At 41.1% G+C, this 60948-nt stretch overlaps 6 protein-coding genes across 6 annotated transcripts; 3 read left to right on the top strand and 3 right to left on the bottom strand.

The window, feature by feature from the left end:
• Positions 1–617: 617 nt before the first annotated feature.
• On the bottom strand, positions 618–12443 carry LOC108112028 (5-hydroxytryptamine receptor 2B). Its single transcript, XM_017221772.2, has 9 exons — positions 11835–12443; positions 8516–9138; positions 6621–6754; positions 5845–5954; positions 5566–5755; positions 5306–5443; positions 4089–4430; positions 3321–3809; positions 618–3086 (listed from the first exon to the last, which is right to left on the bottom strand). The coding sequence occupies exons 2-9, from the start codon at positions 8835–8837 to the stop codon at positions 2988–2990; spliced, it is 1824 nt and encodes a 607-aa protein (XP_017077261.1). The 5' UTR covers positions 8838–9138; positions 11835–12443; the 3' UTR covers positions 618–2987.
• Positions 9811–10075, top strand: LOC108112029. Its single transcript, XM_017221773.1, has one exon. It carries the CDS (start codon positions 9838–9840, stop codon positions 10003–10005), a length of 168 nt encoding a protein of 55 aa, XP_017077262.1. The 5' UTR covers positions 9811–9837; the 3' UTR covers positions 10006–10075.
• Positions 12444–15271: 2828 nt separating the features above from the next.
• On the bottom strand, positions 15272–16247 carry LOC108111900. Its single transcript, XM_017221537.1, has 3 exons — positions 16097–16247; positions 15820–16038; positions 15272–15762 (listed from the first exon to the last, which is right to left on the bottom strand). The coding sequence occupies exons 1-3, from the start codon at positions 16245–16247 to the stop codon at positions 15272–15274; spliced, it is 861 nt and encodes a 286-aa protein (XP_017077026.1).
• A 12740-nt stretch (positions 16248–28987) lies between these two features.
• On the top strand, positions 28988–29668 carry LOC108111920. The gene is made up of 2 exons (XM_017221561.2): positions 28988–29285; positions 29349–29668. The coding sequence occupies exons 1-2, from the start codon at positions 28994–28996 to the stop codon at positions 29525–29527; spliced, it is 471 nt and encodes a 156-aa protein (XP_017077050.1). The 5' UTR covers positions 28988–28993; the 3' UTR covers positions 29528–29668.
• A 7892-nt stretch (positions 29669–37560) lies between these two features.
• LOC108111915 (probable phospholipid hydroperoxide glutathione peroxidase) lies at positions 37561–38375 on the bottom strand. The gene is made up of 2 exons (XM_017221554.1): positions 38164–38375; positions 37561–38053 (listed from the first exon to the last, which is right to left on the bottom strand). The coding sequence occupies exons 1-2, from the start codon at positions 38373–38375 to the stop codon at positions 37684–37686; spliced, it is 582 nt and encodes a 193-aa protein (XP_017077043.1). The 3' UTR covers positions 37561–37683.
• A 3845-nt stretch (positions 38376–42220) lies between these two features.
• On the top strand, positions 42221–43865 carry LOC108111912. The gene is made up of 3 exons (XM_017221551.2): positions 42221–42278; positions 42411–42474; positions 42552–43865. The coding sequence occupies exons 2-3, from the start codon at positions 42450–42452 to the stop codon at positions 43670–43672; spliced, it is 1146 nt and encodes a 381-aa protein (XP_017077040.1). The 5' UTR covers positions 42221–42278; positions 42411–42449; the 3' UTR covers positions 43673–43865.
• The last annotated feature ends 17083 nt before the right edge of the window (positions 43866–60948 follow it).

The raw sequence follows: 60948 nt of genomic DNA, 5'->3' as shown, positions 1-60948 counted from the left end.
CCAGGCACTCGGCACTCCATTTTCCATCTGCGAAGAGCCACTGTTAATAAGCTTACTTGCAGCCAGAGACAGCTAGATGTGAGGGGGGTAGGAAAAATGGACGTGAAGAGGGTGTTGGGGATGTAGTGAAGTACCGAAATGTATTACACGAATTCCCCACGACCCCGGAACCCTGCCCTCTGCTTCCTGCATGATGTATCGATTTTTTTGCTGCTGCTGCTGCTGATGCTGATGCTGCTGCTTCTGGGCCATTTGTCGGCTTTGGCCTGTTCCGGTGTTGATAATGCCAATGCGTAATCCATCTGCTACGCCATCTCCGCCGACCAACTGGCCACTCCCAACCCACCTTGTTTTTGGGGGTGTGAGTGTGCACTTGAACTTTGACATTTCAATGCGCTGACATTTTGCCCAGCTACAAACAATACAGACGTGCGTGCGGTCAGCATTGGACTGAAAAGTTAGTCAATTTAGAGTCGAGTACCGAAACGAACACACGAAAACTGAACTCCTGACCCCTGTCCCATGTCCCTTTTGGAGGTACCGAAATATAAGCCCCCTTCCCAAACATACCCACCATATCCCACCATCAACCATGAATAAAATATCGAATGCAGGCGTACGCTTTTGATAAAACACAATTTTAATAACTTTGACATCAAGTACACATCGAGAAGTTGCATAAACACATACGGACACACGCACACACAAAACACATACAAGTACATATCAAGATAGACATATGTGTAGGTACGCATATATATACGTAGATATATATGTGCATACCGAAGCGTATTAGGTTTCAACTGCAGCATTGACTTAATGGCCCTTTCGTCCAGACCCACATGTATATATAGTTGTTCTTCGAGTGGTTGTTGCTCTTGTTGTGGTTGTAGGTTTGGTTTTTTTTTTTGTTGGTTTACTATTTGCTAAAACTGTAAGTCCGTTTATTTACAAGAAAACTTTTCAAAAATTGAACCATAAATATACTATACTATACATCTATAGATATATGTGTGTGTGTGTGTTACCACTGCACTATGTGGAATTTGACCCGTTTTTGTGGCCAAAACTCATTTTTTGAAAATATACAAATTTACGTTTTTTCAATTTTACCAAGTTAAGAAATGATCAAAATGCTGTGTTACATACCTAAAATGTTAATTTAACAGCTTACTGTTAAAATACAAGCTGTTAAAGTCAGCTGTTGCAAGCGAAAACCACGTGCTGTTAAAAATGTTAATTTTGTGGTGCAACTTCAAATTTGCATATCTCTTAGAAAAAATCATTAAATAATCTAATTCAAATTGAATATTGATTCTTAAGGTTAATACTATTTTTTTATACTAATACGTTGTGTGTTTCGTTCGTATTTTTTTTAACAATTTGTATGTTTAGTAAGTGGTGTTCCTTTGTCACTTATAGAAAGAAAGTTGAACTTTGCAAAGGGTTTTAAAAAAAGTTTCAAAGAGTATCAGTGAGTGTCCATAACTATGTTATAGATTTGTCAATTCTGAATTCAGAATATATTAGCTCATTTGCGTTTATTTGCGAATCTTTGCGTAATTTGAATTTTTAGGAAGCAACCTCTTGTTCAGCAATGCACAAGTTTGGCGTAAGCAAGGGAGTAGAAGTAGAAGTCATCCAACTGTTGGCTGGTGAAATTTAGTTTTCAAATGGTATCGACGCAAGGAAAGAACAAAAATACATACTTTTTTTATATAATAATAATGAAATTGATGAAAATGATGCAGTTGAAAATGAATAACTAGAATAATACTACCAAAAAAATTTCTTTTTTAATAACTTCTAAATTTATTATCCGATCTGGACCAAATTTGCAGGACACAATTGAAATCTGACATTTATCCTGTGTTCCAAAATTGGGGTCTCTAACATGAAAATTCCGCTAAATATTAAACTTTTGTGGGCGGAGGGGGGGGGCGTTGCCACGCCCACTTTTCAAAAATATCTTCCTTTAGTCATAACCATCATTATACAAGAAACCTGTAGTGGAAAATTTTGTTAATTTTAAAAATATTAATTTTGGCCACATAAACGGGTCAAATTCCACATAGTGCACTGCGTGCAGCATAGAACTGCATATCATGTATCATGGCTTAAACTTTTTGTTGTGGTTTCCTCGGTTTTATTTTTCGAGTGTGTATGTGTGTGTGTGTGAGGAATATTAGCAACAAAAGTTCAACTTTCGGTTTTTCAATTTATGCTAATTTTGCTGAATAAAGTTGGGTGTACTTGCCTAATTAGCCGTGACTTCGGTGGCTAACCCTTTATGGTGTTATGTAACATTTTCCGGGATTTTCGGGGCTACACAGTGTGTCGTCATGAGTTTGCGGTGTAAATTCGTTATATTTTTGTTTTTGATATTGACTTTGGTGTTAGTGTGCTTAATCCAATCGAAATAATTGAGCATTTCTCAGCTTAGGCTATAACTAAACACACGTTTTATCTTCTTTTTTTTTAACTAACACAGAATATGAAAGCGTAAGAAGTTCTTTGGACCCAGCCTATAACCGATCACCATCTTCGATCTCCGATCTCTGCTCCTTCGACTTACTTAGGGTTCTAGGGTATCTAAATGTACTACTTTCGGGTTTCTTTAAGACACAGGGAAGACTTTAGAAATATTTATAAATTACTATACATACGCGTTACTTATATTTAGTGAGTATCAGCTACCATAATTCCAAGTTTCCGTTTCTCGATTGGTTTCGGTTACAATTTTCTTTTGGTTTTTCTCTCGTATTTTGTCTTTCTTTTTTGGGGCACGTGTGTGTGGTGAGGAATTTTAGTTAATTAGTTACAGCTAGTTAGGATTGTCACTGCTAAAACATCGTCTCTACTTGCTAGTTATGCCTTAAACAATGCCAATTCCGTAGCATATTGCCTTGAAGTCATTAAGTGACTTCGGCTTCTCCATCGCCTGACCTTAATTACAAATACTGGTCCTCGTCATCCTTCAGTTGAAATCAAATTTTCGCACTACGCGCACGGGCAGCAGCCTTTCGGCCAAAGAGAATCCTCTTGAAGGCTCGTCGGAATTCTGGATTGAAGATGGTGTAGATGACCTGGTATAGGGGAAGTGTTAAATTTCATAATTTATTGCTGTAATTTGTATTTTAAAAACTGATCAGCTTTTTAAACTTTTAATTTAGGATAAAAATTAATTTACATTTTTAAAGGAAAAGTTTCACAGTTCTGACGGCAAAAAAGTATTGAAAGAGTTCTTGGCCAAAAATGAAAACTTAAAATACAATTTAAGCTGAAAGGAGAAGGCCATTGGTAGAAGCTAATTTACATACCGGATTCAGGGTCGAGTTGAAGTAGCCCAGCCAGAGGAAGAGTGATGCCACCGCCGTGTGGATCTCGCACTCCTTGCACAGGCTCATTGTGAGGGCCATCACGAAGAATGGCAGCCAGCAGATGACGAAGGCGCCGGTGATGATGGCCAGTGTCTGGGCGGCCTTTCTCTCCCTCTTGGCCTCTAGTAGCTGTCGCCTCTTGGCCAACTTCTGATGCGGATTGGCAATACTGGCCAGTACACCGCCCAGACCCACTCCAGCATTCTTTCCCGGACTAGTGCCCTCCGTTCCGGACACCTCTTCACCACTTCCACCCGCTCCTGGCTTCTCCGAGGGCGAGGTCGTTGTCAGGCAGCCAGCACCACCCATGGCGATGGACTGGGCCAGCGGCGTTATGGCATTCAGATGCGAGGCTATCAGATGGTGCTGCGTGGCATGGGCCACCTGCTGCGACAGCGTGATGATTTCATTCGCGTTGCTCGTGCGGTACTAAAGGGTTAAATTGAGGGAGAGGGATCAAGGGTTAATCTAACGCTAACAAAGGGGCGCGCTACGAACAAATGACTATGACCGTAATATACAGTCTTACTTAAGCTTTTTTCACTCGGATTATTAAAATGTTTTTTTAATTAAAGGAAAGACTAAATATAACTTTAATCTATCTTATTATTATAAATATTTTTACATATAGCCTTTAATATTTTTGTAATTCTTATAGAAGCTCTACTGTATTGCCCAATTACATGGCAAGACAATAGGCGTACTTACATCGTCCGCATCGCTGGAAACGGTGGTAAGTTCGGTGCCCGCGTGGCTTTTGTTGTCGTAATTGCTGGTGCTGAATTCGGTCTCCTCGCGGGTAATGGCCAGGCTGGCGAAGTCCACGGCAATGGCGGCCATTGATCTGGCCACCGCACCCTCCGATCCGGCCACAATATTGGCCGTATTCGTATTACGGCCAAAACATATACGCATCCGCTTGCGGGGACGCCGCTGCATCTGCGAGTCGGCCTCACCGTCCGCCGGGGTACGCTCCCCCGCCTCCAAACGCTTCCGCTCCGCCCGCCGCTTGCCGCGCTCCTTCTTCATCTCCCGCACCGTGGAATCGCACTGTTGGGTTTTTGATAAAAATAAAATCGTGTGAATTGTTAGTACTAGACTTATTTATGGGCCATACTTGTTTATGAACTTGATGAAAACTGTTCGGGGAAGCACATTTGGCTTTTGTCTTGTCAACGAAATAAAATAAAATCAAAAGTATTATTGGAATTTCTTAAACTTCCAATTGGGTTAGGTGTTCCAGATACACGGAGAGAAAATGAAATGCATAAATTTGTATATTAACTTTTTTACATTATATAAAGTTTTTTTTATGTAAATTTTATCTTTGTATATAAAAGTTCTTTAAGTTATATTCTTTATATTAGTTTAGAAGCTCAAGTTTTTGAAGTTACTCTGCAAATTAAATCTTTCTAATTAAATTCAACATTTTTTCATTTATAAACTGAATAATTAACAGTGTAATTATCTGCTCCTAAAACCAGGCCACACATTGGGGTGATCATAAATCTCGGTTGGCATTTGTTTGGCTTTCGCCGCAGCGGCTCGCTTCGAGTGTTCACTTGGGCATGCTAATGAGCAGCTGAGGACTTCCCCACGACCGGCATCGGCCACCAACTGCCACCTCCCCATTCGCATTATTGTTTCTGTTAATGACACACTCATTATGGCAGGCAAGCAAATACACTTCTCGAACAGAGCGGCATCAACATCCACTCGGCCAGCCCCGAAAAAAAGGAGGGAAAATGGCTGAAAAGAATAGCTGCATGCTTGTGGAATATCTTTATTTGTACCACTGGGCGTATGAGTAATTTTTCCATTCTTTCCCTTTGGGAGGCTGGCTAAGTGGACACTTGGCATTTATCACTTGGCTTTTGTGAGGCACTTAGCTTCAACTGAGATTGCCTCGTTATTGATTAACTTACGTCTGTCTCGGTTAGTGTTACATTGAATGACTTCTGAGCCCGTCGTTGAATGCGTTTCCTCGCAATAATGTAGATTTTCCAGTATAGAAACAGAATCACCAGCAACGGTACATAGAAAGTGCAACAGGTGGCAAATATCTGATAGATAAAGAGAGTTATGGTATATTAACAAAAGTATATATTAAATATCCATTAACAACGCTGAAAATCTCTTCACTTAACTCCATAAACCAAAGATGACTGCAATCTGTATTGCTCACCTGATATCCCACATCCTGCGACACCATGCAGTGCTGTTCCTCGATGCGCTTCATATAATCCGGATCCTTCCAGCCAAATTGCGGGGCCAGGGAGACAATCAGTGCCGCAAACCAGACGCAGAAAATCATAAGGAATACGCGACGCGGTGTCCGCAGATTGTTATAGTCAATATTGGTCACCGTCCAATATCTGCAACGGAAATGATAGAGGAAGCAAGTTCAAATTGCCATCAGTCACAGTGTGAAATGGCTGGCTGGCTGACTGGCAGCAGCACTCACCTGTCCGCTGCAATGGCCACCAGATGGAGAATGGATGCTGTGCAGCAAAGGACATCGCAAGACGTCCAAATGTCGCACAGTTCCGGTCCCAATATCCATCCATTACTTATCTGCCGTTGGAGATTTTTACAATTGGTGAAAAAGGGAGAAGAGAGAGAGAGAGAGTTAGTGAGTGGCAGTGAAGGGAAAGAAAGGAGTGGCATTCAGCAACACATTGTTTGCCAGTGATGATGCAATTGAAACAATTAGTCGCCCGGCAAACGACGTTGCCCTGGGCCAGTGTCAACTCTTTGGCGCCTAATTTCATTTGCCAGCATTCCTGCTCAAGTTTCCATTAGGGTAATCGAGTTGGTTCAGCAATGGCAGTGGTAAATACACAGGGCACAAAATTAAGGAATTTAACGTCAAAGAGCCGCAGTTTAAAGCGTGAAATTACATTACAAAAGAACTATTCTAACTGGGATAGATGAGTGTTACTATCAAAGGATTCTTTAATATATAATAGGTATCAGCATTTATAGGTAATGTTTCTAAGATCTTTAAAGTTTTTCATATAATTATCAGTAACAGAAAAGCTTATAAATTGATATCTCTCCATATCTCCAGTACTAAGATTCCCATAAATATATTAAATATCTTATATATCAATATATTAAATATCAGTTTTTTGTAATATTATTAGTAGTTTACATTTTTTCAATTCAACTTCCATTATATATTCCTAGTTTACGAATTTTCTTTCTTCCTGTGTATAATGTAAAAGAAGCAGAACTTACCTCGTAGACGGCGCCAAGCGGCATGACAAGACAGGCAACAAATAAATCAGCCACTGCCAGAGATGCAACCAAATAATTGGCAACATTCTGCAAGTTTCGCTCGAGTATAATGGCGGCAATTACGAAGACGTTGCCTGTGGAGAGTTGAATAGAAATCGAGAACCTCATCAGAAAGCGATCAAATGATAGATTGATAAATTGATATATTAAGTGATGCGGTAAATGCAGCAATAAGCCTTCCGTTTCAATGCCAATGAAAAGCTAAGTAAATTCAAATGCAGTTAATTGGAAATGTTGAGTGGCCGGGAGTCATTAACTTTTGTGTGTCGTTCCTTTGGCCTGATGGTGGTATGATTATGATGATGTTGGAAAACTTTCAGGGGAGTCGGGCAAAATCAATCAGTGGCAAAGGCTTCGTGTCAAAGAGTCTTCATTTTCCAGCCTAATTGCAGGCAATCGTGCATGTGCACCACTCGTCCAGCCCTCCTCCACCCACACACGGGTGTCCTTTCACGGGATCTCTCTCTCTCTTTGGCTGTCTCCTCCGCCTGTGGGATGCAAATGAGAACTGGATGGCTGCAAGCTCCATCATCGCCATCATCATTGTCGTTGCTTGCTTTGATTAAGCGCATGCAACTTGGCAAATTGTAATTGCCGCAATACCACCTCATCTCTCCTCCCCCATTTTTTGCCCATCCCTCCTGCTTTTCCATGGCTGCCATAGTGATGCCAGAGAGCATCCCCCCTTCCTTTGCCCTGCTTCGAATCTCGAACCTCGGCAACTGGAGCTGCTGAGACAGCGAGCTTGTCTGCAGGTTGTCAAAACGTTTTGTCGTCGCTTGGCCCGTGCCAGAAAATGCATTTGCATATGTCTTGCTGGGGAAATGTTGCGCATACGACGTGTGTTCGCAACGGCACCGAAACTGTTTTGAAGTGTGTACTTGTATGTGTGTTGGCACAGAGCAAAATGTTACCAAAATTAGTGATTAGTTGGGTATGGCTGTCTGTGAAAATAATCACCCTTTGTAGGTTACTCATTATGATGCAATATGAAACTTTAGTTAGGTTGAAGTAACTTTGACTTTTAAAGGGAAATGTGTGAGAATGTGTAGTTTAATCTTTTGTAAAACAGTTTAACCGCTTGTAAAGCTTGTTTTTAAATTATTTAATTAGATAAGGGAACTATTATTAATTTTAAGAGTGAATTTAATCATATATCACTTTATAATTTCCCAATTTAAATTAAGGCCAACAACATTTTGTGGGATATCTGAATGAAAAATGGGTATAAAGACTTATAAACTGGAAAAAAATAGAACTAACCATACTGAACAATTTCTTCTCTGTATAATAACACCTCCATCGTGTGCCAAGAATTGTGTGTGCTTGAGTGTGTGTGTTGGTCGTAATTTGCATTTGACGCCTTGGCGCCGTTTTAATAGCTTTTCACGTGCCGCGGCAAACATTTTTGGAAACTTTGGCTCGCTTTATTGCGTTGGCTGGCATCTTTGCGGCGCTTAACTCAAAGAACTCCTCGTACATCATCCAGCCAACCAAAACAATCAGCCACCCTTAAGCACCCGACACCCATCCAAAGACCATTTCCCAAGCCCATTTCTTAGAGCAGGCAGCAGGCAGTAGGCAGCAAATCATCTTTGTAAGCCCAAAAATCAATAAAAATCCTCCAAGAGGGCGCAATAAAAATCTTCTGCATCATAAATTTCACTTCATTTACAGTTCAGTTTTCTTCGGCGATATGGAAACTTTTTACCAATGCATATCCCTCCGGCACAAATTTGAGAATAATTTAATGCCCATGCCCATGGCCACCACCGACATTTTCTCTGTTATTTTTGGTAATTTAAATTTGGATTTGATTTTGATTAAGTACTTGCCTATGATGGTGACGAGTATCATGAGTCCCAGGACAACGGCCATGGCGATCATTTTGACCAGTAGCCAAAACTCTACAGCCGCCCGTTGTTCGGCGTCCAGGTCGAAAATGTTGCTGTTGTTGTCATTACCGTTTTCCAGCTTGCTGCGATTCCAGACGATTTGGCTGAGATTGCTGGTCGTGTCCACCAGCTGGGTGAGATTGCCATTCAGCTCGATGAAGAGGCTCTCGTTGAGCAAAATGGCTGGCAGTTCTATTTCCAAAATGCTCGCTGGGACATTGTCATCGGCGGCAGCCATCGCTGTTGTCACAGTTTTCAGCATTTTGTGTGTATATATCTGGCTGTATAACTGTATATATATATATAGATGTATATATCTGGGTTGGGGGCGTGTCAGTGAGTGTGACTATAGCGAAATGTGTTGCTGCTGCTGATGCTGCTGCTTGTGATGTTGCTGCCGTCGCAGCTGTTGCTGTTGACTCTGTTGCTGCTGTTGCTGTTGCTGTTGGCGTTGGTGTTGCTGTTGCTTTTGCTGTTGCTGGCGTGCTTGTCGTTCGTGTTGCTGCCGTTGTTGCGGGTGATAAAGCGCCTTAATCGTGCTTGCCAAGCACTTAACACGTAAACTGCAAAACATAGGGCGGTTCGAGAGTCAATGGGGAGTCAGAGATGAATGGCAAACAATGGTTGTGAAGAAGTCTATGGAAAACAAGAAATAAAAGCCTTAGACGAAATCATAATGTACCGCCCTAAAATAACACAATTTCGCTTTTTATTTTTTACTCGCATTTCCCCAATGGAAGCCATGCTAGGGCGTTTCAAATTAAGTTCACACCATGATAAATGATGCTCGTCTCGACGCGCTCAGTTTACCTCGATTCCACCAATTAATTAATCATTTCAATCGAGCGAACTCTTTCACAAGTTTTTTACAAGCTGCCAACCCACTGTGAGCCCCTTGACCCTCTCGGATCCTTATCTCGATTACGGGAGCTGGGAAAATCCCGAGCACTTCAAAATCTGCTTTAAATTTAAATCTGCTTTGATTTAAATTAAAAACCTATTTTATATATTTTTTAAGGGTGTTAGAAATGATTTATATAGAATACGTGTTTTCCGAATATTTTTATTATTCATAGGAATTATTTTGCTATTTTTATTGATTTTTCCCGGGCTTTAATCTATAATCTATATATTCTTATCTTAATTCCTGCTTTTCACAAGAATTTTAATACTTAGTAATCTTGTTTTCGCTGTGCTATATATATTTCCCCTTCGATGGCACTATCTGTGCTATCAGCTTGTTTTGCTCAGTTTCATTCGAAATGTGGCTGCCGACACTTGGTTTCGCGATGCAGTTCCTTTTGCTGGTTTCCCTGCTGCTGTTGCTGCCTCTGCCTGGACTCACCAGAGAACTAAGGCAGCCCCTTAGATACGACAGCTACGATGGCATTCCTGCACGGAGTTATCCAAGGAATTTAGAGAGAAACTAAAATTAATATTTAAAGGTTTCCTAAAACTAAATAAAATATATACAACCAGTGAATCGCTGGGGCATCTGCATTCCTGCTTAATTCACTAACGGATGTGGGTTTTGGTTTGGGGCTTGCTTGCCACTTGGCCTTTGTGCGGCCAGACCAACACACATGGCCTGACCTTTGTCTGTGTCAAGGTGTCCCCAGGTGAAGGCAGTTAACCAGTCTGAGGCAAACACTCGGGGCCAACACCTGACCTGCGAAGGCAGCTTGATGGATTGCAGTCGGCGGAAATCTCCATCTCCGTTTGCTAGCTAATTTCGCGGGAAGGCTTCGCCCAACCCTCGCTGAAAAGCTGCTGCTGCTGCTTTAGGTTATGCCTTTTCCCATAGACTAAAATGTTAATGGGTGGCACCGGAAACGGAAGGAGGAAGGGTTATAGCTATGGCTATGGCGATGCGCCCAAGCAGCTCATGTGTGAGAAATATTTTCATAGTCAAGGTAATCGTCATCCGCCCGTTCGCCTTTTCAGAGGTTTTCTTGGCCCACAGCTGGAACTGCTATTAATAAATGCACTATAAATGTTTGTGCCGTGTGGAGTTCAAGGTGTTTAGCAAAGCAGAAATATATTTTGTTTCAGCCCTAAAGTATGCAGCGTCTTCTACAACCGAGTTCAATAATCTTACTTTTGTCCATATATTACACTTATATTGTTTATGGAAAAAGCAAATTAATTCAATTCTGTCTGGGCATTAAGAGAGGTATCTTCAGGTCGCCACCCTAGGCCATATCTTTCTGCATTTTAATTATGAAAGCGAGTTGTTGCTTTCACACAGACACATACACACACATTTTTTTGTTATATACCAAGGTCGTGTACATGAATTACATTCGCCATACATAGAGAGAGAGTGAAAAAAATGTGCTAACGGTTGCAACAAAATTCGCCTTAGGGGATAGTCGAAAAAAAAATCAAGGAGAAAAAAGGAGGAAAATCGCGTCGGTCTGCGGTGGCTTTTCACCACCCAGTTTCCGTTCCGTTCAACGAATCTGATTCAGAATGTGCCTCGAAGGCTTAACTCTTTCCCCGCAATACAGACACACTCACACATATACTGGCATATACTTGAATTAATTCATACTCTAATAAATATACAAAAAGCTCTGTTGAATGTCTGCTGCTGGCAGTGGAGCTCCTTCTCTTCCTCTTTTTTTCTAGCCGTCGTGTCAGCGTAATCTTTTAGCAGCCTTTTGGTTTTGATCACCAGAATGACTCGTACAATATTCCAATTAGTAGGGGCAGGGCGGGGTCTCTATCTGGGTTCCAATACAAATGTTAGTGTGTCTGCATGTGTGGGAATATGAACAGAAACCGAATGGGGTCATAACTCAGTTAGCAGCTGAATGGAAACAATGGATTGCTTCCAAACAATGACACAGAGTTCATGGACTCGTGCTGGTGCAAACTTTATGAAGATGATTGTACGACAGCAATTTGCACTCAAGTTACCAACTTGCCAGCGGAAACTTTTCCCTAATGCAGTTCCCTAATTGCACACACACACACCCTCGTCTGTATTTCTGTGAACTAATCAAGTTGGGAACCAATAAACCTCAGACCTCTCCCCAAAAAAAAGGGCACTGCAATTTTACACAAGAAAGAAAACCTGGCCAAGTCCTGGGACTTCCAACCGTAACGGAAAATACAAACAAACAGAATGAATGAAAAAGAAAAATGCACAAAAATCCCCAGAGCGGTTTTTCGTTGAACAAAGTGCACTGTTGGTAGTGGTTCCCCCTTTTGTTGGCCTTGTGGAATGAAATTCATTCGTATTCATTATACTCACACATAAGCATAATTATGTCCTTTAATTTTCATTTTGGCCGCTTCATTAGCGACGCTCTGCCGCAGGTAGATTCGTCAACATAAATATTTATGCCGAGATGTGACAACGATGACGACAGCAGCGGCGACCACGAAAGATATGAAGATGATGCTGCTGCTGTTGCCGCTCCTGCTGATAATGATGACGATTATGATATTCCCCAGTTCCTGAGGACCTCTCTCATACACACACACACACAGGGACACACGGACAGCTTCCGTTTTGGTTTGTTTGTGTGCGCGTCAATGGTTGATTTGAATTTATCTTTTTTTTTTGGTTTTTGATTTAATACTCAGTCTCGGGATTTTTTCCTGTTTGCCTTGCTAATTATGCGGGTCTCGCTTGTTTACGGTTACTTAATTAATCAGAAAAAAGTTAAAGGTTTTCACTTGGCGTTTAAACTGCTTTTTATACCCGCTTTTAACAATTTGAGAATTGTGTTTTGAGTTCGATTTATTTTGATTTCGGCTTTCAGTCTTCGGCGTTGGGGGTTCTATAGAATTTTTGAAATATTTGAATGATTTTTCAGATTTTGTGCTCGGCGCTGTTTAAACGGTTCGGCAGACGCGTCGCGTCTTGAGCGTAACTATTGACAAACTGCTTCAATGTGGCCGTTTTGAAGTAGATGGAATCACCGAAACCAGCTGATTTTAGACTGTAGACTTTTGCCCAGCCGACGCAGGCGCCCCAACAGCATTCTCTTATACGCTTATTTTGGCAAGTCTCCACGTTGGGAAATTTAAGAGAAATCATTTTTCGAACTCGAAAATGAATTTTCCTCTGTGTTCTCTTTACTGCCTGTTGAGTTTCGAGTTTTCAACGCAATTATTTTTTGGTATTTCGTCCGAGGAAAATGAGAAAATCTAGTGTTCACTGTTTTCTGCCTCAGTGCGTTTCCGCTAATGGATGCAAACAAAACGCAGTGTCGGACAATGCAAGACCCATAGAATCCAAAGACTACAGCTTCCAATTTTAATATATCTAATGCACGTTCCAGGGCGGCTAATGCGCATTAGGCCTTTGTCCTGGTTATTGGCAGTTTCGATAGGTTCGCCCTCTTGCCGTCAATTTGACGGCCATTTCTATGCAACGGCCGTAATGCGAAACATTCCGGAGTTCTCGAGTTGGTCAAACTGCTTAGGCGTTTGCCTTTTGACTTCCGCCCGTCTTTTGTTGGCTGGAACAGTCCGGAGAAGTCCGGACTTGGACTTGGACTTTGGCCAGGATCAGGACCAGAAGCAGTCCGGGGCATCGTAAATTAGCAGCGGTTTATTGCCAGTACGTGACATTTTGGCCCCGTTCCGGCGTCTGTATTTTCCTTGGCAATAATTACGGCCTTCATTTATTTGCCTGCTCGGGCTTTCCCCGGGTTTTCTTTGCTTTTTCCTGTCTTTGTGGCCTGCGGCTTTGAGGCATGACCACCAGTCCCCTTTCCTTGGTACTTGCCTACCGTATTTGTTCAACAATAAAACATTGATTGTTGCAATTGGTTGGCCATTGCGCATACGACGCGTGGGCCCAGATTGACGGCAACCCTCTTGGCATTTCAACCTCTAAGAGTGCAGTTTATTTCTATGACCAGAACTATCTTAATGTTCGCTCAACTAACTATCTTATTGTGCACTTACGAGACCCTCAAGCTGCTCACATTTAATATTTTTAAGCATCATACTAATGAGCCAGAAACTTTAACTGGATACGCGACGTCCTTCGGAGCAGCCAGCACGTAAAACTGCCATTGTGCGAGTCCCTTTTTCCACGGATCGAGTTTATGCGTGGGTGCTGGGGAGCGTTAAGCGTTTCCCAGTGCGTGACCCTCAACGCTGTAGCGTAACAGAGAGAAAAAACCTTCGCCATTCCCAAAAGTTTCTCCCCATAAACTGATTTACCATAATAAATGAATGATATTCTTGACATGCAATTTCATTTTAACATATTTTATTATATTATTAATAGGATATATTACAGTTTATGCTTATTTCTTTCAGTGCATCAACAGCAGCAGCATTTCGCAAGGACACAATGCACGCTGCACTCGGTGAGGTTGTTGACTTTGCTCAACGCGTGTGTCATTGTTTCAAATGGCTAAAAGTTAAGCGAAAATCTCAAATAATTTGCCATTATAAATGGCAACGAGATAAGCAACTTTTGGCTTGAATAGGGGAAATACCCCCAAACCGAAATCGAAGAGCAAGTTAAGTTTGACAGCATCATCACTTCATCGAGGTTTCGACTTTTATGTGCGAGTGCAATAAACTTGCCCCGTCACCATGCATAACATAATAATTATAATAAAAACAATTTTTTCGCATTTTACGAGACGCATAAAACGGTAGCATATTCCCCGGCAGACAGGCTGACCAAAGAAAAAGAAAATGAGGAGAAAAACCGAAGGAATTTACTGATGAATTGCGGTTTAGTTTTATGAGATGCTCTGACAAGATACACGATATGTGTATATATATATTTTTGTATATAGAGTATATATATCCAAGGGCATGCTATGTGCGTGTCAGTTCTTGAGCCGTCAATATGAGACAGTTTTATGAGCAGCCAGGAACAAAGCCGCGGTGCTATGTCAACATTTTATGCGCCTTTAATGCTTTGTTTTGTTAATAAAATCGACAACAGTCGAGACGTTGGCTTCGTTACGAGTGCCATCACTCTCCTGGCTGGCGTTTTATATAATTTTAATGTGCGCACTTTGACACTTTTAATGAATCCCAAACATTAATTTTCTTAATGAGCGCGCTCATTTAAAGCCTGGCCATCCTAAAGCATCCCGTTGACAAATGCCCGCCAGGCCATTATTAAACGAAAGTCTACTGCAATGGGAATGAGGATGAGAATGAGACTGACAATGGCCCGGCAATTTCCTCCCAGCTTAATGAAGTTTGAACAAAAAGCCATTGGCCTCGGCATCCCGACACCCGGACTGCTTGGACAAACATACACACATGACTGACACTGTCCGGCTTAATGAGCCGCACTAAATTCACACGAAACTTTCCGGCCAAAAGGGATCGCTCTTTCTTATTTCGTTGTTTTTTTTTTTTTTCTGTTTCCTGAGCTGGGAGCGTGTGGCAACTATTTATCGCCGCTGCCGGACAAATGTTCTACACTCGGTCGACTGGCAGGAATTTATTGACACACTCAATCGAACGCTTTGATCGTAATCCCTTTTCCAACAGCACCAATCCCATCCCGCACCACACATATAGCCCCTCGGAAAAGTTAAGTCAAGTTTTCCTCCATTTGTTTGTTTGTTGTTCAACGTTTTGGGCTTTGTTGCCAAAAGTTGCGGTCAGACTTTTCGGGGGGGTCAAGTGAAAATGTTATTTACTTTCATTTAGATTGTTTATGTTGTTGCTGCAAGCGAAACTAAAACTTATGGCTATCTATTCATCGAATGATATATCATTGACTTGATCGTCTAGGGCATCTATGCCATTGATCTCGCAGAAGAATTCCTCATCGAGGCTGAGTTGACTCTCGGGAGGAGCTGAAGGTTCAGGGTATTCATTTACTAGGAAATAACTGGCCGGATAAGGTTCCTCTTCGGGTGCAGTTGGTTCAATTGGAGGGGTTAGCTCCTCAACAGAGAGGGTTCTCGCTTCCTCTATATCAGCTAGTTTCAAAGTGGCTTTACGGTTAAGTTCTTCCATTTCTCGATCGTTTTCTAGTTCCTTCTGCTTGGCCAATTGCTGCTCCTTCTCCATTTCCCTTGCCCCTTCCAAGACTTCTTCTTCCTTCTGGACGGACTTTTCAACTACTCTTGGGTTGAACTTGCAATCATTGACCATTTCTTCTTCGAGAAACTCTATATCGGGTTCCAAATCCAAGCCCAACATAACATAAACCATGGCTAACAGCGAGATGCCAATATAAGCTACAGGAATATAATAGTTCAAATTGTTATGTTTGGTAATATAGGAAAGTTTCTCACCATCGAGCATAATGTTGGACACTTTGTACAATTCCCTTTGGGCCAACCAAAAGTCATCTTCTTGGTAGTAGAGATGGTGCATGCGGAATATCAAAAGGGCACCTGTTTCGCACATCCAGTAAAAGACCGAAATGCTTTCCCTCTTCACTATCCTCATCATGGTGATCACATTAAACATCACATTAAATCCGTATAACAACACCCACTTGACGGGATAATCTGTGGGTATTAAAAAGTTTCATCGGTTAGCTCCCTTGGCCAGTAACCAAATTTTTACACTCACTGTCGAGGGACCTGATGAGCTCCACTGCCCAAAACTGGAAGAGGAAAAAGGAGTAGACGACATTCATACAGCCGATGGCTAAGCCCCAATCCGCTCGATTCATGAGGCACTGGCACATCATAAACTTCACATAAGCTGCATCCATTTTATTCAAATGCCACAAATTGACTGGCATTCGGAACAAAAACTTCTGCCGGCACTCAAAACTTTCCTGGGATTTTGTTATCGCTCAGTGAAAAATGCATAATTGGGTTGAAATTCCCATTGGTATATGTGCATGCCATGCAAATTAGAGTGGACTTACTTAATAATTTTAAAAGATATATTTACTACAATGAAAATTATTCGTACTTAAGAATTAGTATAATTTTCTAACAGTATAATCGTTTTCCAAGAGTCTTAGTTATTCTTCCACTCTTTGTAGTTTGATAAATATTTTGAAATTTTTTGAATATGTTGATAAGTGGCTCTACTTATTTAATAGTATTTTTATTAAGTTAACCTTATCTTTATATCACAAATATCCACTCTTTCTGTGATATTTGGAAACGCTTCAGCTTGAAGTGGACCGAAAGGACCCTTGTTGCCATAAAACCCAGCCATATAAGTTTCCCTTTCAAAGACCTCGTCCGTAGTGAAATCAAAAATTAAAACTACAAAATTTTCTACCATAGCAAGGAAAGTTCATTTGTGCTCTTTGTGTTTACTTATTCCATAAACTGGTGTGTTGTGTGTGTGTGTGTGAGTTGGTGCGCTAGGGCAGTGTGTGTGCGTGTGTGCTTGGAAAAAGGGGATTTCCCCTTTGGGGGCACTTGAAGCCAACGTGACAACATAAAACGCAGCAGCTTCGCCTTTTTATGTGCCAGCAGCCAAGGCAACAACAAAACTTGTTGTGAAATATTAGAGGGAACGATATGAAAATGCAAACCGCAGTAACCACCAAGAGTCCTATATAGATGTTTCTGTTTATGTTGCTGCGGCTGCATCTGTGTGTGTGTGTGCATCTGAATCTGTGTATGTGTGTGCAGTGAAAAGTTGAGTTCAGTTCAGTTTAGTTAACTGCAGCACCAGCAGCAGCAGCAACAGCAACAGCAACAGCAGCGGCATCGTACGTAGTTGATTGCTCTGATCCTGCTAGCTGGTTGCAGTTTTTGGCCCAAACCAATGAACCACATAATGCGGCTCACCCACACACGCACACCAACACACACATGGCACACTCACACGCACACAGCGCTCAAGTAAGCGTGTAAATTATTTGAATTATTTATGAGCGGCAGCAACAGCCGAAATATGCAAAAAGCTTTAAGCCGGGAGTCCTGTGATATGGCAACTGTAAACTATGCACTTACTCAGCGTCAAAATCAAAATCTCTCCAAGCGGAGCAATGCACTGACGAGAAATGTGATGTATATTTTCAATTTATTCTACAAAAATCATGAATTAATTTAAAATATTATTTTATTTTCATATAATATAAATATTATCTATGAAATGAAATGAAAGTTGGAGGAATTTTAAAGAAAATAAATCATTAGAAATTGTGTTAGTAAATCAGACAGTAAATTCCTTTTTAGTTTGTTCCTTAACAGAATGTAGAGTATACATATGTAGAAGGTGACTACACGGTCACTTTAAGTGTCGATACAACTTCGATAACCGATTAACGTAAGTTAAGTTAAGTTAAGATCGTTTTTTTAAGCGTGATTTCGATTGGTTTCAGTCTTGGTTAAGATGTAAAATAAAACAGACACGTTGATTATTATTTACATATATGGTCTTAAAATATACATACATACTAGTTCTTTACTTTACTTTATAATAGCGGTACCTAGTAATCAGATATTAGTTATTATTGTAGTCTTTTCTTAAAGTAATATATTACCTTTCCTTAAATTTAAGCAATTTTATCATCTATTGTCCCGTTAAAAAAAGTTTTTAAATAAAGAACAACTCATCTTTATTTCTCAATCAGTCTGGCCTTTGTCTATATAATATTTGTATATACAAGAGTAAGGAAATCACAAAAAATAAACCCGGAAGGCGTGCTCCTTATTGCCATAGAAAGTCAGTAAAGTTATTTCTGTTTTCACAATAAATTTTCATAGCCATAACCAATTTCCATCTCTCAACTTGTATTGTTTTTCAATGTACATATGTTAATTCCTGAAGTGAAATGCTTCAGTTATCCCCAGAATGTACTTCTCTGTGTGCTGAATCAGAAATAAAAGGCAAAAAGGCAAAAATCCAGAAAAGAGAATTGAGGACTTGAAGGCCGTGAAGTTCAATTCCCTGGCCGCTGCTTAAACGGCCGACGACGTCCGAGGGGCCCAGCGATTTGATAAATGTGTCGCAATTGAAGTTTGTCGGGCAAAGTTGTTCGGTCAGCTAACTGTAAATGTTAATTCCCAGCTGAGAAATTTATTAATAGCCCCGGCCCAGGCGAGAGCTAAAACAAAACAAAAGTAATCTGGCAAAAAGGGCAAACAAACTGAGGTTCTGCCCATGGAAAAGTAAATAGAAAAAATTTAAGTTTTCTGATGCAAAAAAAGAATGTATATCAACTTGAAATGCAAGGATATTTCTAAATGAATTTTGTGAGTCAAGAAATGATTACACAAGTCCCCTGGGGGGTTGGCGGCGAGCGGAAAATTGTCTCGATTTGAAGGGGAAGAAATGGGGCCGACATTCTGTTTAACTTACACTCATATCACGCATACGACCCCAGCGACTTATGGTCGCAATAAGTAGAAGTATATTCCACTTAGTGGGTGGGATGAATGCTTGGGTGGACCTTTTTCTTCCTTTCCTGTTCTTTTTTAGGAGGCTACGTATCGCAATATGGCTGCCAATTGCACGCACTTTTGTCGTTCAATTTCAGTTGGAAAAACTCTTGTTTTTCCCTCTCTGTGGAGGCAGAGGGTTCTTTTCGTTTTTGGGGCTTTTGCTAAGTAGCTCAGCGGTTTCGCTCGATGGGAGGTCTGCTTAACGCCTCACATTTTCAGACCAATAACCCCACTTCGAGCCACGTGTGTTTGTGCGTGCGGCTATGTAATAATTTGGTCTATTTGTTGCCTGCCATTGGGTTTATTGAATTTGGCATTTGCATGTTAGACGACGAGTCATGTCGTGCATGTGAGCTGCCTCGGAAAATGCCAACCCTCCGCAGCATCAGTAGCTCTCCTTCTGGTAGCTTTTCCGCTGAAAGCTATTCAATTATCTGGTAGTAAATATTGCAAATGAAGTTGTTTATTGTGCCTGATGTTATGCCAATTGAATTTGCAGCTTGGGCAAGGGGAATGTCAGGTGGTTTCAGGTTTCAGAGGCAAAGACAATTAAAAATTAGAGTATGATGGATTTTATATAAGAGGAAAAGCTGCTATGACCTTGAAAATTGTCATGGTCCTTTCTCCGTTCCAACTTGATTTATGCGAAAGGAGGAGGGATGGTCGCTAAAGAACAGAACAGAATGAGAGGCAACAAACAAAAGCAACCACCGAACAAAACGAAGGGACGGCTCGGCAAAGTGCAAAAGCGAATTAATTATGCACATTAACTTTTGCCGCCTAATGCGCTGCCAACTCCTCACTGAACTGAGGTGAGAGCCACCGAATTCGAATTTTGTGGCGGATGGGGACACGGATCCAGATCCTAGCTGACCCAAGTCCAGGCCTTGTTGAGTGCGCGAATGACTTTGAAAAATGGCAGTCGGCGAAAGCTGCTTAATTAGTGCGTAATTTGTAAGTTGAAGAAAAGAGGAAAAGCGCAGCTAAGTGGAAAGCCCAAGAAAGCCGTTCGGAAGGGAGGGACAAAAAGGCCAAGCAATGAGAGAGGTAAATATTAATTACTCGCTGGCCGCAGTGAAATAAAATGACTCTCTCCTCCTTTTTCGACCATCTATCAATGTGGCTATCAATCAGGCCTCAGAAACCTTAAAAGAGAAAAACACAAACTCACCTCACCCGATTACGCCCGCCCTTAGCCCATGTTGATTCAGTATAAACCTTGTTTATTTTCCATTTGCACCCTTTTGAGCCTGCTGCACATTGTACATGATGTTTCTTTTTTATCTCTCGTTTTATATATATTTATCTCTCGGATGTTTGTTGGCCGTTTTGTTTGTTTAGGCTGCGGTCTTGCGGCCACTTTGCTGACTGACCGATTGCCTTGGGCCTGGTTTTATGGCCAGGTGTCAATTAGCCGCTCCAATTTGTGATTAATTTGGCCAGATGTTGTCTCTTACGCCTGCAAAAATCCGATTTTTGCGGTTTTGCATATGTGAAATGGCCGTAAATTACTCAGAGGTGGACGGCAGTCAGAAAGACAGACAAACCGAGTCCCTGCTTTAATTTCCGTTGAACTTGCACATTTCTGGCCAGCATGAACCAAATTGTATGCCACAGGGCTCAGCTTTTCACCCACTTCCTTCTGGGCCACGAAAAAAGTCGAATTATGCGCAGAAAACCGCCGCCCGCTTGCCACCTCGCACTCTGCGGCTACCATTTTCCATTTTCCAGAGCACTTTAAGGTCGTTCAGTTAAATGCAATGAAATTATTCTTCCACTGCGGCCCTCCATTGAAATGTTAATTAATGCCCAGGCAGCAGCAACGGCGCAGCAACATCAACAAAAGCATAAGGCGGAACCTTGGCCAGGAATCGAGTTCCATTATGGCCATGTCGCTGGTCACCTTTAACCATCGCGGCATTTTTCCCGTCGAACTCTCTGCGTTTTCTTTGCGTTGATGATGATGATGGGAATGGTTTTGCTGTTGCTCTTGCTGATGCAGCTCCTGGTCTGTTGCACTTTACGGACCAGTTGAATAAGTCCTGCGTTCTCAGCGCAACGGGGTAGCAACAGCTTTCGCCTTTCCTACTCCAATCCAAGCCACCAGCTCCGTCTTCATCAGCACGTTTAACATTTTAAGGGGGTAAAAACATAGCGTGCCTTCTGTCCGATCCCTTTTCTACCGTGTCATACTCTTTCTCGGGGTACATCAGTTTCTAATTTACTTTGTTTGGTTTTTGAAATCAAATTGTTCCGATTGAAGGAATTGGTCTATTAAAGGCTTTCTCAACAATTAGTTTGTGACAATCTATCATATAAATTGACAATCAGTGTCCAAGCTTTTTGGAAATAAAATACAATTTGCCAAAATAAATGTTTGCAATGAAAATTCATCTCTCAAAATGCGTCAAATAAAATCCAAAATACAATCACAAGCTGTCATAATCTAAAATAATGCAAACTTGTTAAAAAATCTGAACAAAAAACATTTTAATATTTAGCATACAGAAAAGAAAGATGTTTAACTTAATATTTTGACCTTCTTCTTCAGACCAAAACAGCATTACTAGTAGTCTACTTAAGTTAAACAACCAACAAAATTAACAGTTGAGGCTCTTTTAAGGACCTTTTTCATTCCTAAAGCGTATTTTCAGTTTCGTTATCCTATAATCTTTTTCCTTTCTTACTCATGCGTTTTTCTTTCCGCTTCTTTTTTTGGCATCGCTGGACTTTAACAAGCGGCTCGTTAACGGCAACCGCGCAATTACACTCGAAACGCTTTAAATTTTAAGTGCTGCCCGAGTATGTGCTCTGCGTTTGGGTTTTGGCCGGGTGTCGCATCTACTAGTTGGCTGTGGCAGTACCAGGCCCCAGTGGCAGCTGCATTGGCATTGGCTGCTACCTGTTGGCGACGTTATGCCAGCCAGTTTTCCACGCTGCCAGCCAGCGAGCCACTCACTCGACGCGCTCGGCCATTGTGGGGCTAATTGCGCACAGAATGCAGTGCTTGGCACTTCGAGCTCACTCGAGTTTTCCCCATTCCCCACTCCTCCACTTTACCCATGTGAGAGAGTGTGTGTGCGAACCTTGCCCGCGGCTCTAAATTAATCAAAAAATGTTCTGCCATATTACTTTGGCAGCCGACAGTTGGACGGGACCAACACTCCGGCGAAAGCCGTCCGAAAATTCCTTCAATTAATATGTTATAAATTGTTCAGCGAAGGCACTGAAAGAAAAATCTAAAATGAAGTGCCATTTAAGCTTTACTTTGCTTTTTAAGTACTGAAAAATCCTTGTTTATGAAAACTGTTTAAAATTGATCAAGTAGTCAAGTAATCTAAGAATCCTTTACTCTTTTACGTTCTACTCATTGACTTTTACAAGCTTAAGATGCCATTAAAAAAGGAACCTACTGTAATATAGTTTTTCCCTCTGTATGACAATATCCTTAGCTGCTCTTCGATTTTTGGCCATTTAATTTCTGCGAAATCCTTATGGTTTGCTGAATGGGAGGACCGGCACTTCCTGCTGGCCTTAATAATTTTCTGTGGCATGTTTTCTTTGGTCTACTTCCGCTTGCCTTGGCTTTCGCATATTTTTCTTCGACTGGTCTGTGTAATTTTAATTCCTCGAACTTCGAAGCTTATTTGTCTTTATTTTTCTTATATTTTTCCCTCACGTTTTTTATTTTTATATTTTTCTGGTATTTTTTAGCCGCCGGCAAAAGAGCATTATTGCAAGTGGTGTCCAGTGGCACTCGGCGGATGGTAAGGAGCCATTTCAAGGACTTTGATGGACGTTCGCCCATTTATTGCTCATATTTCATATTTGCCACATTTTCGCTTTTGCAAATGAAAATGAAATTTTTAATAAAAACGATTCGCGTTGTTTTCATTGCTGGGAAAGCTGCTACTGCAGTAGCAGCAGCACCAGCAGCAGCAGCAGCAGCAGCAGGAAGCTGAAGCTGAAGCTGAAACGGCTTCTGCTGCTGATGTGTAATATTTAACGAGGGGATATATTCTTGGCATTTTCATTTCGCCTGAAAGCCCCTTCAGCACCAGCTACACCAGCACCAGCAGTAGTGCACAAAAAATTGCCAGTTGATTGAACCAGGGAGTCAGGACCGAAAATGTAGCCACAGGAGGGGAGGATGAGGTTAGGAAGCTGATGGGGATTGCACAGGATAGATGAAGTGCCAGCTAAGCAGGTGTCTGGCCATCAACTAACGCACATCCTGTCCCTCGCCGAATGCAACAATTAAATTTCAGCAAGGACACCCACTGACTATCGCCACCACAGCTTCGTCCATTGTGATAAATGGACGTGGGGCGGGCAGGGAGCAGGACATCGCTTTGTTGCAGCTGCAATTTAGGTGAGTGAAGCAGATTTACCGCTGCAGCTCCGGCCAGCCATTGTCCACTCCCAAACGCACACACACCTACATACACACACACTCTAGCCACCTGAAAGCAACCAACCTGAGCTCCATTGATTTGCAATGGCATAGCATGGGAAAGCGACAGCGGAAGTGCGACCAGGGATGCGATATCTAAGCTCTGCGAACTGGCTCCCAAAGCGAACCACATGGCTCCTCGACTTATATAACAGCTTCGCAGGAAAAGTCGACTTTGGATTGCAGAGGGAAAAACATTTAATAATAAGTATTAATCTTCAGGAAAAGGGTGTGAATGTGGTCTTAAAATCTATTAACAAACTAAAGTTATTAATCGGATAAATAAATTTGTGAGCTTAAGAATGGAATGAGATATACTATGAGCTTTATAAAGCTCATTTCTGTCGGATTATTTCGGTCCATGGCTGTTCTTTCTGTTCTGATGAGGAAATTTGAAACCGAAAAGTTCAGTTCCTAGTTGTGTTTGCATTCTATGAGCCAAGTGTAGTAACTTTACCCCAAGTCAACGTCAATGACGTGACACTTGGCTGAAGGCAAGGGGATAAAACCTTCATCTGAAATGGCTGGCCTGGCCTGGCACACATTATATGGCACATTTACTCATCAAGATGCAACAACTTTCCTAATTGAATGTCATATGACTGACATTATGCCTGATGTGCGATGTACTATATGCCCGGGGGGCGTCTCTTCTCGTTTTCCTCGATGTCTTGGCTGATTTTGCTTGGATGTTTCAGTTGCTGCTGCTGCGACTTACTCACGTGTGAAATTAATTTGTAATGACTATGTGTCCCATGCAGCGACATTTGCATTTGGAAGGGTGCATCCTTCATTTTCCATTTCGTGTTCCAGATTGACCCCCAACAACCCAATGTGGCAAGCGGTTCGAGCAGGTCACGATGCAGCTATCACGGGGAGGGCTTTTGTGCCATTCGGCCGACTTGTGAAAAGTTACGACAAGTTTCGCATCGTCCACGTCAGTGGGCGCATTAAACCTTTCGCCGAAACTTTGCCAGAACTTAATTTCGTAAATTGTTCGCCGATTCTGCTTCGAAATTGCAATTACTTTGTGATTCCGAAAGTGGCAGAAAGTTTCCATTCATCGCATCCAGTAACGTTTCGATTCGTTCTGTTTCGCTGGTACGAGTGTGATTCGAAATGCATTGAAACTGCGGCAAACTTAAATTGGAATTGCATTAAAAGGCGGCCCAGCACATGCACCTCATTTCCGCCTAAGTGCGGTGTCCCCTTCCAGGCCACTGATCCACCGCATTCCTCCCAACAAGAAGGCTTAGAGCCACGCAGAAACTGCCACAAAACTTTTCCTCTTTTGAAACCGCTGGAGGAATGCACTGGAAAGATGCTATATATCTAACTTATGTTAATTATTATTTAAAGAATTGCTCTTTAAAGAGGTTCATATTTTCTTTTTTTTTAAGAAAATAACCTTTATGGTTGCTTTTATCGTTCTTTCTTCTAAGACTTAATTGCCAATATGTCCTGGCTCTTTGGCATTGTAAATGCCATATTCGAATAAAAAGATATCTACTACGATTATGCCGCGATTCAGACTCAAGCCCATACCAATACTTATATTTTCTCACTGCATTTCTCCACTTGGCGCCCTGCAGGCAACAGGTGAAATTGGCAAAATCTGCACACCGCACGGCGCGAGAGGCGGTGAAGGCTTGTGGGTGTTTTTAGGGGTTGAGAGTTGGCCAAGCCGAAGAGTTGCTGTCAAGGACGTGGCCAGGACGACCAGAGAGATAGATAGAGAGAGAGAGAGGAGCCGGACAGACAATTGCAACCAGAGACGGGCGACGCAAATTGCTTCAAACACCTCGGCAGGCGGCTGGAAAAATTGGAACTGAGCAGACAACTTAAAGCGCAAAAGGCAGGACAAGTAATAGAAGATGTTGAAAGGATGGGGAAACCTCCGGGGCGGCGGCGAACATGGCTTGTCTACTTAAAAGTTTTCAAAGCGCTGCTTATGGCACGTGCTGGTTGAAGAGTAGCAAAAGCGGGGGATGTGGTAACGTGGATAGCAAAAAATAAAAAAAAAATAAAGTAAAAGTAAAGGGGAAGAAGGTGGGCTGTGGGCTGTGGGCTTTGGGCTGTGTGGCATGAGGATGCCAGGCAGGCAAAGCGTATTAAAATACAAAGCAGCATCATTAAATGTTAAAAGTTGCCTTTGGCGAAATAGGGCGGTGCAGGATGGGGGGGTGATAGAGCAGCAATCGCAACTACAAGTGCCCAACTCTAGCCCCAGCCCCCAGTTTCAGCAACAACCACTTAAAACAACAACAACAATCGGTAGTGGGAGTACTGAAAAATAATGTAGAACAGAACGCGCAAGGACAATGCAAGAGGGAAATTGCGCAAGCATCAAGTGCATTACTCAGGTGATTTCGCCAAAGAGCCGAGCACAAAAAAAAAAACTATAAAACAAAAATAATAACAGAAAAATAAAGAACACAATGCAAATGCAAATAATTCCCAGGACGAAGCCAAAGTCAAACAGCGATCCGTTAATAATTATAATTGAAAATGTGCAACACAAACGGGGCGCAAATGAAATGCCTTTCGGGCATTTCCAAGGAATTCCGCTGCGTATACGCAACGTATGCTGCTGGTGATGTCGATGCTGCTGCTGCTGCTGTAGCTGCTGCTGGTGATACCAAGGCATCTTTCTGGTGATTGCGATTATTCGGATAATGCCAGCAAGCTGTGGGGATCCACCACAAAGCTACAGCAGCGGCAATCAGCAGGGGATTTCCTTGCCCAAATGCATTTTGGCCAACAGCCAGCAGGCTAAGAGCCGTAAGTGAGCCATTGTCTTTGCCATGTCGTTTGTTTGAGAGCTGGCACTTTCATTCCATTTGGCTGCCTTCCTTTCTATTTCTCTCTCACTCTACCTTACCTTTGCCACAGTTAAGTGTAACAGAAAACTTCGATTCTGAATGCATCGCAAGGACTTGCAATTAACTCGGCCTCCCACACAGTAACCTTCAATCGGTTTTTCCTCATAATTTCCAAAGTTTACCCTTGTGACGGTTTTAGTGACGAATTTCATCCGCTTGCAACGGAAAGTACACAGTGAAAAATATTTAATACTGACTGTTGATTTCCAAACTCTTAGTAATTGAGTAGAATTTAAACTAAATGCCTTTTAAAGACCTTTAGAATGCATTTAATTCTAAACTACCCATTAAATAAGATAGCAATTGAGCAATAAGTAACGAGCTACCTATTTTCCCACTGAAGGTCGACCACGGCGTAAGGCGATTTTGGCCAGGTTAAGTTGCTTTTGTTCCCACTAAATAGCACTAAGACCGGCGCCACCTCTCCGACTTTTCTGATAGCTGTTTTAGCCTTGAGCAGGAAAATAAAATCCGCGCAGTGGCAGGTGGATCTCCGTTGAGAGCAGACGGAGTGTTATAAAAAATGCATGTAAGTGGGTGCAAAAGGTGGGAGAAAAAGGCGATAAAAGAAAGGTGTTTGCCCCAGAAATGAAATGAAATTTGCCTTTCTTAGATATTAATATTTATTCTGTACATTTTCCATTCGCTCATGACCTAAGCCATATTAAATGGCAGTGAATACGAAGCTCGCTGCCTAATCGTAAATTGGAAAATCAAATTTATGCTCGTCTTTAGCTGTTGTAATTATGTTGACTGTGAAACAATTTTATGGCAAATTGAGTTTTATTGGCAAGCAATGTGCTTGACTGGATGGCTGCCTGGCAGAGCCACCTTGGCCTAAATCCTAAATACATACCGAGCGTTGTTCGAGTTGGGATTTTGGCTGAGACTGAGGCTGAGACTAAGGCTGAGGCTGAGGCTGAGTCTCAGCTGGCAGCTTTGAGTAGTTGTTGTCCTTATCAACGGCGTCAACAAAAAAGTTTGGCAAGAACATCTCGCAAGTGCCGGGACACACGTAGATACAAGTCCCCAAATGTGCCGCTGTGTGTGTTTTTGGATAACCTTTTGCTGCCGCTGGATTATGATGAGTTTTGCTTTTGGCCTGGCTAAAAAAAAAACGAAGAAGAAATGCTGGGATCCAAGTTCCCGGCTGAACTCGTAAATACCTTCATTATCGTTAAATCATGCTGAGTGGGAAAGATGGGGCACGAAGTGGGTGACGGAGATGGAGTCGAAGGAATCCCTCAGCTCATGTCAGGCGCTGTCCTGCCCCAGTTGCCTTTTATTTGCCCTTTATTTCGTTGCCTTCTGTGCGGCATGGCTTTGTGACTGGCTCATGTGGAGTTTTAAATAGATTTAAATGCGCATTTAAATGAAATAAATGAGCAACATTTCGCCGCACTCAGCTTGAGATTTGCACAGGGCCAAGTTTTTCCTTAAAAAATCCAGTATCTTTGAATTGAGGGCGTGGTCTCACGCCCGTGACCTGTGAATCATCTGCGAGAGCTAAGATCTTGCCTAATGGTCAAAGTTCTCCCAGAAATTTTTATATTTACGCCTAATAAACTACCAAATTAAAACGCCATCAGGCACTGAATGAGAGAGCACGGAAAACAATCAACGAAAAAAGAACATTTTGCTCACCTTATATTGTAAGTAATAGGGGCAGAAGGATATCTCAAAATACCTCTAAAGATAAATAAATATCTACAAACTACGCCTTAAATTTAATCCCATTATTTATATTAAGTTTTGATTTTTTAGATTTACAATAAAGGAAAGCTAACAATAAAAGGCAGTATAAAAATATAATTTAGTCTTAGAAACCCACACGCAAAATGTACATACCCAAGAAAGGGAAAAAATCGTAATCAAATTAATAGAATTTAAGAGAAAAGTGTTCCTCTGACCATCTTTAAATACTCTTCCCTATGAATAAAAAAGTAAAAGAACAAGCCTTTAATCCAGCCAGAAATACCCAAAATACGGAAGTAACCCACGAATGGCTCAATATTTTTAGAGCCAACTCACCCGTCACGTTTATTTATAATGGCTTCGTTGGCTGGCCAAAAACTTGATGCCATAAAAATGCAATTATATGGAAATTTATGATAAATTTCTTGCCAGTTAATTACAAAATATTCATAAATTATCCCCCCAATTCTTGGGTGGAATTTCGAAAAAGTATTTTATTTATTATTAACGGTGATGCATTGGCCCACAGGTATGAGTATTTCTCAACAACGCCCCAAAGTTCCGGTGGTGGAAACAAATTCTAATTAAAAACTCAAAGTTGGAAAAGTTTTTAGCCCTGGAATCTTGGCAAACGGCACCTGTTTAAGCCCGGCGTCAAAGCCGAAAAACTTAAGGGCTCAGTGCGAGAGAGCTGGCTGAATGTAAATATAATTGCCACTAAAGTCCAAACTAGTAAAACTTTCTAATGCACAAAGTGTCGAGAAGTTCATCCATCACAACATAAACATGAATGCACAATGTGAGTATGTGTGTGAACGAGTGTGTATGTTGTCGAATTAGTTATGCATTCATTTTGTTTTATGAACTTTTCATAGGTTTCCGCCCTTCTGTGCTTCGGTGTCAAATGAGTTGTGAAAGGAAATCAAGCTTTTCGAGAAAGATCTGGCGAGTCAAGAGTCGTGCTCTCTGTTTACATTTCAATTATCTGAATTTATTTTGGTAAAGTAAACATGATCTATTTTGAAAAAGGGGCTAAGTCATTCGGACTTAGTACCGATCGAACTGTTGAAGTGAAATGTGTTCCAAGTGGAAAATACTAGAACTGGCCATTGGCCTGGCCAACATCATTATTGCCGCCGATTGCTTTTCTCTGTTTCCTCAGTCACCATGTTCGGGGCCAGCGAAAGGAAAAACGATTATTATCACCGCCTCTGGAGTTCTTCTTTTTGGTGCATTGTTGGCCCAAAAGCAACACAGGGCGAATATTCTCCTATTTTGGCTTATGGCACTTCTCATTTTTATAGGTACAATAATTCACGAAATTCTAATTTGCTACTTTATACCTACTTTCCTGTGTGCGTATGTCTGTGAGTGTTACTTAACAGATTAAGTTGTTAAGAAATCATTTTATAAAAGATTTATTTATTTAGTTCTGCTCGTGGTCATGGGATTGCTGATATACAGAGCCTACATTGAGGAGGTCTATGCTTCCACCTTACATAAACCGGAAGGTGATGCTGACAAGAGTAATAAAATTCAATCCCCAGCTCCTGAGGATGCGAAACCACCTCTATACAAAGCCATAAGTCTAACAGCTGAGATTGCTTAAAGCAAAACACTTTCGTTATTCTTTTTTTAAACCTATTAAAACTAAATCAAAAATGTTTGCTGTCTAGAAAGGAAAGGAAGTTGGATGTTTTGTTAATATTTTAATTCATAATACCAGAAAATATATTGTTTATGTCGCTCACTTTAAACTGATTGATGACACTGATGAAAAGCTGCTTGAAGTCTGAGTCTGAGTTTCTCAATAGAAAATAAACTCCCCAGCCCGGAAGAAGTTTTTCCCTGCAATTAGGGGAATGTATGTTAATGAGAGGCGGTAGAAATGTGGCTGAATTGAAGTTACAACTGGGCTAATTACAGTGAAAACTAACTACGAGTGGCAGCCTCATCAGCGGCGTTTCCCTTATGTGAGAAATTTTTAATTAAAAAATGTTCTTTCCACATGTTGAATTCCCCACCGGTTGCCACTCAAAAAGTTAACGAAAAAGTTTGTCAATTTGCACTCGCCTTCTTGGTGGGTTTTATTTTGTTTTTCAGCTGCATTTAATTAGGTTTGGCCAAAACGGCAAAGAGGGACAACTTATGTTTGCCTTCAATTATAATGCCTGAGCTGCTGGGCTGCCCAGAAAATAATTTTCCTGCATAAATTGCGGAGGTCGAAAGCGCGGATACAATTTTCCAGCGGAAAACATCTGGAAATCGGAACTGACCAAGTGTCAGTCTGGGTTTTAACCATCCCCCCTTCCGCCCGGGACCAAAAGGCATTTCGATCGATTTCCGTTTAATATCCCCAGCATGATATGCCAGCATTTTCGCTGGGCTCACAAGTAAATACGCCAAATCATTGCGGCAATTTCGATGCGATTCGATTCGGTTTCGTTTGGCACGTATTTAGAGCCTGGCCAAGGGCCGAGCATAAAAATTATATTAAATTGGCATTAAAATCATGGCCTGGTCATTGCCAATAGCAGGAACAACAACAAGAGAGACAGAGAGCCACTTCAAATGGCCATTAAAATAATAACCAGACCGTTCCGAGGTCCAAGGCTGGTTTGACCAAAGGTCAAAGTCAGCGGCTGCGGACCACAATGTGTGCTTAAGCATGGCCAGCACGTGCTGCCATGAACTGCCTCCAACTCGAGTCGACATACTTATGCAAATAATCCTGACTGCCTCTGGTTAGTGCCAAGAACTTTCAGTTCGAAATTGCAATTCAATGATCGAGCGGAGAGTCAAGTTCCCAAGGGTTTTAATGGCTGGCAGATTTCATTTCCTGCCAACTACTCGCGCGGATTAGGAGTACACTGAGAGGCAAAGTCATGTATGTCATGAATTTTCATGAATTTGTGTTTAGCACGGACTTGATTATTTTCAAGCTTGTGAAAACAGAAATAGAATAAATGAACTATATTTTTCCTTGCAACCCATTTCCTAAACTCTTTTTCCACTGTGCAGCTCTAAAAGCGAACTTGTCAATGGGCGGCCTGGGCATTAACTCATTAGTCGAACAGCCAGCCATCAACCCATTGAAGTTGTCAACATTGATTATGGGAATACCGCAGCTGGAGTTCAATTACACAAAATTAAAGTTCCGGCCGGTTGAAAGGTTTTGCCACTTCACAAGCCCATAAATTATGCAGCCAAGTATCTGACAGTCCGCATTTTGGTTGAAGTCAGAGAAAACTAAACGCGATTATCTTAATTTATGCAGGGTCAGGCGGTTCGGTTTGGTTTACTTATGCGTATCCGATGGTTTGTGCAGCCCTCGAAATAAATATAAATTGCAAAAACTGTCAAAGCCAAGCAGTTTGGAGGAGTCCAAGTTGGCCCAACGGAGAAGCCGTAAGGAATGCATTGGACCGCAGGTCTTGGCCATCTACGTACGTTCAAGTATATGTTATCATATGTCCGTCTGTGCCTTAGTGTAGGTTGGAGTTCGGGTGCGGTACAATAAAGAAATTTTTATCGCTGCCGCATTTGACATTTGAAGTATGCGCTACAAAATTTATTGTTGCTCCGTTGTTTCAATAAACAAGAACAGGAGCCAAGAGCCAGATCGACTGGGGCAACAAAGGCGAATAAAAAACCAGCAATGGCACCGGCTATAGCCTGAGTGGAGAACCCGATTGGAATTTCAATTTGAGCTTTTATCTTTGGGGCAGGCCACATGGTTGCTCTGCTCTACTCTGCTCTACTCTGCTCTACTCTGCTCTGCTCTGCTCCTTTGACATGCAAAGACAACGGGAAAAGCGATGAAATGGCAGGTGAGTTCACCTGTATATATGTATGCGTACCTGTTGGAAAATAGTTGCGCACGAGGAGGCTGTCAATGATTGTTTAAGATTGCTGGCCGTAATTGTGTCGGTTGTTTGTTCCTGGGCTATGACTGCCGGCAATCAGCTTATACATATTGCATGGCCATCCTGCAATAAAACGATTCGCACACTCACAGAACCCGGCCAGTGGGGGATCCGGAGCAGGGATGCGTGTCCTTCAGACGATGGTCTCACTGCTTATCCTCAGCACGTGCCCACTGCAACTGGCAGCACTGGCACAATGGGGTAGTGCAACACAGAAAAAAACGTGTATTCCCTATTGAAAAGGATATAAACAATTTTAAAAGTGCTAAATCTGAACCAACTTTATCCTTTTTGTTAACAGAAATCGGTTTTTTCTCTAAGTGCATTGTTCAGCAGCACCTGCTGATGTCCAAATCAACTCACACGCACACATCCGCACACTCACACGATGAGGCGCCTGCAACGTGACGTCAATGCGAATGCGCTTCAAAGTTGCTGCCGATGGTGCGTATACGCAATACCAAAAAGCATCCGCCCCGTTACCCATTCGGCGATGGCTCTTTTACATAACAATGGCATTTCGCCGGTCGCTTAGTGTGACAATAAATTGTCCTGTCAACTTGTATTTATCTATATCGTGACCATTTCCTCCGCCAGCGGGTGAAAGTTTTGTTAGGCGCCACAACAGCAAATGGCAAGTTGGAGGCAAAGAAGAGGCTCGCTTTATTACCTTGATTCAGTCGTGTCCTTCGGGTTCATTGTCTTTCCCTCTCCCTCTTGCTTCCACTTTGCATGTGTGTGTGTGTGTGCGCGAATCCATTTTGGGGATTCTGCTTTCTGTACGAGTTCATATTAAATTCGTATGCCTCGCGTGTGCCGCGCAAACAAAATACCATCTACGAAAGGAAAGGAAAAAACGGGGCAGTGCGGCGCAGTGCAGCACCATCTCTGGGGCATAATTTGCGTTTAATGAATTGTGCAAAAAGATTTTTATTCACTTAGCCGCACAGACACACACTCAGGCAAGCACACTCGCACACACATGCGACCGTAAGCCGCTTAGCGCCATTTTTGGTCTAGCAAATTGAAAAGCTGCATTACGGTTTGCGAATCTTCTTCTATGCTCAGTCGGCGGGATTACTTTCCGATCAATTATTTAGTCATTAGCGTTACAATAACCCACTATATGTATATATATATGAGAATAAATTAGGGGGAATTTGCTTGATCGATGAATGCGGACAAGACAGAACTGACTAATTAAGATTAATTAATGAAACGGAATTTTCAATTACAATTTGGGGGATTATTGTCAAAAGAGAGAAAGTGTTAAAGTAACTTTAAGAACAAGGCCTTGCAAACACATAGACAGACTTGTAAATAAAAGGGAAAATCTGTCAGTTCATCATTTGGAGTGCAACAACAACGGCAACAACAATGCTTAACACCACATCAAGTTAAGATGATAGCCGTCATGACAACAACACACGCCAAACTTTTCAAGATATACACAAAGAGCAGGAGCCGAAAAACGAGAAAAACTGCCGGCTGTAATTTACACGCTTTTCCCGGTCTGCCTCCCCTGCCCCCTGTCCCCTGTCCTCCATCAACGTCAGGCAAACGCTTTTCCTGATAGCGGACATCCTCCCCAAGCATTGCACACTATGGGTATAAACGTACGCCTTTATCTGACGTCGAGATGTGCGTAAATGTGCGTGTGTCCCGCATTTAATGCGGTCTGCCTTGGCGATAAACTTTTGCAGCTGTCTCGGGCCCACTTCTATACGAGTATGCCCAACCATCCGCCTATACCACCCCATACCACCCGCTTTTATTTGGCATTTTTTGGATTGCCGCCTTCCGTTTGGCTCAATCATTTTACGTCTCATAAAACATAAATAGCAATCGATTCGCGAAGGGGTCCCTCAGTCGGCAGTCTCAAGTCTCCGGATCCGACATTCTCCATCTGACACTGTCATTGTTTCGTCGGCGACAATTTGAATTACCCGTAGCAGAGATAAAGCCAACATTTTTTCTGTCTCTCTCTCGTTTTTGGTGGCACGCTCCTCGATGCCGGCATACTCTTTCCAGTTCGTTTGAAAATCAAACATTTATGAGACCACCAAAATGCGATGAATTGCTCTCTGTTTACATTGAAAAGTAAACAAATTGTTCTGTATTCGTCGGCATTTCTTTTAAATGTTTGCAAAATTTGAGACTTTTTTCTCAAAATTAAACGTTTAACGAACCCATTGACTTATTTTGTGGTGGCGAAATTTTCAAGAATTTTTTGTATATTTATACATTGTTGTTCTTTGTTTGAAATTAAGGAATAAAATTGTGGAAGATTTAAGATATATCTAAAAAGTTGATTTTATTTCTTTAAAAGTATTTGTAATTTCACACTTATCCCTTTGCTTCTAAAATGAATATATGTTTCACTAAGAAGATTGCTAAAATACCCTTTTAAAAAAGAGAACCGAAATAATGTTTCTATACTTTCCAGATTTTCCCTTTAAGTAAATAAATATTTCCAGTAGAAGCACCTGGCTAATGTACTTACCGAGGATGCAGGACATTCAAGGTTGTCGTATGCTCATCGATTCCTTGTTGCTTCCAATGATGTTGTTGTTGTCATTATTGTTGTGTTTCCTGGTTGCTCTCCAGGGCAACATTTGGCGGTTACTTGGCCGCGGGCGGCCAAAGTCTATAATGCAGCATTATTTTATGTCGAGCCAAGCAATTTATTGAGTTTTCCTCTTCTACGTAAAGCTTCCTTTTTCGTTTTTTGGTACGCCCAAACTGGTTTCTGCCTTTTTTTGGGGGAGGGGTGTGGTTGCCAAATGTGTTGAAGTATTTTATGGGTCTTTTGGGTGAATATCAATAAATTTTTAATATGATAAAGTGAGTCAAATGATGATTGAAATCGAGCTACGAATTCGCATTGCTTATCCAGATCAGGTTTTTGCCGGAGTGAAAACCCAGTTCATTTCGCAGTACTTTCACAGTGCACAAATTGAATTCAGTGCTCGGTTGCCACTTTGCTTTTCTTGTGGCCTTTGTGTCATTCTATCCCTCGTCCTCGGAGGACTCCGCCCCCTCTTTCTTTTTTTTTCTGCCCGCTCTCTGCCATCTGCCATTTGCGATTTGCCATTTGCATGGCTAGCAAAAGCGATAAGAAAAATGCAATTCCCACTGCATGGACGACACATGTGACAAAAGGGTGTGGGAAAAGGGGGGTGGACTGGCAGGGTGGTGGGGGTGGCGTACTAAGCTGCTTAGCAATGGCTGAGCAAAAAAAGGAATGAAAAAGAGATCGCCAAATTCAATTGACGTTGTTCAAATCAAATCAAAGGCGAATCAATGCCAAATGCCACAAAATTTCGGGTGATTTTAGCATGCAAATTTAAACGAAATATTTAGCCACCATCAGGCAATGAATTAGCTCAGAAATCTGTTAAATTTTCCAGGGGTTTTAAAATGGGTAGAGAAGGGGAGGCAACTTTGGAGTAAGCTGGGTTGAGCGTTTTGTCATACAAGTTTAATTGGCTAAAATTTAGCTTTATCTCCAACCCTGCCTATCGCACTCATACTCACACACATTTAATTACTACACCGTTGGCAATAATTTATAATACTAATTAAAATTTCGAACACGCATACATAGGCGGACTCAAATACACACGCATAAATAATCACTGGAGAATGGAGAATGCGCCGCTGGCATTGAAAATTTTCATTTGCATGCAGACAACAATCTCACGCACACTCACCCACACACACACACACTCAAAAATACCCACTGATACGCATAAAATGGCGCTTGAGTGTGTGCGGGTGTATGTGTGTCGGTGTGTGCAACCTTTATCAATCAAATGTTAATTAAGTTTCAACTCAGGCAACCGAACAAATGCCAAACCAACTAACAAACCAACTTTTTCGCTGAGGCTTTTCCACAGGAGGCGCCGCCGTCGACAACGACGACAACGATTCTGCTGAAAAATTAAATTGGTTTGCTTTTCGGAGAGGAGAGGCGCTGGCAGTTTAGGTTGGCGAGAAGGCCACCATGGCGTATGCGTAATAACTTGCCTTCCCCTTTGCCACTCCTTTTGGCAAGCTATCACGCATACGACCTGGCAGCCGGAATATAAAATGCAAACGTAATGCGCTCATCAAACAAAATTACCCAACTGATGCTCCATCTCCAAGCGAAGGGAAAAACAAAATAAACTAAATATGAAAAAAGGGAAAATTTATATATGGGTAACCGGAAATGTAAGTGTTCTTCCCACTCTTTTCATGATATTGTCTGACTTGTTTGTAATGGTTTTTTGGTTAACATGCGCACAGATTGATGAGTGGCCAAATTGTACACAGCCGCAAATTGTGGCAATTTCGGTTACTGTCAACGTTTCAAGTACACACACACAGCCATACAAATTCACAGGACGAAAGCCGCACACACACACACACACACACGTAGAGTTGGAAAGGCGTAAGCATGTGGCAAATGTGCAGGCACGTTTTTATATTGCAGCAGGCAGAAGAGAGCTTGTTTGCATGCCAACAAGGAGTGGCAACCAAAACAGAATCCGAATCAGAATCAAAAACAGAAACAGAACCGAAAGGCAGGTTGCAACAGTGGCATCCACGTCCACTATGGCCGGAGTCAGGCTCCGTTGCGGTTGTGAAAAACTCGTTTGGGGCATTCCTGGAAGTTGTCCTGGCTAGCCGGATTCCGCTTGGACTTTGGCCAGCTGCATTCCATGCGAGTGCCTCAAGCATTGCACATTTTTCGAAAATTTCAAGACAAACGCTGACATTTTTGGGGTTTCTAAATGTTTGTGCAAAATGCAATTCCGGAAAGCTTTCAAAAAGCAAAACAAAGTCAACACTCATAATTAAAATCTGAAAATCAAGCTGCATATGAGTGGGTAGAATTTAAAAGGTTTTAAAATTGTAAAACCGTAATAAATTTTTTAATTTTAATGTAAAATAAAAACAGTTATTAGAAAACTAAAAAGTCTTAGCAAACTCACCTTCTACACTTACACAAAATCAAGATCAATATTTTTATTCAACCAATCTCGGATGGTTTCGATTCTACAACTGTAAGTTTCACCAACTTTAAATTTGGTTTTGACATTTCGATATCCCTTTTCTCCATCCCTTTAAACGAAAATTAAGAGTTAGCTTTGATATTTGTATTTCATATTTTTCATTTGCATCCTCAGGAACCTTATTTATTAGCATTTTGGATGCCATTTAAAAAAGTTGAAAGTTATGTTTAAAAATTGTATTTAAAATTATTTCCCAGTAATTTCCCAATTGCTTCCAACTCCCTAGAAGTTATCCAAGCAAGTTTCCTTTGAGAGAAAACTAACTTTATCAATAATTTAGTGGACTCGCCTTTTTTTGTTTTACTTAATTTCCGCTGCTGAAAGTATTATAATGCTCATAGTTTCCAAGAAAGTTGGGTCCAAGGTCGAATAGCCTTCGATTGGCAAGCTTGCCTCGTACCCTTGCCTTTATCCAATACCCACCACCTCCCCCCGATAGTGTCACACTGGGCGGATGCTTGACGTGACGTGAGCCAAGCAGTAACGGTAACTGCAATTTGATAAAGCAAAGTGACAAGTGCAGCAGAGCAAAAGGTCAGCTTCACTGGCAACGAACCAGCGAACCAGTAACCACCCCAACCACCCCCAAGTTGGCCATTTGCAACTGACAGAAGTCAGCGGGAAGGTGACAGGCGAAACCAGGTAAGACCGTCAAAAAGAAATCGCTTGGCATGTGATGCCAACATCAGCAACAGTAATCCCCAATGATAAGGCGTTTCGTTGTCGCAGTTATGAAAGCCACTGAGCACAAATGCGCATGTTGCGTTATTTATTCGGACTCATCTCCCGAGGAGCAGCTCTATGTCATCGGTCAGGGCAGCTGGTTCCAGTTCAGCGCCATATCTCTTGTGGATATTCCCCTTTCGATCCACCAGGAACTTCACAAAATTCCACTCGATATCGTGTTGCTGACGAGTTAACAGCTTATAGAGTGGTTCTGCCCTTGCTCCCTTCACATCTATCTTGGCAAAGAGGTGTCCTATGTTGGCTCCTTCTTTGCGCATGTGGTCTAAAATTTCCTGGCCATCAGTCTCGGGCATCTGGCTGCCAAATTGGTTGCAGGGAAAGTTAAGGATTCTCAGGCCGCGGTCTTCGTATTTCTCTAATAATTTCCGCAGACCACTGTACTGCGATGTAGTGAGTCCGCATCTGGGATTAAGTTAAATATGATATATTAAGCCGGAAATATAAGTTATTCCTCCGAAAACATATTGACATCCTTACTACTAACAGCAGTTAATACTCAAAACAGCTCTTACTTGGAGGCAATATTAACGATGAGCATCACCTGACCGGTGTAACTAGCGAGTTGTACAGGATTTCCGAAGGTATCTCGAACGGTTACACCGTAGATAGTTAAATGCCATCGCATATCCTCCAAATCCTTATGCAATCTACATCGAGTTAGCAGTGCAGTCACAAGGACCACAGCAGCCATAAGCCCATGGAAGGCAATCTCTTTTTTGGACATCATGTAGTGTACTGTCCTAACTGCATTTGGGACTTGAAAGCTGAAGCTGAGGAATCGCTTTGATCAAAAATCGATTCGAGAGGCTAATTGTGCGTGAAGCGACTGTTAAAAATCGCATTTAAATGTGTGGCCCTTTCGTTTCGGTCCAGTCACACTAACACACATACATGTGGGCCAAAAAACCGGCAGCCAAAATTGAATTTGGCCAAAACGAGCGAAAGTTGCATGTGCTGACCCACGAGGCGAGTTGCACGTTAACTTAATTTTAAACTTTTTTGGCCTCCGCCTGCCACACGAAACGGGGGCAGAAGTACACACACACACACTCTCTCTCATATACACTGGCACACTGAAAACAACAAAAAGTTGAACAATCGTAACGAAATAATTGAATTTTCATTTCCGTTTTATGTGTTTACTTCCGCTTCATGGCCGCGGCACCATTTTCTCCGGCTTTTTCCGCTTTTCCCTTTCCCTCTGCCCATATGTATGTGTGGGACTGAATGATTTCGGCCTATTTGTATACAAAAGGCAGTCAATTTCTGCCAGCTTGAGGAAACTTTTTAAGTCAATTGTCAAAAAGTTTTTAACATCTTTTCCCCAGCCACGCCCCACTTCTGTGTATCGCCCTGTTTCAGTTTCTGTTTCTGTTTCATTTTCGCTGCCAAATTGAAATATAATTCGGTAAAGTTGCGCCTCTTTTCGGTTCGGCTTTTCCACTTAGACGACGTTTGGACGTGGGCCATAAATCAATGGCAGGCGAAAGGCGTTCGACTGAAATTGATTTAGATTTTCGGTGAGTGGGCGGAACTCCTTCGGTCGTCTGTCAAACGTGTGCACTATAAACTTCCCGAAATGTTAGTGCATTTTATAGTTTGATTGCAAACACACAATTCAAACTCTCTTTCACGAACAGGAAATTGATACTATTTCATAGTAAATGAGCTGATTTAAAGGTGTTACTAAGAAGTAAACTTTCCCTTTGGATGTGTCAAGTACTCTGCGATTTTGAGTGAAAGATTTAGAAAGTTCTAAACGTAAAACAGAAAGAACAGCAGTTCTAATAATTTTTCTACTTCCAAACTTAGTTTTCGGTTTTATTAAAAATACAATTTTTCTTTAATGACTCCTTGAAAGTTATAGAATTAACCGTCTGACTTCCAACTTATCTTAAGATTTTAATAAAATCAGCATAGTCTGATTGGCAAAACCCGTCCAATAGCAATAACCAGCGATTATGCTAAGGAGACATCCTAGTCAAACTCTCGAATCCATCTAGCATCCAAGATGATGATCAACTTTAGCGGTTTTGCATATTTGATGCACTTGGCAGAACCTTAATAAACTTTGCCCCCAGTTACAGGTTATAAACCCGGCGCACTAAACTCGTAAACATGGAAACGCGTTAAACTCGCTCAGCCACAACTCGTTGTTTTATGGCTATTCTCCATGAACTTGCCACGGCCCACAATTTTCCCCGTTTTCCATCTGGTTTTGTCTAAGCGTCTGCCATCATTTCAGCTTTTGTTGCACCATTTTTCACTATTAACAGTGGCCATAAAAGTTGCGTTTGGGTCAATAAAAATTTTTGACATGTGAGGGGAGCAGTTTCTTTTTTTTTTTTGAGACAAACTAGTGTCGGGCCAGGTGTTACCTTCAACCTTTGCAGCTGGATTTCTCAACGTGCTACTGCTGCTGTTGGTCCTGCATCTCCACTTGTCATTTGCCACTGTGCCCCGTGCCACCTTGCCACTTGCCACTTGCCACTTGCGCATTTAATTAAGTTTACGCCGCGTTGCACACGCAAAAGGACGAAGGACGTTATTAATTAAATTCCTTTATACACAGGTTAAGCCAGCCACCTTCGCCTCCTCCTTTGTGTGTCAACAATTGGAATATTAACGAGGCAACTAATGAAAGTTTACAAAGCCACTGTGGGTTGAGCGTTTTTCCACCTGAAACAAATCGAAAGGGAAACATTTAATAAGACTTTCTCTCTGTGATTCCGGCCGAGATCAAAGCAATAGCTAGAGCATGCCCTGCCTCTCTTTGTCTTTCTCTTCATCCACTTGACCCACCCGTCGTATGCGTGATTTTTGGATACCAATTATAGTGGATCGCCTTGGGAGGCACCTGCTGTCGAGTGTCTGCGTGCAAATCCCACCGAGATGATGCACTGCGGCGAAGGTTTTTGGACCCCTAATAAGCCACGACCTTAAACCATGGCACAAACGAACGCACACATCAAAGCCAAAACACGCACATCCACTCAAGCCTTAGCTCTCCGACATCCCCGCTTGTCGAACGCGCACAAATCCACTAGGGGAAAATCGACTTTTATTCAATACACTCGAAAAATCAACTTTGGCAGATAAAAAATAAAACGAGACAACAGGATGGACCAGAAAAGTTGCTGTGATGGAAGAGGGGGAGGTGTGCGTGTGTGTGTGTGTATACAATATGCGAGTATAAATGTGCAAATCCCCAATGCAGCAACAGCTGCTGCTCAGGCACACCCCCCTTTGCCAGCAACGCCCCTGCGACTGCATTCGCTTGGCATTTACATTTAAGCTGATAAGCAAAAGTGCCTTCTCCTCGGGGCTCCTTGATTTGCCCCTTCCCCTACCTGCCTCCCTGCTTGCCACCCAAAAATATCCACCTGAGCGATAAGTCGCCTTGAAGGGCGCACATATCGAAGACACGGAGACGCGGCGGATAGAATTGTTTGTTGAAAATGTCGCAAGTTTATGAAATCGCGTGAGTTGGCAGCAAGGAATTTACATTTGACGCACGCACTTTACATTATTAATGCCCCGTGCCGAGGGCGGCTGAAGAAAGTACAAGTTTTAGTCTACAAAGATGCGATTCGACAGCTGGATACCTCTATTAAATATTACTTAAGGAATTCTTTATAAATAAGACCAAAAATTTAAACTAGAAGTTAAAAAAATGTTTTTCCATGAAAACTAAGTAGTCCATTCTAGAGCAAAGCTATTGCGATTTAAGATATATTTTAAAAACAGTACTTGATATATTTTTAAAGAAACATTTTACATGTTTAAATATTTCTTAATGAATTTTCGGTTTATATAACAATTAGAAGTATTTATTCTACATAAAACTTGTTTAACAAAGCTAAGAAATTAATGAGAAATTCCTTAAAAAACTAATAAAGGGTTTTTTAAAATTGTCGTTGAAAATATAGGATATATATCCTATGAAGATAGTATATCTCCCTAGATCTTATAATAACAGGGTATCAAAATTAGACCGAGAAAATGGGCTGGCCTGTGTGCGTGTGCATGTGCGTGGGAAGGCATCGGTGTTTTGGAAAATGCTTCTGCCATTTCGCAAATGTATCGCATTTCCGTTTGGGTGTTTGCATTTTTACGCTTCGCTGGGAATTTTCCAATTTTTGCTGCTAATATTTATTAATCAAGTAATAGCTACTCACACACACTTGCACAGACACACTATATGCATGAGCTCTTGAGTGTGTGTGTGTGGGCGAGTGTGAGGGCGCTTGATTTTTGCACGAAAAATTGATTGGAAATTTATAAGCTAAACTTTTTCCACTGTTTGCTTTTGTTTGCGGCTCACGAAACAAACTTTTTGTGTGTGCGCGGTTTTTTTTTATGTTTTTTTTTTTTGTTGCTGTTGCTGCCATTTGCAGCACTTGAAAAGGTCGCCACAAATGGTAGTGTGAGTGTGTGTGTGTAGTAGGAAAAATCCCCATCACAAAAATATTGAAATTCGATTTTTTGTATTTTTTGAGCCCTCAGTAACCTTTTACCAGCTACCTCGCTGTCTGTCAAAGCCTCGCCATGAGGCAGGAAGCATTTCGAATCATTTTCAGTACAAACTTTGTGTCGAGCACACGTTAACCCACTCCAATCAAATAAAGTAAGTTCGAATTGTAACTATTCCAGTGGAAACGGAAAAACAAAAAAATAAAATCGGTCAAAAAATATTCCATCGAAAATAATTGTGGTCAATTTTTGAGGTTAACGTTTTCGATTCATCTGTCTTTCACAGCGCTGCCTATCAAAGCTCTACAAGTCAACGCTCAACAATATGAAATCTTTGATGATCTTTGGTTGTAAGTTTATCAAAGAGAATGAAATATATAGTTTTATTCCTGTGGCCATAGTACTCACCTTTTATTGCTTGGTTTAGGTGCCCTCATGATGATGACGTTGATGGGACCAATGCTGGGCGATTGCCTGCGTATGAAGCGTTCTCAGGGCGATACTGCCAGTGATTATAATGAAACCACTACCATGGGCAACAATGCTTCACTGAGCGGCAAGGCCACCTTGGTGGCCAACATTACTACAACTGGCAACACTGGAACCACTGGAACCACATCTTCAAAGCAGAAGATTACAGCTGGACCGAAGCGCACTACGGGGGTGTATGGAAAAAACATGAATGCCACCACCGCTGCCTCCAGCACCACATCACCAGCAGTTGCCGTTGTGGCATCCACATCCACATCCTCGCCTTTGGAGGCTGGGAAATTCCAGCTGGTGGAGGATATGATGGGGCTGCATCGCCCCAAGAGGCGTTTGGGTAGCCTGATGGACGAGAGTGTGCAGCCACGACAATTGTACCACAAGCGTCGCCAACCGGGGGAAGTGGTGACCACCTCGCAGCCACCGCATCCACCCAATCCCTATGTGTACTACAACAAGCTGGTCTCGCCGGATGGCAAACACGAGATGAAGGAGTTCGAGCTGCTGGCACCCAACATGATGATTGAGAGTGTGCAGCAGGAGCTGAACTATGGGCCGGAAGTGCTGCCACCGGAATTGGCCGAAGTGCTCCTACTGAATGCAGCCGAGAACACTCCACGCGGCCTCCATAATTCAGTTCCATTGAAGCACCACCACAAGCACAAATCCTCGCCGGCTTTGCCACCGATGCTCTACATGCTGCAACAGCTGTTGCAGCCACCATTTGAGGGGAATATTTTGGTGGAGCCACCAAAGGAGCCGCTACATCGCGTTAGCTCTCCCCTTTATCAGTTCCTTGATGGTGCCATGGATCTGGCTTTGCGAAGCAATCCCGATGTCATTGATCGCCTTTTGGGGGATCATCTAGAGCTAGACCTAGAGAAAGACAAACTAAAGAGCTCCAAGGATAAGCCCAAGAAGCCTAAAAAGGATATGCAAAAGACAGAGCCTAAGGAGGAGCTCATCGTCAGCTGTCCCATTCACCACGAGCATCATGCCAATCGTAACGGCGAGGTGGTCGAGGATGATGTCGTCCTGGTCAACGAGTGTCATCTCGTCTAGGTCAAGAGGCAATTTTCACTTCAGTTTATTGAAAATTTTTGGTTTCTTGTTTCATCTGCATTCGTTTCTCTTGCTCCGACAGGAAAAGTCTGCCTTAAATTGTTTACATATATTTGTTAATTTTCTGAAGTTATTTTAAGGCCGGCTTTGTTTTGAGAGCAAGCACATTGGACAATAAAAACTAAATACACGAGTCATATATTTGAATTGAGTGAAGTACACAGGATCTAGAAACTAAATATCCAATTGCATACTTTCAGGCGAATTGAAGAAATAACTTGAAAGCAGATGCACGATAAACCTTCGGGATTGCCATTATCACGCAGATTGGCCATTGTTTCCCCACCCCGACAAATATCAGAACTTTCGCTTCAATCGACACCCGATCCCCTGGGTTTCCGTTCTCCTTGAAGTTTTCCCTTCGTTTTCATTAACAAAATCGATTTCCTACCTTGAAATGTCCTGAGGGGCGGTGTGGTTGTAGGTGGCTGGGCGGCAAAATTGATATGCCGAGTGCGACAGTGCAGCCGCACAACCAAACAAATCTAACATACAAGCCCTTGACTTGGGATGAGGATATATCCTCCACATATATATATATATATAGCGAAGTGAATGGAGCCGAAAGGCAAAAGTTTTGCCGGCTGCTACTGCCACTGCTAAATGCTAAATGCTGCTAATTTCGTATACAATAAAACTAATGTAAATTGCCACTTGACGTTCACTGGGCGTGTAAGTGTGTGCGAGAGTATGTGCGAGTGTGTGTGCGTGCAACACATAGTCATTAAATGGGGCACATAATGTGCTGGGAGTCAGGAATCAAGAATCAGGAATCAGAAGCCAGGAGACCAGAGAAAGCGAGTGTCATGGGTGCCCGGCCATCAACATAAATACAAATTTGCTTCACAAATCCATGTATATAATCTATATAAACTGCAGGAGAGTGCCACCAGTACATCTACATGTGCGAAGCGGAAAAGTGCAACGCAGCATTCGGAAAATTGCGTAGCTCCTTCGAGTTACAAGTTACATTTAGAAAAACAAATTCAATTTTAGTCCCCTAAAAGCTCTACCAAATGATATTTTCAAAACGAAATTGCAATTCTTGAATTGATTTTATAAAATAAGATTTAAAATATAATTATAATTCCTTATTGAGTTCCCAAATCGTTCTTCATTTGTTATTATTTTTCTCTCTGTACTCAGTGGCACTGCCAATGTCCCTGGGGTGTTAACTGGAGTGTAAATGCGAATGTATGTGCAATTCCCGCTGCTAAGTGACCAGCCCCCTCCAACATAAACACTAGCACATATATATTTATTTACAAGTGTAAATAATAAATGCTTGCATCAGCCATTCCACTCCACTCCAAGGTCCTGTCAGCATTGCAAGTGCATTAACTTTTGCCATACTTTCGTCACACGCTCCACTGTGCCTTTAACTTGACATCTAAATAAATGGCTTTAAAATTCATGCAATATAAATAAATATACGATATATAGTATATATATATATATAAAATACGATGAAGGCAGACGATGGCGACCACTTTCGCTAATCTCTTTGCTTTTGAAATTTATGGCTTCATTATGAGGACGACAAAGACGAGCGTTGCCAGGACATTGCCAGGACTCTTCTCTCAGTCAGTCAGTCACTTTGCCAGAGTGCCTTTGTTGTTTCTGCTGTGTTGTTGTTAATGTTATGGTTGTCATTTGGCAGCTTGTAATTACGTTGGCCACAAGTTGTTGCCAAAAGTTGTAATCTAGATTTCATAGTCAAGAGGCGCCGAGCAACAGCATAAAATTCAATTGAACTGTTGAGTCAGCAAAAGTCAAATGAATTTCGTATAGTTTACAGGGGAAGGGAAGTTTCTGTTGGCTTTAAAATGCCGTTAAAGTCATGGCTCAAGTATCAAGTATCTATCTGCCTGGGGATAGACCATAAAAGAGAAAAGGGAAATTATCCCGCAAATAAACTCGAGAATATAAATTGCAAAATCATTTTTATACGCCTTTCAAACTGACTCTCTAGCCTTATAAATTTTAATCGAAAATCGCTTTACATAACTATTTTGGCGTATTAAAAGTGGTTTATTGGCTATTCGATGACTGTAATTTAAATGGTAATAAATTGGCATTTGCTGTTTAAATGAAATCACTTTGCTAATGGTTCGGTTCTGATGAAAATAAATACCCCAGAAATTGTTTTTATTTAATATAAGTGGTTTTAGTTGCCGCATAGATTGTTGTTTGGATAAATTGATTCATATAGAAACGATAAACACTCCTTTTTATGCTCTCTTTGTTGTATTATTAAACATATAGTATCAGATTCATGAACTAATTCTTAAAGTATATAATTTAAACTTTTTCAAAATGATTTAATATATTGCTTTTCCAAAGATATTTTATCAAGGGTATTTAATTTATTACAATTTATCCGAGAGCAAGGCATGGTAAACAATCGCATTGATTGCCTTGTTAATATTCATTACGAAACTTAATTCATTTTCAGACATAATGAAAGCTCAGACCAACTTGCAGCGTTTTAAAGTCAAACGTTGAACCTTCAAGTTTGGGCCGCAATTCAGTCGATTTTATTTTCTGTCGATTGCCTTTTGCGGCTATCATACATGGCGTATGCGACATGTGACAACAGAATTATGCAAATTTCAGTGTCACCTTCAATTGCATACCAACCGCACGCACACCGCAACATACACACACATCCAGGCCAGAGAGACAAAGCCAAGTGACAGGGAAAATGGCAGAAAAAATGTTGATTATTTCGCTTGGCAGCAGGAGGTGGAGGAGGTGGCGGTAGAGTGGCTCGATGAAGCGTCGGCCGATGCAGTCGCTTCGAAAATCAATAAATAAATAAACAAACAAACAAGTGAGAGCCATACATCAAAGCGGCTTAAATGCAAGAAAAGGCTCTTAAATTTGTCAACAAACATTGAATCGGCGAGGCGTAGTGTGAAATTATGGCTTTGTGAAGAGAGGCGAGGGAACCTGAAGTGTCCTTAAAGGATGTGTAATTGAGTCGTGTTGTTGCTTTTGTCTTTGCTCGTTTCCTAAGTCAAATTTATTTCAACGCACTTGCTGGGAAAACCGCAAAGGCAGAGAAAAGTTGGCAGTATGTGTGGGCCTCCGTCTTGTTGCGTGCAAGTTTTACAAGTGAAAACTTTGCTGTCAGGGATACTTTATGTGCAAATTTTTGGTTTGGCAAGATACACAATTCCCACAGAGACACATCTACAAACGCACACACACACAGACACTCTGCTACATGGTCAGCAATTTTGGTTGTTGCCGTTGTCAGCTGACAAGTCATTTGCATGCACACGCAGCAGTCGAACAAACACTCCTGCCATTCTACCCCGCCGCCCCCCAAAAAAAAGGAAGAAAAAACTGCAAACAAAACTAACACACACACACATATAGCAAATAAAAAAGGCTCCAACTTAAGGCAACAACTCGAACTTGCAGTACAACAAATTGGCCACTCCCTGTTAGCATATAAATCACATTGTAAAAGACAAATTGAAAGATGTTGCTGCGGGCTGCTGTCGTTGCCCCAATCCCATGCAATTAACATGCGCACACAGAATGCATTTAAAGGTCTATGCCAAATACCCAGTCCGTCATCACACAACCCCACTACCCCAAAAGCACACATAGACACTGAGAATAATTTCGGATTTAGTTTGTATTTTTGTGAAAGTAATGGAATTCTAAGTTAACGGTTATTGATTATGTCTTTCATTCAGAAATATAAGCTAAAAGTTTATATTGGTAAGGAGTTAAATACTATAAATATATATAAATTAACTTTCATACTAAAAAATATTCCTGATTATAATTTGCAAGTTAATAAATATCTGAGTAACCTTATCTAAAATTCTTTAAAGATGTAATGCGTTTATTACTACATTGCAAAACTTTTTTCAAACAGATATTTTAACATACATTACAATTTGTTCTACATAAATTAGCATTAAAAAATCATTAAAAATGTTCAAATATATAAGTCATTAATAATTTAATTTAAAATCCAGTTAACCAATAAGCGAATTTCTACAAAATAATTTTCAAATATGTAATTGCAAAATATACAAAATAGAACCAATTAAATTTTTAACTCTAACCGCCTTTTTGGAGGGCAAAATCCTTGCTCAAACATAATGGAAATTGTGCCTTAAATCATCTTCAACTATTTTCCCCACCCATAAAATCTAGCCCCGCCCATGGACCCGGCAAATGATGGACTACCCAAACTAACAGACTACCAGGCAGGCAGGCACTACGCTGGCCCCCTTTCCTTAGCTCCCTGTGAGAGCAACAATTAAATGTCAAGTCTACTGATTAATCCTAATGCCAGGATAGAAGGCAAGGAGATGGGGTGTTCTACGGGTGGATGGGAGTCTTTGAGATGACCACAGTGTTGTCAAGCCGACGTTGTCTCCGTGGAAATTCAATTTTCCCAGGCAATTACCAGGCACAGTGGTTAATGCCTAAACTAGATACGCAAGCTGTTATAGAACCAAATGCTTATTGAGAACGAATCAAAGTTGATGTCTATTCCGGGCAATTTGAATCGGGGAAAACTCTCACGATTTGCATGCATAAACAAGGATCATCAATGCTGGCACTGGCCAACTCCTAAGCATTATTTACTGTACCCAGCAGAAAAGCTGGGGACAATAATGCCATCGACTGGCTTACTTTTCCTCCTGCCCCATCCCATTCGCCATCCAATTCGAGTGGCTGGGAGACAATGGCAGAACATTTAAATGTGAATAAAGTAGAGTCTTCGGGCTGGAGATAAGCAGAATCTTTATTGTTTATTAGAAATGATTATTATTAATATTCACACAATGAGAATTTAAGGTTCAAAGTGGTCGTCCATAATAAATTCTCATTTTATCAGCGACTTAGTGAGCGTTCACACAGGTGTTCTCTTCTTTTGGTAGAGAGATTAACAGATTGTCCTCGAATTGTCCTTATATACATTGATAAAGTATATAGTGAACATCATCTGACGGAAATCTTTCCGTTTTGTTGCTTAACTCAATAAGAAAATATGTCAAGTTGTTGCCGGGGACAACGCTTAAGCCGTCACGAAACCCGCTCCTGTCATTTTTCCATATTTTCCAACCCCACCGGAATGACCGCAGGCAGGTCGAGAAAGTTGGCTGCCAACTTTTTAGCAGCCATTTTTTCTTGTAGTTCTCGCTTGTTTTTTAGGTGCGCGCTAAGTGCATTTTAATTTGTCTTTCATAAAGATGCCGCCTCCTGCCTCTCTCACCGTTTTCCCGCACTTACAATATGTAACGTTGTGCATATTTTCCGCAGAGCTTTTCCGTATTTATTACTGCCCGGCCGTCGTCACTGTCACTGTGCAGCAAATTACAACAAATTAAATTTTCGCAACCTGCTCTTTGCCTTTGGCAGATGCGAGACAGGTGATTATGCATATTTTAAATGGTCAGCTTCCCCCCTCCCTCTATGACTCTTTAATTTTCACCGTGCCGTCTCCCTTCATTCGTGTCAAAGCCTTTTTAATGGCCAATGAGCCAGCGTGAAATCGGTTAAGCAAAGGCATTTCGGACGTTTGATATTGAACAGATGAAAAGCGGCAAATAAATTCATTATTTGTCTTGGCGCTCGTTTTGTTATTGGATTCGATCTGCCGACGCTGAAATTTTGATTACAATTTCTTTTATTTTCTTTTTGGGTGTGTATATGTTTTTTTTTTTTTGCAATTTCTGTTTGCGATTCTGACAGTTTGGCCATAATTGATTAATCATCGGCAGCGGACAGGGAGCACGCCCTCGGAAAATCTATATATACCATAGAAACTATTTCTCTTCTTTGCGTTGAATATTTTTGGGCTAACATTATGGGAACGCTGGTGAAGTGCTAGGAAATGCCAAATAAACGAAACGAAAGATAAAAGCGAAAAATGGGAAATGCATAATTATGAATTAGTTATTGGCCATTAGCTCACTGGGAAATGGAGAAAAATTCGTTGCGGAGCCAGCAGACCAACTAAAACGGAAGTGAAAAAACAGTGCCAAAGTCTGTGAGTGGCGTTGAACTTAATTAGACAGTGCTGGCTATTGCAAATTCACTAACTGGCGGGTCTTTCTTTTAACCGAATAGACAACTTAAGTTTATTTATTCTGAATTTTTTGTGTATTTATTTTTAACTCACAAAAATTATGCCAGCATATAGGGCTTGTTTGAGCTTTGGAACTTGTGTTTCCTGCTGCTGAATGCTCGTTTTTATATTTTTAGATTGATTTTATTAATGCCATATGTGACAGAGCTGGCCATTCGGATTTTGTAAACGATTTTTGGGATATATGTCATTAGGTTTCGCTTTCAATGAACTTATTTAGTTTTACATTTTAAATACAAAGTATCTTTCCATTTTTTGTTGGTTAAATTAAAATGAATTTCTTTGAGAAAAAAATCGATATTAAATAAAACTTTTATTATTCTGCAAAACGCACTTTCAGATTAAAAATGATTTATAAAACTGTCCTTAGATTTTCATAAAATTATTTATTACATAATATATTGCTATGTGTGTTTATTAGTCTCGTTATGCTGATATATAAATAGGAAAATCCTCTTACCACATAAGTCCAAAAGTTTTCCTTCTTTTACTTCTATTATATTACTTCCAAGTTACTTATGGTTTTCTTACTTAAAAAGTATACAAAAAAAGTACAGGGAACTATAAAAGTATAGTTCATAAAAGTAAAAGTTGAGTGGCTAAAGAAAATTTAAAGAAAAACAGGAAAATAGGAAAAAAATCAGGATAACGTTAAAGTACCTGTCGCTGGTTACCTGTCTAAAAGCCCCTATCAGTTGGCCCTTGTTCAGCTGAGCCTATCCCAACAACTGATAAGATAAGAAGGCTAAGAGAGCGGGAGAGTTGCGAGAGTGTTTGCTCTTCGGCAGAGCGAAACTCTCCACTTGGCTAAGAGAGCGGCTTCGTGTTGGCCAGGAACCAACGAGGACGCCTTCGGGCGCTACTGCTGCCATGGCTATGACGTAGTCACTGTCGCAGCCATCGCCGCTGCCGCAGTCGCTGTCTACGTCGCTGCCAACGGTGGCAGCGGACGCTTGCTGCTGATAAACAGTTTTCGTTTATCATCAGTTTGTCGATGGCACAGCGCGCAACTGGACGTACTTTCGCATCTTGCCAATGGCATCAGCTTCAGATTCAGCCCAATTGCCAAGCGACTGACTCGCGCTTGTCACTTTATCTCTCTGTTAGTGTTAGTGGGTGTGTGGCCAAATCGGTGTAGGTGTGTGTTTCAGTGCTCTGGTGTCCCTCTGTGTGCTAGGCTGCTGCTGGTGTGTGCGTGTTGGCCAACTTTAAACGCTCTTATCAGCGCGCGTGTGAAGCATGAGCTTGGTGCAAACAAAGTTTTGGCGGCATTTTCAATTATTGGCAATGCCAGGAAAAGCCAATGAAAATTTCACAGAATATTACCAAACAATAGAGGAAAACTGAAGCAACGTGTTAAGCGAGCAGTCAAAAATAAATATGTAAGTAATAAGTTTTTTTTAGTTCATTTCGGAATATTAAAAGGGTTTATGGAAGTTAAGTTTTGTACTAAATTAAAGTCGTGGTTGAATAAAACCCATGGGTTTAATAGTATATGTCAGAAAGTTATAATAACCAGTTTGAAAAATTATACTGAACATTGAGTACCAACTAATTAGAAATGTAAAAAGTTGGCAAATTAAAAAGAATCAGCAATAATTACGCGTTTAATTAGCTGAAAACCAATTTTCGACAATGTTTAATTTTGTGGAAAAGAAATGAAAACAGCGTGTAGTTACCAACATTGCAATGAATAATAAAATTATCCAAACATGAAAATGAAAATGCAAAAATGTCTGTGTTTCATTTTACAAAATTGTAACAAATTATAAGCAGTTAATGCTGCAAATTGCCTCTCAAAATGAAATTATAAACGTAATAGTTATTCTAGCCACTTGTAGTTAATAAAATGACCAGTTAAAATAGAAAACAAATTAAAATGGTTTAGTATTTGTTACCTAATTTAATTGGCCACAATTGCCAGCTGAGAAAAACTTTAAAACTGATAGAAAACCGAAAATAAGTTTCCAGAATATACAGCCAAACGCGCTGTGAACTTTACGAAATGCAAACTAAAAGTTCAAGTTGTTGTCAGAAGAAGAAGTTTTTTAGGTAATCCAACTAGCAGAACATATAAGCCAGTTGTGTGAGACAAAGCAAACTTAATGAGCAGCAAAATTTTGAGAAGAAGTTTTGTGAATTCGAAAATTAAGAAGTAAATATTTCGCAATGAAAACTTGCTCCGAAACACATTTCTTGGCCAAATTATATTTGCCAACTTAATGAGCTTTAAATGACTTTTGCCCAATTTTACGATTTCAATGGCCTTTTTATTTTATATCGTTCTAATTTTGTCTAGCTGTGCATGGATATCATTTTGTGCCGGCAAAAATTTCCATGCATATTTGATTGGCAGTCGCGGCGGCATAATTCATTCCACGAAATTTTTCCATCATACTTGCTCGCTCTCGGTTCACAGGGAAAATTGCACAAGCTAACATGAAGAAATTACGCAAAAATGCGCTGAGACTTGAAAAGTCAAAAAAATTATGTAAATGCAAAACATTTTCTGTTGCTCTATGCATGTAAACAATTTTTTGCACCATTATGCGCCATCAAGTATGCAAAGATATGTTGTTCCAGCAGGGCTCCCAGCTAACCCAGTCCACCTGCACATCCATCCGCCAGGAGAAGGACTAGCAGAAAGTGGATGACTGGGTGGGGGAGCCATTGGACAGGTAGTCACTCACCTGAGTCGCAGGCTGCGGGCGGCTTTTGACATGCCAGCCAGCGTGTAGAACATCAGAATGTTTAGATTTATGTGAGCCAGTGACAGCTGCAGGCGAAGATCCAGATTGTCGGGCGGATTCAGTGAAGGCGATGGCGGTGGCGGTGGCGGAGGCGGCGGCGAAGGCACAAGGATGTAGCCCCTAAGCTGCTCCCTGCTAATCCTTCAAACTGTGCAAATCACTTTTGGCAGTTTTTGTGCTCGTTCTCGTTGTCGTTCCTTTGGCCCAAAGTTGAAAGTTTTCTGTGATGTAATCGCATTTGCTCCGGCTGTCTCTTTAATTAAATTTAAGAGACTGACAAAAAAAAATAAGTTGTGCCACCGCCTGCCTACGGAGCGTGCAATATTTAACTTTCGAGTTTTGCATTCAATTCACGCACCAAAACTTGGCCAACACACATTCGCCCACACACACACAAATACCAAAAACACACATCCACACACATGAGAGATTTGGAAGTCGGTTTCTTGACTCGATTTTACTGTGAGTTTGGGCAAATCCCCGGCATGCTTTTAGTAGACAAAATATGCGCCTTTGGCGCTAAGTTTTTCTGGGCGACATTTGTTACTTTTATTTACGCACACGCAACGAGCACTGAAAGAACACCATAAAAAATAAGTTTAATTTGGGCAAAGGTAAAAAATCACTCAATTTCCAATAATCATCAAAAACAGGTATTTCTTGCTCTTAACTAACAAACAGAAGAAACCATTTTAAATCAAGCTTTTTAATGAGAAAAGGGTATACAATAGCATAGGTATATACTTTCGATTGTAATGAATATTATAAGGAAAAAAACCCACAAAAGTTTTGATTGCAAGTAACAAATTGCAAGCATTTTCTTTCTGTGCATACATTCCCTTCCCTAGCAAATAAGATTAACGTTGCCACTGAAGCCTTGGCTCAAAGTAGTGAGCCCCATAAAAAGCATATAGCGGGCGGGACCTTAACCCATACTATAACCCAAATATAAACCACAGTCAACGAGGCACACACATGCCCGAGGTGTTTCATTCATCATCAAGTGGCAAAGTGGCACGTTCCGCTCTCCAGCTCCACCTTCAAGCCCCCGATATATATGTGTACATCCCCCAACCCCCTTTCACCATAACTCCCTTTATGTGCAACTTTTCCTATATTATGCGAACAATGTTTGAAACTTTGGCTGGGTTTTTCGGGTCGCAAATCTAATGCACAGGCCCTTGGGCCCGTCTCCTCGTCTCCTCGTCTCCTCGCACTGTGCATAATTTAGGGTTTAAAATTTTTTATTGCCTACATTTGGGCGTCGGCTGCGGCAATGAGCCGAGTTTTATGAGTCAGTCGGTGAGCTGCATTAATCCCCTGCAGCCATCAAATGAGCTCAGCGGCCAACGTGCTGCGGCATAAATTAAACAATTGTCCCAGCCATGTGTTTGACCAGCGGCAAATTACGCATACGCCGCGCTGTCCATCCACCCCCTAAAAAATAGATCCCAGATATCTCTTCATTTCCTCGCTGCGCCAAAAGTTCGTACTAAGGCCCACTGCTTAGGCTAAGTCTTGCTTCAGCCAGCCCAAGAAATGTTTAATATTAAATTCGGCACTGACCCAGAAACTTTTAAGCAGCTTAAATGTTAATTAATTTCAAAAAAACAACAAAATTTGTAGAAGTTTTGCAAATGGAAATGGAACTGTCAACGCTTCGTCGAGGAGTTTGGGAGGGAGGTTGATTGTGTACCTAAAAATGTACAAGATATACATTTGCCCAGCTACATCCGACTCCATTAACATTTAATTTTCGCCGGCGCTCCATTTTAATGCGGAGGCCACTTCAACTTTTGAGTCGGCTACGGTGAAATAAATTACAATCAAATGGCTGCGCCAGCCAGGGGAAATGTGCGGCCGCAGCAGTAAAGTTTAATATTTCTGCCTTTAAAAGGGCAGAAATTATTAAAAAATTGTGCAATAAAGGGGAAAGTACAGGGCAAGGCACAGACCAAGAGACAGGGACAGGGACAGGGACAGGAACAGGGACAAAGAGACGTAGGGTAGACATTAACCTGATGCGAAACCGGCAGCAGCCGAAAAATGTTTAGTCGTAAACATATTAAAAGCTACTTTGCATAAACTTGGCCCGTCAAGGATTCGCCCTTCTTCTTATTTCCAAGACCCAGCTCCAGCGAAGGGGACACATTGCCATTTGCGATTTATTGAAAAGGGAAAAGCGGAACGGTAGCAAACGGCAAAAACCCATAAAAGCCCCGAAGTTGGTGAAAGAAAGGGGAAAGCGAGGGGAAACCAAAGGAAAAGCGAACAAAAGCAAAGCTAAGAACTCTGACGACCGCTTGACGACCTGACGACGACGACTCGTCAGTTGGAAAGGTGGAATATTTGTGGGCCGGGTCACCGTCATTCACTCTTTATTAGGCTGGCCAACAGGCTGGTTAACGGCTTCATCAAAAACTCGTTTCCTGCACAAACGTATTCGCCCAAGTCCAAAGTCCAAACATCGGCAAAATGCAGCGATACAAAAAGGGAAAAAAATAAGAAAAAACCATGGCCAACTAGAATTCAAATAAGAAAACTGCTAATATATTTTGCATTTGAAAGGCAGCTGTCAGCGTGGCAGTGCAAAGCAAACTCAGCTGACACTAGAATGCGAATTTGTATTCAAACGGACTATAAGTGGAGAAAACAATATTAAATTCCAGCTGGTATCGATAGAGGAAATATTTTGCCAACTTCAGACTGAAGGAGCTAAATTGGAATACTGAAAAGGTTAACAGGGTTTTCTGTAGATTGGAGTTTGGTCTGCTTAGGAATTATTAAACTTTTTAGCAAATGGAAGTATTTTTATATGACGCTTCTAAGTCAAAAGTAGGTTTGGCGTATTAATTATAAATTTCTTAAGCTATTTTTAAGGACATTACAAAAGAAGGAAAACCTTTGTTCTGTTCAAAATACGCTGTTGGAATATTTCTACCTTGTTTTATCGTATTAAAAGAAAGAAAGCTTAATTTATGCCTTACTTTTATAGGTAATAAATATGGGTTATAGATTTATACTTTTAGATACTTTGATTGTCAAATAAATATTTAATAAAATGTAAACTAAAAATATTAATATAATCATCAAATTGTATACATTTTGTTCTGCATTTAAAGTAGAATGAATATAAAATAGGGTGAATGTATAACCAGACAAAATACATAAACCAGATAGCAAGATACAGTAGCCACATAAAATTAGTCTCAAGCTTATATAGGAGCATGCAGCTAGCAAACTCCGAAAATTCCTAACATCACTTGCCATGAAGGCAAGCAACATTTTCATTTTAGACAAGTCCGAGTCCCGCATTTCCAAAGTGTCTTTAAAGAGGTCCCCTACAGACATACCCTTAACGATGTATATATATATAATGTTTATGTACTGTAGAAGCTTAGTTTATCAGAGCAGCGGCGGCGACTTATTTATATTTGGGCACGGCGTTGGCGTGTCAGCTGGTGTCAAAGCGCGGCTAAGCAAAATATTTACAATGCAACGGAGCGCGATAGCAGAGAACGAAATGAAACGAACTCCGAGGGCCCCTAAACTATGGATGCAAAGATAATGCCGTCTGTCTGTGAGTACATAATCAAGTTTCAATTTGAAAACAACTCCGAGGAGTGTCTGGAATTTCAAGCATATAGCTTGATCCGAAACCGAATTGGCCTAGGACCTGCGTGTGTGTCGCAAAAATAAAGACAAAAAACCAGAAAAAAAGGCGAAAATAGGGGAAAACAAAAACCAAAAATCCCACAATAAATAGAACTCGAATGAAAGCGAGATGGCAGCAAAGCCAGCGAAATGTACACAAAAGGCTGCATTTGACAGGGGGCAGTGGAATGCTGCCAGGACATTCAGGACATACAGGACATGGTGGGGCCCATGGAACCCATGGCACCCACACATACACACATCAAAGTACAGGCTACACGCATCGATGGTCCTGCTGCTGTTCCCCCAGTAATTTATATAATTAATTAAAGACTCTTAACACTCTCTCACTTTTCACACCTCAAAACATTTTATTTTGTAAAATAAAGTAAATTTATACACTAAGTTTAATATTCTTTTACTAACATGCCTAATACAATCACAAGAAATAACCTAAAAAGGCCATAACCCTTTCCAAAAAAAGTATAAAATATCTCCTTACTTTTAATGCCTGCTGAGAATTTACCAGACAGATTTTACTGAAAAGAGGAATATTTTCAATTACAATTTAAAAGAGGAATTCCTTGTTTCCCTTAAATCTGGGTTTCTCATGAGTAAATTACCTCTCCGAATTCTATTTTTCGCCGTGCAATAGCCAGTTCATTATACCGCTGGAACAGTTTTATGTCGTTTAAAGGGGCGCTGCTCTCGCAAAAGAGCGCGAAACAAAACCGCAAAATATGGTGGATAGAAAAGGGGGAGTGGCAGGAGGAGGTGCCTCCATCAACAACACAGAAGCGGCAGGCAGATGCCTGGAGCGGTCGCAAGGGTTCTGGCTGCGGACAATGGCCGCTCCACATTGTGACTGCTTTGGCTAGTAAATGTATATGTGTGTGTGTGTGTGTGTGTGTTTGTCCTAGTGTTTGCATTATAAGCAATTTTCCATTTTTCGTTCCATTTTTGGGCTCTGCTTCTTGAAGTTCTCGCTGGACGCTTTGTTACACGCTGACAGGCGGCGACTATGAAAGCGAAACGTAATGAAAATGGCAACAAACAAAATAATTGAAATTTGGTTTAGCGCAGCACAGAAACCATGGCGAAAATAAAAAGAAGAAAAAGAACAAGAAATATAAGAAAAAAATTGGCCAAATGAGAAGGAATGCCAGAACAAAAGGAGCGACAGCAGACGAAGATGGCCAAAAGCGAGCAAGCGAGCGAGCGAGCGGCTAAGACGGGTCTTTAAAACCCGCAAAACGAAAAGCAGAACGAAGGAGGAAAAACCTCAAGCAATAAGCCAAGGCGGGTTTTCGCCAAAAACGGGTGGAAAATCAGGAAGGAGGAAGTGGAAAAGGCGGGCACTGAGCAGGATGACAATGTCCTCGTATTGTGTGCAGATTTGTCAGTTGATTTTGTTTTTCCTTTTTATTCTCTTCTTTTTTATATATATTTTTTATTCTTATTCCTTTTTTTTGCTGTGCCCGTTGCTGGAGAAACTTCTTCGGCCGTTGCAAATTAAATTTTCCAATTCGCAACGCCCATTCTTTTGCCTTATTTTCCTCGCCTTCTGGCTTTGACTCCATTCCCGACTTTGGGCGTATTCAATTTTCTAATTTCGTATAAATTTCCAGGGAAAGCGGAATTATCTTAACCGCAAACCAGCCAGACCTGAGCTTTGTCGAAATTAGAAACAAGAAACCACAATCAAGAGTCTTAGGGAACTTCAGATTCGCACGTAGCATTTCGAAAGTAATATGTTGCTTGCTTTTCCTACCCAAAGCTAAAAGTCCCCCCAAGGGCCTTCTGGGAAAAATTGGTCCAATTTCTTTGAGTTGAGACCAAATATGATACAAATATTTTAACCAGGCCAAAATATTTATCTCGCCTCTAAATGCGACTGAGTCCTTTTAAGGATGCTATCTTCTACAGGCTAACAAACACACACACACCCACACACTGGGACACAAATGCAAAATGACAAAATAAATTCACTTCGCTTCGTGCCCAATTTTCCGGCCAGCAACAAAAATGGGAGCATGCCAAAGTGAAAGCTCTGCAAAACGAGATTCCAAAACGGATCTGCTGCGATTTGAACTTGCCCAACGTCTCAGCTTTCCTCGGCTTTTCCTACGCTTCTCCGCCACTGCCACTGCCCCGCCCCCATATGTTATCTACCACCTGCCCGCCAACACATTTGCATTCGTATTTTGTGCTTGTGAAGCTTGTGTTTGTCAGTATTTTGCCATGCATAATTTAAGGCATAGCCTGCTTTTCGGGGCAGCCTTTAAAGAAAATCCCCAAGTTGACCCACGTTCTCAAATCTTACGGCCATTGCGACCAATCGCAGTTAAAAGCAGAGCAATTACTTGGGTATATATATATAATTGATTCGACTAATTGCCATCGTAACAGGTGCACGACCAGGGTCATTACAAATCCGAGTCTAATTGTTGCCAAAGGTAATTGCTTGTATCAATGCAGACATCTCATGTCGCAGCTTGTCGGGCTAATTCGAGTTGGGTTTGGAAAGTGGAAAATGTGTGCGGGGCGAGGAACCACTATTTTTCCTCATCTTTCGGCACAGAAACACTGCATCAAATATGCAAAAAGTGATTTCTTCTGTCTTCGCCCTTCTCTCTCTTTCCTTTTACTTTTTCGTAATTTGGCCCAAGTCTTTGGGACCAAGCTGTTGACCTTGAGCTGTGTATGCGAGTATGCCACGCCTATTGAAAGGCATACACGCCCCCGTCGTAGACCCAGCGCCCATCATCATCATATATACCGAATTTCTTGGCTTGCCATCAAACGCAGACTTTTTAATGGAAACGTGTTTGTTTTACCAAATGTAAAATGGCCAAAAAAGAGAAAATGCTCGTAAATTGCAATCCTCCACGAGTGGGCCAGAGTGAGATAGAAATGTGCTATGTCTGCCTGCAGCATATGTCAAAATTTAATGGCTAACACACACACACACCCTTAAACACATACAATGAAAGAGTAAGAGTGGAGCCGTAAAATTAACAAAACTAGAAGCACAAATTACACCAACAGCTTCCCATTTCCCCCTGGCTTTTGTTGTTGTTTCTAGAGAGCGGGAGAGAGTTTGACGGTTTTTCCATATAAATATATTCGCTTATACACATAAATATGCACAACTTTCCCTTCGATGTTTTATGGTCAACAAAACTTTTCGCTTTTTTATGGCCTGCCACCAAAAATTATGGCTGATAAATAAAGCACGAAAATATATCGACCACCGAAATACCCGTCTAAATGGCTGAGCAAATATTTGTTCATCTGAGTTTTACTGGGTGCTGAAATTACTTATTTTACTTTATTATGTGGTTTGCATTAAATAAGGTTTAATTAAACTAAGAGTGACAGCACTTTGAATGAACAAACTCTTCATTTACTTTCATGCGTTCTATCTTTATAAAAACATTCTCTGAATTTATTTTAAGGATTATTTTTAATTCTAAACAAACCTTCCTCCTACTTTGCCTAAAACCCCTCAAGATTAACTTTCTTACCCCTTGACATTAAATCAAAAATTTATGGCCCTTAACTTGTGATCAGGTAAAGTTCTGGGCGACTTCAAAGTGAGCGACATCGTCAACTGCAATGCCAAAAAGTTTGGCTTTAATTGCGCCGCCAGGCAGCCAGAGACATTTGAGTTAATTATGCCTCGATTTGGCTGCGAGTAAACAAAGTAATTAAAAAGCAAACATGTTGTTGATGATACTCGCACTCCTACACTCCTACAAAGAAGAAGCCAAGCACAGATGGCAATTGTCGGAGATGCGTAGCGCCTTCTTTGGGCCAACTTATTTATGTTGGCAGACACAGACAGAAACGAAACGGGGCACGCATTAATGTTAATTATTGAGGCAAGTGACAATTTGAGTGATTTCACTTGGACAACAAAGCAAACGAGCAGCGAACAGCCAACAGCTAACAGCATACAGCTAGCAGCAAAAACAATCAGGGCCAGCGAGTGTTGGCTGCCGAGCTATGCCAGCAAATCATTTTGACCAACACTTTTCGGCTTTGGCCCGGGTTGGAGGAAAGTGTCCTGTCATTTGTTATCTGTTCACTTTGACATATAGCTACAAGCGAAAGCATTTTCCCGCACTCCACGTTCCATGCTGTTTTTTCTGTACTCTAGCAAGGGGTATTGTTAAATTGGGGAGAAGTTTTTTATCCTTTGACATATTGTAAATAACAATTTTTAATAAGTAATAATTTCATTTAAATTTATAACAAAAACATTGAGGTAAAAAGTTGATTCTACCTGACTATTGATCTCGCTTTTGGAAACCATTTGTTAATAAAAAGGATTTTAAAAAAGGTTCAGTCAAATATACCCTGTATTATGCGGGTGAATAATATTATCAGGTACTTTTTAGGAAAGGAAACAAATAAAAATAAACAAAACTATCATTATTTACAGGAATTTAATGTAAATAACTTGGTTTAAGGATTAACTTATTTTAGAACTATTCCAGGATTCTTTTAGAAGATATACTTTGTTAAAAAATGGAACTTAAGAATATATCTTCATAAATATGTTAGTATTTATTGGCATTTAGGTTTAATTAGAGATCTCATAAACAAATACTGTATTCTCTTGAAAAACACATAAACAAATTTTCTATAAAGTCCAACTAAGCCAGTGGAAAAGCGCATTTAAG

Source organism: Drosophila eugracilis, unplaced genomic scaffold (assembly GCF_018153835.1).
Source record: "Drosophila eugracilis isolate 14026-0451.02 unplaced genomic scaffold, ASM1815383v1 contig_90, whole genome shotgun sequence".
Lineage (NCBI taxonomy): Eukaryota > Metazoa > Arthropoda > Insecta > Diptera > Drosophilidae > Drosophila > Drosophila eugracilis.
The sequence above is the reverse complement of the archived record's forward strand: the minus strand, read 5'-3'. Positions and strand labels throughout refer to the sequence as shown.

Bases quoted from the DNA above. Each gene is read 5' to 3' on its own strand.
- LOC108112028 (XM_017221772.2), bottom strand. From the start codon at position 8,837: ATGCTGAAAACTGTGACAACAGCGATGGCTGCCGCCGATGACAATGTC. The intron at 5,756-5,844 runs GTGAGTGCTGCT...TTTCCGTTGCAG, and splicing joins GTGGCCATTGCAGCGGACAG to ATATTGGACGGTGACCAATA. The intron at 3,087-3,320 runs GTATGTAAATTA...CCCCTATACCAG, and splicing joins TCAACTCGACCCTGAATCCG to GTCATCTACACCATCTTCAA.
- LOC108112029 (XM_017221773.1), top strand. From the start codon at position 9,838: ATGTGGCTGCCGACACTTGGTTTCGCGATGCAGTTCCTTTTGCTGGTT.
- LOC108111900 (XM_017221537.1), bottom strand. From the start codon at position 16,247: ATGGATGCAGCTTATGTGAAGTTTATGATGTGCCAGTGCCTCATGAAT. The intron at 16,039-16,096 runs GTAAAAATTTGG...TAATACCCACAG, and splicing joins CAGGTCCCTCGACAGTGAGT to ATTATCCCGTCAAGTGGGTG. The intron at 15,763-15,819 runs GTGAGAAACTTT...ATATTCCTGTAG, and splicing joins GTCCAACATTATGCTCGATG to CTTATATTGGCATCTCGCTG.
- LOC108111920 (XM_017221561.2), top strand. From the start codon at position 28,994: ATGTGTTCCAAGTGGAAAATACTAGAACTGGCCATTGGCCTGGCCAAC. The intron at 29,286-29,348 runs GTGAGTGTTACT...TTATTTATTTAG, and splicing joins TTTCCTGTGTGCGTATGTCT to TTCTGCTCGTGGTCATGGGA.
- LOC108111915 (XM_017221554.1), bottom strand. From the start codon at position 38,375: ATGTCCAAAAAAGAGATTGCCTTCCATGGGCTTATGGCTGCTGTGGTC. The intron at 38,054-38,163 runs GTAAGAGCTGTT...ACTTAATCCCAG, and splicing joins ATCGTTAATATTGCCTCCAA to ATGCGGACTCACTACATCGC.
- LOC108111912 (XM_017221551.2), top strand. From the start codon at position 42,450: ATGAAATCTTTGATGATCTTTGGTT. The intron at 42,475-42,551 runs GTAAGTTTATCA...TGCTTGGTTTAG, and splicing joins ATCTTTGATGATCTTTGGTT to GTGCCCTCATGATGATGACG.